The sequence below is a fragment of the Mirounga leonina genome, unplaced genomic scaffold (assembly GCF_011800145.1).
Source record: "Mirounga leonina isolate KUSES-001 unplaced genomic scaffold, KU_Mleo_1.0 Mir_177, whole genome shotgun sequence".
In the NCBI taxonomy this organism is placed as follows: Eukaryota; Metazoa; Chordata; class Mammalia; order Carnivora; family Phocidae; genus Mirounga; species Mirounga leonina.
Window position 1 is genome coordinate 737019 of NW_023270459.1, and position 68200 is coordinate 805218.

The window sequence follows — 68200 nt, forward strand, 5'->3', positions numbered from 1 at the left end:
CAATGCCCAATTCAATTGAGATAGGCCACTGACTGTAAGGTGCCCCCGGATCCCAGCAGCGTCAGAACATGGGGAGATGTGCGCATGGGACCGCTGGGCTGTACGGAGTAGCTCTAGTACCCTCGGGACGTGAGGAGCTGGGGGCTGAGTGCAGCCGCCCCCAGGGTGGTCCCGGCTCCTCAGGCCCCTTGCTCCCTGCGTGACCTTGGCCAGGGGCCTCTGTGCCTCGGGGGAGAGCACAGTTTCACCTGTGCTGGGGCTGGGGGTGATTCTGGAAGAAGCGTGGCTGACCATCCGGTCTCACTGAGGCTGATCGGAATTGCTGCGATTTGGGAGGTTGCCCACTTGGGCTCTTAGAATTTTCTCGTTCTTAGGTGTGCATTTTATTTTTTTCAACTGTTCATGGGCCTGTTTTATAGCTCTAAGCAGAATCCAAAGAGGGTTCAGCATACACTGGGTCGAGCCACCTAAAATTGTGTGGTGAGTCAAACACGGGAGGGGTATGGAAAATTGAGTATCGTTCAGCCCCCTACTTTTTTTGTGGTCTCTGGTTGTGTTTACGTATTTCTACTAGATCTAGTTTCCCTTTCTAGAGACAGAACAGTTTGCAAGTATCAAAAGAAAGCTATTTCCGAGCAAGTTCTAAATTGTGAGTGACAGAAATAGTTTATTCTTAAACCAAGCTCCTTTTGGCTGGGACCTGCTTCCCTGTCTGCCACCTTCTGCTTCACGTCTCTGCCCCACTAGGAACCTCTGTCCCTGAGCTCTCCTGGCAGACAGCTCCCTCCGGTGATCTTCAGCTTTCTTCGGCTGATGAATTCTTCCTTTTACTTACTCTTGGTTTGCTTTTACAAAACATCACGCTTGTCATTTGTTCTGGAGGAATCCTGAGGAGCGCTGTGGCTCAGGGTGGTGGCTCATTTTCAGGGGGCTGTGAATAAAGGTGGTCTCCCCTCTTTGGTCATTTAATTGCTGCTCACTTCAAGCGTCCCTCAGGTCAGGCCACTCCAGGACATAGATAGACTCTGTCCTAATTCCACTCTTGTCCTCTCTTACCCACTGCAGCCAGAGGATTTGTAAAATGTCAGTCCTGTCCCGTCTGCTCCCCCCAGTCGGACAGATCTTGCCAGAATGCCCAAAGATGTTGGGTCATTTGCTCCCATTAGAGGGGGTGGGGCTCCGTCCTTCCCGCCGAGAGTCCGTGGGACTCATGGCTCTTGTGACCTGTCCCTCAAAGGGAGGAGTGGATGCGGGCCATTCAGATGGTCGCCAACAGCCTCAAGCAGCGGGGCCCAGGTGAGGACCCCATGGACTATAAGTGTGGCTCCCCCAGCGACCCTTCTGCGGCTGAGGAGATGGAAGTGGCAGTTAGCAAGGCTCGGGCCAAGGTGGTAAGTACTGGGGGGCAGGCGGCCAGTCTGGGAGCACCCCTCTCCCCACCAACACTGGCCCTGCCGCCCTCGGTTTCCATACAGAGTGCACAGGGGAGCAGCCGGGACCCTTTGCGACTGCCCTGTGGGATGGGTGATGTATGGGTGTAGGTGCCCCAGGGCTGCTCTTTGCCCCTGGAGTGAGGGGCAGCTGCATCCTCAGAGCTCGTGAAGACCTGTCTACCCCCATATCCCAGCCTCCCGGGGCCCCCTGCCTGGGGGAGCCCTGGTCTGAAGGCCGCTTCAGAGCAAACAGTTGCCGCCCAGAGCCTCCCTTCCTGCTCATGCCCAAGCGTTTTGGCAACAGTGGCCTTCGATTTTTCCTTTCTCTTTGTTAAAATGTCCTCCCGTGGGCCACGTGCCAAGCACTGACTTCCCCAATCTCTCCCCCTCCTCGGCAGACCATGAATGACTTCGACTATCTTAAACTCCTGGGCAAGGGCACCTTTGGCAAAGTGATTCTGGTGCGGGAGAAGGCCAGCGGCCGCTACTATGCCATGAAGATCCTGCGGAAGGAAGTAATCATCGCCAAGGTGGGCGTGCCCGGGGCTGCAGCGGCCTCTGTGGTCGTGGTGGGACTGCGCTCGCCCCAGCCCACCCCACCCTCCGGGCGACCAGGGGACTAGGGTGGAGCCTCCGACTCGGTCTCACCCAGCAGGCGTTATCAGGGCCTGAAAGCAGGTCGCTTGCGGCAGCAGAATGGGCTGGTGGGGAGGCCCTAGGAGTGGGGCTCAGCTCAGGGCCTCTCCATAGGAGGCTGGGCCAGAATGGAATTCTCTTCCTTTTTTTTTTCCCCACCTTTCAAGTTTTTAAAAGGGAGAATTCCTGACATACACAAAGTATTTAAAAGAAAAATAAATACAGTGGACTCCCATGTAGCCAATATCTAGCTTCAACGGTTGTCAACATTTGGCCCATCTTGTTTCATTAGCTCTGCCCTCCCCTTTGTTCTGGAGTATCTTAAGGCATGTTCTAGACACCATATAATTTCACCCATATATACTTTTAAAAAAGATTTTATTTGAGAGCGTGAGCAAGAGAGCAAACAAGCAGGGGCAGAGGGAGAGGGAGAAGCAGACTCCCCACTGAGCAGGGTGCCCGATGTGGGGCTTGATCCCAGCATCCTAGGATCATGTCCTGAGCTGAAGACAGATGCTTAACTGAGCCACCCAGGCGCCCTACACCCATATATACTTAGATATGTACCTTTAACAGCTGAAGATTTTAAAGACTATGATGGTACTAAGATCTCATCCAGCAAAACTAACAGTCCCTTATGTGACTGGTCCGAGGCAGGCTTCCTCAGCCTCAGCACTGTCGGCTTTTGGGGCCAGATCATTCTCCACAATGGGGCCGCCCTGTGCACTGTACAATGAGTAACTGCACCCTGGCCTTCCCCCCCCCCCCCCCCCCCCCGGAGGCCAGTAGCACAAAGTTGTGACCATCGAAAATGTCTTCAGACATTATCAAGTGTCCCCTGAGGACAGACTCAGCCCCGGGAAGAGCCAGTGTCCCTTACTGCGAGTGGTGCGGGATTTTCCGTAGCTCTCTTAGGGGCCTGTTGTGTGTTCAGATATCACACTTGAGCCCGTGTTCAAGGGGCCTGGAGGGCCTGTGAAGCCCGTGCTGGGCCCACCCCTATGTTTCTGATTCGGTGGGTCTCGGAGGGGCCTGGGAATCTGCATTTACCCAAGTTCCTAGGCAACATGATGCTGCCAGTGTGGGGACCACACACTGGGAACCGCTGTTCCCAAGCGTAGGGTCCTGATCAGATCCCTTCCTTGTCTCAGCAACAGCACTTCCGGTGGTGATTCCCCCTGCCTCTGGGGTCAGCTCCAGGGTCTTACAATGTCTGCTTCTCCCTCCTTAGATGCTAAACTTGGCCTGTGGGTTCTGCAGGTGACATCTCGAGCCCTCTGTCATAAAGTCCCCATCGACTTCTCACCTTGTGGCTTTGAGAGTGAGCCACTGATTGGCCTTGTCTGGGATGATTCATTCATTCTTTCTTTTTTTAAAGATGTATGTATGTATTTGAGAGAGAAAGCACGAATGGAGGGAGGAGCAGAGGGAGAGAATCTGCAAGCAGACTCCCCACTGAGCACAGAGCCCCACACAGGGCTTGATCTCACAACCCATGAGATCATGAAACCAAGTGTCAGTCACTTAACCCACTGAGCCACCCAGGCCACCCCTGGAACCGTTACTTCATTCCAGCTTGCAGATGGTACCGTGCCACTCCTGCCTTTCTCTCTGGATCGGCTAGGAATAGAAGTGCATTTCCCTGAAGCATTGCTCCCCCATTCCTTAGGTGGGGGCGGGGGCAGGTGTGGTGTTGCCCGCCAGCCCCTCACCCAGCCTCTGTCTGCAGGATGAAGTCGCCCACACGGTCACCGAGAGCCGGGTCCTCCAGAACACCAGGCACCCGTTCCTCACCGTGAGTGGTACTTCCCTCTCAGGCAGGGCCTGGCCTTCCTGTGCCCTGTGCCCTGTGCCCCTCCGTCCCAGACGGGCCTCAGGAATAAGAGCCCAGTCCTGCCACCATGAAGCATGGACTTCGTGTCGGCCAGGTGGCCAGGGCCAGACCACATGGCCTGAACCAAACCCAGGGGGTGGCAGCTTCTTCACAGATGGTGGCTTCATGGCAGTGCTTCAGCTGACTGATGATACCACATTACAAGATGGCTCCAGGAGAGCATGGCTACTCTTCATGAGTTAGAGGCGTTTAGCCCTGCCGGTCAAAGTGGGAACGTTTTGTTTCTGTTTTTAAGTGTAATCCTAGGAGATGTATATTTGTGCTGCCTGTCAGCTTAGTCTGGGGAGACACCTCTTTGGGCCACAGTCTCCATCAAGACCAGCAGCCATCAGTTAAATAGACCGGCTGGAGGATGGCTTATGAGATGGGTCGTTTCCTTAGCTCAGTGTCTGTCCAGGTGTATTAAGCCATGGCACTTGTTCAAATGAAATTCTGTGAGGTACTTTGATGTGGAAGACAGAGAATAGTAGACTTGTCATGAGCAGAGGGGTCACTCGGGTTCTCTGAGGAACTTTCTGTAGGGCTCCTTAGAGCATAGTTTGAGAACTGCTATTTATTGCAGCAGATCACTTGTGCATCCTGTCTTTGGGGTTGCCAACTCCCAGCCAGCAAACGTGTGTGCGCATGTGCGTGCAACAAGCCTGACTAGAGAGGAAAGGTAAAACAGCTCTGGTGGCTCAGAACTGAATGTCTCCCTGGCCGAGCCTCTCAGAAGCTTAGCTGAAGGCTGAAGACAGCATCCTTCAGCCCAGTAGCCCTTTCACTGCTTTCAGGGCCACAAGCTCACTCACGTACCCCAAAAGGCAAAGCTGAAGTTGGAGCCCCGGCTGCCGGGGGGGGGGGTACCTGCAGAATCAGCAGAGAGCTTGCCTTCTTCCCACCTCCCATCTTGGCCACCTTCCTGCCCCACAGGCACTGAAGTACGCCTTCCAGACCCACGACCGCCTGTGCTTCGTGATGGAGTATGCCAACGGGGGTGAGGTGAGCCTCAGCTCCCCAGCCAGGGCTCTCATGTCTCCTTCCCAAGCGTCAGGGGAGCAGAGGGGGACTGTGGGTGAGACGAAGGGGGTGGTGGGGGCCTTGCTGGATGTCACCTCGTGTGCCCCCCCCCCTTTGAGGCAGGCATCATCACCTTCATTTTGCAGGCGAGGAGACTGAGGCTCAGAGAGGTTAAGTGGCTTGCCCAAGTTCACCCAGCTAGTGAGTCGGGTAGGATGCACACGCAGGCGCTGAGAGGTGTGGAGGGCTAGGGGGAGTGTCCTGTGAGGCTGCAAGGAAAACGTATGGGGAGGGGGGCGGGCAGGCTGGTTGGTGCTCTGCTCTCCCCAAGCCCTCCTCCTGGGAGGAGTCCGCCGCTCGTCACTGGGCTGCGCCAGCTCAGGCTGTCACCTGCTCCTCATCCCTCACAGCCTCCTCTCTGCACACAGGGGTCACCCACTGGCTCCAGATTGTTGGCTTCATCTCTCCCATTGGTCTCACGGCTTATTGTCACTTGCTCGTGACTTGTGTTCTGTGCATTCTTGCTGTCACTCCCTCGTTCCTCTGTCCCCTCACACTGTCCCTCCTTACTCTCCCCTTGACGCCTCCTGACTGTCCTTCACTCTGTGTTTTCCTCACGGGGAGTCCGTCCCTGCTCACCACCTCTCACTTGGTTCTTCCCGCTGTCACTTGCAGGTTCCTGGAGTAGGTGTCACCGCGTCACTGGGCTGGGTGTTGGGGGCCAGTGGGCAGGGTCCTGTGTTTTGCTCCTCTGGGCTGAGGTCTGACCTCCTGCCCCTCCCTCCTCTCGCAGCTGTTTTTCCACCTGTCCCGGGAGCGTGTCTTCACGGAGGAGCGGGCTCGATTCTACGGCGCAGAGATCGTCTCTGCCCTCGAGTATTTGCACTCGCGGGACGTGGTGTACCGTGACATCAAGGTGAGCGTGTGCTTGCCTCCTTGCCCCGGGGCCGCAGGGCTCACACCAGGGAAGCCGGACATAGGCCCTCAACTCCGGACCTCCCCCTCCCAGGAGGGTCTACCCTATGGGTGTTCCTGAGTCCACCTTGCTGTAGGATGCCAACCTTCCTGCCTAAGCTGCCCTGCGGGCCTTTCCGAGCCTCTGGTGAACACACACCTCTGTGCAGGGAGTCGGCGGGGTTAGGGGGGTGGTCATATCGGTCCAAGCACCGTAGGAGATAGTTGGGCAGAATCTACTGGAGCTGACTGTCCGTGTGCCCTGTGAGCCAGCCATTCCGCCCTAGGTTTATGCACGGCCAGGGCAGGGCCCTGTGTCCCCCTCAGAGCCTGGGCACACACACACTCCCGGAACACTGTCCACACTAGCCCCAGGCTGGAAGCAGCCCCAGGGCCCGCTGTCCAAGCCCGGCCAGAATGCACTGCAGGGCCTTCGGCCAGGCTCTGTGCAGCCCTTAGTGAGTGAACCCCTGTGGCCGTGCGCATGCGCCGCCCAGGCTCACGTGGAAGGGAATCTGGGACGGACCGCATGCGGCTGTGTTTTTATAGGGGGCATCCTTAGGTGGGGGAACTGTAAAGAAAAGCGGAGGAGCAGAGGTTTTCCTTAGCTGGAGGGATGGTTAGTAACAGGGAAGGGGCACATGGGGGGTTTTGGGGGTCTGGGAATGGTCTCACCTGGTGGAGCTTCCACAAAGGCCCATTCAAATTGCCCATTTGTGTTTAGTTAAAAGTAGAGGAAGAAGGGCGCCTGGCTGGCTCAGTGGGCAGAGCATGCAACTCCCCATCTCAGAGTTGGGAGTTCAAGCCCCACAGTGGGCCCAGAGCTTACTTTAAAAAAAAAAAAAAAAAATGGAGGAAGAAAGCTAGTGTTGCTCACATGCCAGATTGGGAAGCTGCAGCCCACAGTGGGGCAGCAGGTGGGCAGGGCCTGTCTCCCATCTCTCCTACCCCAGCTTTTTTCTAGCTGCCCTGGGGGTTGGCCTCCCTCTGAGCCTCAAGGGCTTAACCTTGTGCTGGGGGTGTGTGCCCAGCTCAACCTGAAGGCCCTGGCATGACCGCTATCACCCCAGGCCAGAGCCCTCCCAGGGAATGGCTGGGGCACGTGGGGTTCGGGGGGCAGGAGGGTGGCTGGTGGAAAGCTTTGGGAGGATATGACCCCGATACATGGACTTTTCCTACAGCTGGAGAACCTCATGCTGGACAAAGATGGCCACATCAAGATCACTGACTTCGGCCTCTGCAAAGAGGGCATTAGTGACGGGGCCACCATGAAAACCTTCTGTGGGACGCCCGAGTACCTGGCCCCCGAGGTGCCTGCGGCTGGAGGTCCCCGGGCCGCGAGGCCAAGGGAGGAGGGGCCCTCAGACCTGTGTGGTGTCCCTAGCTCAGACCCCTTGGATGGCCCTCCTTGGGTCCCTGTGAGCCCCATGGCCCCGGCGGTGGGGGGGCCTGGGCCCGGCCCCTCACTGCTCCTCCCCGCTCAGGTGCTGGAGGACAACGACTACGGCCGCGCGGTGGACTGGTGGGGGCTGGGCGTGGTCATGTACGAGATGATGTGCGGCCGCCTGCCTTTCTACAACCAGGACCACGAGCGCCTCTTCGAGCTCATCCTCATGGAGGAGATCCGCTTCCCGCGCACGCTCAGCCCCGAGGCCAAGTCCCTGCTTGCTGGGCTGCTTAAGAAGGACCCCAAGCAGAGGTGAGGGCTGGAGTCTGTCCTGCCCAGCCCAGTGCCTTCTGCTGCGGCTGTCCCCTCGGCCTGGAGGGGCTGAGTGCACAGGCGCGTGCCTGCGTATTGTCCCTCCAGCACTTGGCAGTCATCCCTGCCGCGGGCGCCTAGGGAGAACTCTCTTGGGGCCGGGCTTGTCCTTAGCGCTCTGCCCACTTGTTCTTTGGGAACACTGAGAGGGCAGCCCCGAGCCTGGCTGAGGGTGGCTGAGCCTGCCCTCTCGGCTCGTGTTCTGGACTCAGAGTCCAGGTTGCAAGATCCCTAGCTTCTGACCCTGGGCCTGTGAGCCCTCCCTCCCTGAGCCGCGGTTTCCTCCTCTTCGAAGTGGTCTGTGGTCGGGCCAGAATCACTAAAGGTTGTGCAGGGCCTGCGCTGAAAGCCTGTTGCTCAGAACCCGCTGGCCTGGGAGGCGGGTGCTCATGGCCTTCTCTGCCCAGGCTCGGCGGGGGGCCCAGCGATGCCAGGGAGGTCATGGAACACAGGTTCTTCCTCAGCGTCAGCTGGCAGGACGTGGTACAGAAGAAGGTGAGCCCCGCCACCCACCTGCTCCTGCAGGAGCCCCGTTGCTCAAGGGTGACCTTGGCCAGCTCCCCTGTTCCCAGGGTCCTGAGTCTGGGCTCCTTTCCTCCGCAGCTTCTGCCACCCTTCAAACCTCAGGTCACCTCTGAGGTTGACACAAGGTACTTTGATGATGAGTTTACCGCCCAGTCCATCACAATCACGCCCCCGGACCGCTGTGAGTGTTTGGCCCTCCCTCGGGGGGCCCTGGCTGGGTGTGGAGGGGTGGGGTCTGCCCTTGACCCAGTTCCGGAGAGTAAGCTCATGGGCCCCCTCCCCGAGTCTGGGCAGTTTGCCTGCAGTTTGCCTGCAGTTTGCTTGCAGGGCTTTTTGCCTTTGGGCGGTGCACCTTTGGACCCAGTGAAGGTCACTGGGAGCCATTGGCCACAGCACATTCCAGAGCTCAGCGGGGAGAGGTCTGTCTGGGCAGGAGGCACATGGGAAGCTGTCAGTGCCAGGATGGCACATTCGTAGCTGTCTTTGGGGCTGGAGTGGTGCATTGATTCTGCACCTGTTAGAGTTCTTGCTCTCACTCACCCATTGATGGGGATACAGCAGTGACTGAGACAACCTTGGCCCTGCCTTAAGGGAGCTTCAGGCCAGGTGGGGTGACAGCCCAGAGTGGTTAGGTCTAGGGTGTAGAAGCCCAGGGACTGGGGAGACCCAGAGGAAATGCCTGACCTGGCCTGTGAGTCAGGGCGGGTGGCTTCCTGGAGCAGGAGACATGGCAGCTGAGCAGAAGGAATGGCATGTGGGAATAGAGCCCAGGAGTAGGAGTGTTGCAGAGGCCGGAGTAGTCGGGGGGAGAAAGGGGTTCAGGGCCGGAGCAAGAGGATCTTGGGGGCCTCTGGAAGGAGCAGGGACTTACTGTGTGGGGAGCCGGGAAAGGTTTGGTGCAGGAGGGGGCAGGGGTGCACCTGGGCAGCTGGAGGCTGGATTGGTGGGGCAGCAGTGGCCCCCAAGGTAGGGGACAGGGCGAGGCCTGGGCTGGACCAGAGTGTGGCGCGAGAGGGGGGAGCGGAGTTGGCGGAGGGGGCAGCCTTTGGGCCCAGACTCTGGTCGGGGGTGGGCCAATGTCAGCGGGAGTCTCTAAGTCTTCTCTGCCCCGTCCCCACGGGTGGCCCGTCGGCTGGGGGTTCATGCTCCCTGCATTCCTTCCTGAGCCCGGGTCCCCTTCCCCTTGCCCACTCCCGGGAGGGCACTCGGGGTGCTGGGCCCTCTGCAGGCCCGTTCTCCCCAATCCACCTCCACCCGCCCCCCACAGATGACAGCCTGGGCTCCCTCGAACTGGACCAGCGGACCCACTTCCCCCAGTTCTCCTACTCGGCCAGCATCCGCGAGTGAGCAGTGCCGCCGCCGCCGCCGGACGCCCACACCCACGCCCGCTCGGCTGCAGTCACCGCCCCGGGGGCCTGTCTCTTTGTTCTTAGACTTTATATTTTGCCTTTTTTTGTTTGCATCCCCATCCCTCACCTGCTCACCCCATTTCCAGTTTTTTCTTCAGCCCTCTGCCAAACTCACCTCAGCGGTCCCAGCAGCCCTGCCTCCAGGATCCTGTCCTGTCCTCACCTTTGTGCCCAGACCTGGATTTGGGAGACTCTCCACTGCCCGCCCCAGGACCAAGCCTTCGGGCGGTTGGAGAGGTTCCGGTTTTTAATCAACATAAGCCCCAGCGAGGGGCGGCGCGTGGAGCTGCGGGCCCCACCCGGGTCTCTGGCCGGGCGCCTGCCCCTGCGCCACTGCCTTCTCGTGGGACACCTTGTGGGACACGACGCCCGGCGGACAGTGCCCTGGTGGTCGGGCTCAGGGCGGCCTGGCGTGGGCGGTCCGGCCCGGCCCCTCCCCCACAGGGGCAGAAAAGCAATAATGTCCAGGGAGAGGCAGGGGGCCTTTGGAAGCCCCAGGGTTGGGGGTTCGGGGATCCCTCGTGTAGATGGGGCGTGATCTGCCCCATGGGGCATGAGGGGGGCCCAGGTGATGGGCACTGCCTCCTTGCCCTGCCTTCCTCAGCAATCCCCAGCTGCTCTCCTGACCCTGTGGATGAGGAAGGAGGAACATTTGGGGATGGGCCTCCCTGCTGCCCCATCCTGTGCCTTACCAGGGCTTGCTTCCGGTCGGCCTTCACTCCTGCTGGGCCCGGGGCTGGCCCCAGCTCTTGCCAAGGATGGGGGCAGGGGGCTGCCAGCTCTGCTGTTACACATCTCGCACCGAGACAGTGTTGGGCCCCGTGGACTGGGGTCGAAGAGGGGATGGGAGTTGGGGGGGGCGGCCTCTGAGCAAGGGAGGCTCCAGGGCCCTCTCCTCCCTCCCCCCTCCCTGGGCCCCACGTTTTGCAGCCTTAAGGTGAATGTGTGTCAGTGCTGTGGGCACGTGTGTGCGGCCTCAGGCTGTTGTGTTTGTGGATGGCCCCTTGCCTCTGGGATGAGGATGCACACGGGTTGGGGTGTGTGTGCATGCGTGTTGGGTGTGTGTGTGTGTGAGGGCAAGCGTGTCCGGGCCTTGAATGCGTGGTGTGTGTGGGCTTGGGCCCTGTCCCCGGCCCGAGCATTTCATCCCGTAGGGGAGGGGTGCTGGCCTGGTGGGGGAGCCACACCTGGGGTCCATTTGCTGCCCAGCCCCCCTCCCCCCCCGCCCTTGCCCCCAGCATCTCTGGGTGTGTGGAATTCAGTTGTGGCTTTGATCTCCCTGCCCCACCTCCTGTACTGGGTAGTTCAGAGAGAGACATCCTAGGGTGGGATGCAGGGTTGGTTTGGGTGGGTGGGGGGTCTTTTTCTTTGTGTGTATGTCATTTATTTGACAATTCTCTATCCTCCTTACTGGACTTCCCCATTCCTCCCATTTGTACGGTACAAGCAATAAAGACACTCGTTTCAGACGGGGGCCCGCTGCCCTGGGCCATTCCTTGCCTCCGGAGCCTGGCCCTGCGGACGCCCGGGACGTGTCCGCTGTGGCAGGACCTGGGCACCTGGAGCCGCGCTCGCCCTCTGGCCGTTGGGGTGGGCACCCCTGTGGGTGGAAGCTGCTGAGGGGTTTGGGAAGCTTCCTGGGGTGTGCGGATACGGCGGGCAGAGACCATGCCAGGTCTTTGGAAGCTGCCCAGGTGAAAAGGGGGGGGGGAGGACAAAGGTGGGGTAGTCGGGTGGGTGGCTCTGAACAAGGAGGGCGTGCGAGGCGTCACTGAGCCCTGGAAGTGAGCGCGAGGGAGTGGGTTCAGTGCGTGGGGCCCTTGGGCCCTAGAGCTGGGCATTGCCTACATGTTGTCTTCTCCCTACTTAGGCTAAACCAAGGAGCCTTGAGGCCCCCAAATTCCAACACAGTCCGTGGTGTATGAATGGGAATCGTGGTGGCTGTCAGCTGGGGGCAGCTCTGGTTACAGCCCTCACAGCTCTGGGGTCCTCTGATGGCCCCCCCCTTTAGCCTGGGGTTCCTGTGCTTGACTCACTCTGCCCACACCTGGGGACCAGGGTGGCCCCCACACAGGTGAATTGAATGTCAGACTTTGCCAGAAGGCGGTAGGGCTTCTTCACATGCATGGAGTCTCAGAGATCTTGAGTGAGGGTAGCAGAAAAGTCAGATTCGGTGCATAGGAATCTGCATTTGCTGCAGCTAAGACCCAAGGAATGCGTGGCTTTTTCTCACTTCATGTGGACTTTAATTACAAGAGTATGTCCTGGCGGTCATAAGACAAGCAGCAGAGAAGCTTCTAGAAAAAAGCTGCCTAGTTTTCCCTCCAGTTGAGGCCCCTGAGGAGGCCGGGGCCCGTTCGTTTTCGCGTCACCCCTTGCTCTCCTGCGGGGGTTATCCTGAGCTTACCTCAGTCCGCTGGGTCACCTCGCGGCCCCCGGGTCCCCGGTGCGGGGCCCACAGGCTGCTGAACCGCTTCCCTCAGGCAAAGATAGCTCCCTCGCTATAGTGGTGCTTCCTTCTGTAGTAGTTTTCCCAAAGGGCCTTTCAGCTGGGGAGCATTTTAATAAAATTTCACCAGTTGGAAACCTTTAGTTTTGAGTGGGTTAATCTGTCTTTTGTCATGTGCTTGTGGGAAATTTCTCGTGGTGTGTGTGTGTGAGAAGAACGTGAGCAACACCAAAGTCTGAGGAAGCAAGTAAAATGAAAATGAGCCTGGATCCCAGCTCCTGAGTGCTCATCCTGGTGCTCGCTCGTTTCTTTGCAGATGCACAGGGCACCAGATAAAGGTTCTTTACCTTCGGTTTGGTTTGGTTTTTGCGTGGCTTGCCTCCCAGCTGTGGCCTACATTCTAGGGTGGCTGGAATTTAATACGTGTCCGATAGCTTTCCAGAGTGTGCGGATTCACAGATTTTTACCTTTATCTTTTAAATAATTGCAGGTGCAGGCTTGGAGAAGAGAACTTCCAAAGAATAGTACTAAACACAGTTCTAGGCCTGGAGCACCTTGTAGTGCCCCGAAGGAAGGACCCGCTCAAAAGCGGGCTAAGCAGATCCTCCCCGATGGGGGGTACGTGAAGGGACCTGGGGGCCCGTGGAAAGTACCCCGCTGGGCTGAGAGTACTTGGAGGAGCAAAAGAAATAGCATAGCGCCGGCTTCTACCCAAAGTTCACGATCAGGGAGTTCGCGAGCAGATAAATGATAAATGGCTGGAACAGACGTAACTGAACGGACTTCCAGGTAATTTCTGTAGATGCTGCGCCCCCAAGGTGGGGGAGCATCTCCCTCATTCCTTGCGTGTGGGCTGCAAAGTGACTTCCAAAGAGGACAGTATAGAAAGGGGGGAAGCAACTTTTCCATGAAAAAAACCTGATAAACGTTACATCAGCCAGTGATCAAGGTCAACATCAACCCTGTAACTCCTGTTGGCAGGAAGTGCCCTCGATAGGCGATGAGGGTGCTATCCCAGTTGGTCCATGCTTGTGACAAATGCACTACACTAGGAGGTTGGTAGGGGAAAGTAGGTGTGGGGTGTCCGGGAACTCTGTTCTCTCTTTGCAGCTTCCCATAAACCCTACTTTAAAATTTGATTTTTAAAGGAAGTACAAAGCATTCTCATTGACCCTTCACACAGGTTCCTGTGACCATTTTCTGCTCACTCCCTCCTCCCCCTCCGTGTTTACATATCCGCCCTGAAGCGAGAACATTCTCTTGCACAACCACAGTTCAATTAACCAGGTCGGGAACTGAATACTGAAAACAACCCTCTTCTCTCAGGTCTTTATCAAATTTGACTAATGGTCCCACTCCTGTCCTTGTACACAGAAGGGCAGTCCCCTGGCTGATGACTCCTGTTACATTCGGTTGTCAGGTTTGATACAGGGCAGTTATGTCACAGAACGTCCCTCATTTACGGCTTGTGGCCTGGTGTTTCCTCACAGTTATAGTCAAGCTACCTTTAACAGGAAATTTGAGAAATGTGCCCTTCTCCCTGCATCCTCAAAGAGGGAGAGGAGATTCTGTCCCATGACTGGTGATGACTTTGATCCCTTGCTTAAGGTGGTGTCTTGTCAGGTGTCTCCACTGGAAAGTTCCTACTTTCCCTTTGTAGTTAGTATCTTGTGTAGAGATACTCTGAAAATGTAGATATCTAGGTTTTGATCAAGTGTTCAGGCAAAGGGAAGGGCAAGCACAAAGGCCCTGAGGCCAGCAGGTGCTGGATGTGTTTGGGGAACATAAAGAGGGTGTGTCAAATAGAACGAGAGTGGGAGAACAGAAGGAAATGGGATTAGAGAGGTAACAATGGGCTGAAGGGACCATGTGGCCAAGGTAAGGAGTTTGGGTGTTACTGTGTGACAGGAAGTCGTTGGTTCAGCATCTCACATTCCTCTGCTCACTTTTCCAGCCTTGCTGACCTCCCAGTGCCTGAAAATAGCAACCCCTTTCCTACCTCGGTGCTTTTGCTCATGCTATTTCCACCACTTGGAATATTCTCCCTTCCCTTTGCATTCCTGGCTCCTTGCCTTTCAGGTTTCACTCGAACATCACTTCCTCAGAGAGGCCCTCCAGGTCACCATTTCTAAGTTATGTGCAGCCTGTTCACTTACTCATCCAAGAAATATCTGAGTACCTGCCACGTGCCAAACTCCGTTCTAGGCACTGGGAATACAGCAATTAAAACAAAACACCAGACAAGCCTTGCCTTTCTGGAGTTCACATTCTCATTGGGAGGGAAGCAGTAAATAAGATCAGGCAGTAAGTGCTAAGGAGAGTGTAAGTTACAAAGAGTGGTGATAGGAAATTCTCAGGATAGCCTTTTTCACAGGGAAGGTATCATCTGAGTAAATACCTTAAATAAGGGATCTCTGAGGGAGGAGCATTTCAGGCAAAGCAAACAGCCAGTGCAAAGGCCCCGAGGTAGGAGCGTGCCTGGTGTGGGTGAGAATGAGCCAGGAGACTGGTGGTAGGAGAGACGAGTTGGGGGAGGGTTGGGAGATGAACTCAAAGGTGTGTGGGGATGGGTGGGAGGATCAAAAAGGACCTCGTGGACTTTGAGAGAGATGGAGCCACGATGGAGTTCTGAAGAGGCAGAGTGCGATCTGACTTGGGTGTGCACAGGATTCCTCTGGCTGCGTGGGGGCGGTGGGGGGGTAGACTGTGGGGTATGGAAACCAGGGAGCAGTGAGGAGTTCACTGAGCTAGTCCAGACCCATCGCTGGCCACTTGTCTTAGTAGTTTTGAAAAAGTCCTTACTTTACAGCTGAGGAAAGGGAGCCTCGGAGGGGCTGTTTCTGATCCCATAGTAAGTAGCAGGAAGAGGATTTGACTCCAGCTGCCTGACCTTAGCTTTGGAGGAGCCAGAGCCAATCTGCATAGTATTCGCCATCACCTCTGCACCTGCCTAGGTGAGCCGTGTTCAGCGCGCATGCAGTTTAAAGCGCCGAGGCGGGTCTTTCGCTCCAGCAGGAAGAGGGGTGCTTGGCTTGGTCCCCGGACGCCAGCGTGGAGGATGCTGGTGAGATGCAGCAGCCAGGGTCTCGCCTCCTGGCCCGGGTCCCTCTCCAGGTGCTGACCCCCACCCCTCTCCCTTGCAGAGTCCCGCCGCCGCCTCCCCCAACCCTCCCAGCGCCCCACACCCCGACAGCATCCCCCAGGGCAGCCAGGAGAGGCCCCCTGGGCCGTGCGCGCCGCCGGGGCTGGCGGAGGCGCTGAGCGCGCTGGGGCTGGAGGGAGAACGCGAGTACGCTGGGGACATCTTCGCCGAAGTCATGGTGAGCGCGCCCCGGGAGGGCAGCAGAGGGGTTCGGGTTAGACGAGGTAAAAGCTGGCGGCTGGCCCAACACCCACCCCGCAAGGCTTCCCAAACTCACACCTCCCTGCAGCCCCTCCTACTTGTCCCTCGCATGTATTCGTTCACAAACACTTAGCAATTTATGAACATGTTTTTGAGCATATTCTAGGCCCTGGGGGTGCTGTGATGAACAACATAGTCTGCGCTCGTTGTGGACAACCAAGCAAACGTAGGCGGTAACAGCAGAAGGGAGACTGCAGTGCAGACACGGTCATCCGCAGATACCTTTGCAGGCCAGGCACTGTCCGAAGAAATACTGCAGGCATGAAGTTGTTCAGAAAGTGAGGTGGGGAGTGTCTCTCCCCAGCCAGGGACTCTGTTAGGAACTGAGAGACAGCTGTGATCCAGAGAGAGATACCTGCCCTTGTGGTACCAGCAGCCTAGGGAGGCAAACAACACACAAGGGAACACCAGACATCTCCAGACTGAAAATGCTAAGAGGACCATAAAGTGCTGACACAAAGCGGGATGGGTGCAGGGAGAATTCTGTATAGGAAAAGTCCAGGGAATTTGAGCTGTTGCTCAATAGTGCAAGGAGCTGGGGAAGGACCATTCCAGGTGGAGGGAACTGAGTGCAAGGAGCTGGGGAAGGACCATTCCAGGTGGAGGGAACTGAGCATAAGTGCAAAGACCCTGGGGTAGGAACAAGCCTGTCCTAGTCTAGGGCTAGAGAAGGCTGGTGTAGCTGGAGTTTGGGTTGTGAAGGGAGAGAGGGAAGAGGTGGTGTTGGCTCAGGGGGCAGCGCCTGAGAGAGCAATTAGGGTTTTCTCCTGAGGGTACTGGAAGCCGTGGAAGGGTTTTAAGCTGGGGAGTTCCTTGGCCAGTTTTGTTATTTAGAAAGACCCTTCTGGCTGCTCTGAGGAGGATGGGCTGAGGCTTGGTGTCGGCTAGTGGTCTGGAGACCCAGGGGGAGATGCTCAGGAGGAGCCGTGGCCATGGGGCTACAGATTGGAGAGGTGGATTAGGGAGGCGTGCAGAACAAAGTCCAAGGCTCTAATGGGGGATAAGGAATAGAAACACATTTGGAAGAAGACGTTGGAGGCCAATTTCAGTGAGGCGCTCACGCTTCGGCCAGTTGGTGCAAGGAGGCTGCTGCACTGGGGGCTGGAGCTCAGGCGAGAAGCCGAGGCACAGGTGGAGAGAGTGAGGGCGTCCCTGCCCAACCGCAGGTGTGCCGCGCGCTGCCCCGGAGGGCCCTGCCCCCGACCGTGACGCCAGAGATGCGCGCGCTAGTGGTGGACTGGCTGATCCAGGTGCACGTACGTATCCGGCAGGGGGCAGGGCTGAGCCCGCGTCGCAGCCTAGAACCCTGGTGGTCACTCACGCCCCTCCCCAGGAGTACCTGGGCCTGGCGGGGGACACGCTCTACCTGGCGGTGCACCTGCTGGATTCGTACCTGCGCGCCGGCCGAGTGCGCCTACACCGCCTGCAGCTGCTGGGCGTGGCCTGCCTGTTCGTGGCCTGCAAAATGGAAGAGTGCGTGCTTCCCGAGGTACTTTCTGGAGTGGGGCTTGGGAAGGTGGAACCCTCGCTCGTTGCGTCACAGATGGGAACACCTCCTGTGTGCCGAGCTAGCGCTTTATCTATTCTTGGAATCCCAGCATATCTGTATGAGGCCTGATACAATGTGTCCCTTTAGCAGAGGAGGAGACTGAGGCCCGGAGAGAGGAATACCTTTGCCCCAAACAGGTGGGACTTGGACTCAGTTTTGAACAGTTATAGTGAGTGCCTGATCAGAACTCCGTGCCTTATCAGAGCTGCCAGGTGACGTACGGAGAAATACTTCCGTTTTATAGACGAGAAAACTCGGTCTCAGTTTCAATGATGTCCATGTCACACAGTGTGAAAATGGTAGGGTTTCAAGTCGAACCCAGGTCTTTCTGATTCTGAAGCCTGTGCTCTCCATGGCTTCCAGAGAACAAATCAATAGACCCATCTTACAGACCAGGAAATCGAGGTTCAGAACGGAGACTGAACCGATCCCAGGCGCTACAGGGCAGGGAGCAACCAGCCGGGGCCGAAGACTCCCACCTCTTTCCCCGCCATCCGCAGTCGGCCTCCCTCTGCCTCCTGGGCGCTGGCTCCTTCTCGCGGGCCGAGCTTCTGCGCGCCGAGCGCCGCATCCTGAGCCGCTTGGATTTCCGGCTGCATCACCCGGGCCCGCTACTTTGCCTCGGGCTACTGGCCGCGCTGGCCGGGAGCAGCCCCCAGGTGCAGAGGGGGAAGGGGGCAGAAGGGCAATCTCCCGCGGGTAGGGGCGTGGCCTGTACCGGGAGAGGGGCGTGGCTTGATCTCCCGGTGGGCCTTGGCAGGTGGTGCTACTTGCCACCTACTTTTTGGAGCTGTCTCTGCTGGAGGCCGAGGCCGCAGGATGGGAGCCCGGTCGGCGCGCAGCTGCGGCGCTGAGCCTGGCGCACCGCTTGCTCGACGGGGCGGGCTCCGGCCTCGAGCCCTCGCTTTACAGGTACGGCTCCAGGGGAGCGCCCCTGTGGCTACAGGAACCTACTTTCCTGGTCACTGTCTTTCCCCTCTGAGAATGAGAGACAATGGAGGGGGGGCACCCAGACTTGATTTTTCTGGGTGTGAGAGGAAATGGTGTCTGCCTAGTCTGGGGGTGTCAGAATGAGGTGTTTGTCCAGATTTGGGGACCCTTAACCTTGCCTCTGGGTGGAAGATAGCATATCTTCCGGGCCTCGGGAGATCCGAACTGCGTTCCAGGGTTGAGAATGAGAGATCTGCCAACCTCGGGTCCCCCAGCTCCCCTTGTGGCCGCAAATGGGGTCAGGGTGAGTCCTCTTTTCTCCCAGCCCGTGCCCCCCCCCCCCCCCCCCCCCCCCCCGGGGGCCCGGGGGCGCCCCCCCTTCCCCCCCCCCCCCCCCCCCCCCCCCCCGCCTCCCCCAGGGTAGAGCTGGATGTCTGTCCATCCTCAGCCCCGCTCCGTCCCTCCCCGAGGTTCCGGCTCTCCACTGGCTCGAGAGAGCCCCTGAACGGTCCTCGGGGACCCCAGGCAACGTGTCTTCTCAGCCTCGAGCCCCCCCGCTCCGAGAACAGGTCGTCTTCACCGCTGCCCCTGCCCCCGCCTCAGTTTCTCCGTCTCCCCGCCTTAGCCCCGCAGAGTTGCGCCCGCTCGAGCCATGCATGGCCCGCGCCGCGCTCCGAGGCCCCGCGCCCGGCCGCGCCGCTATCTTCCTCAAGTACGCGCGACCCCAGCGCCAGGGCACCAGCCTCGCCGCCGCCCGCCTGCTCTGCCGCCCCCAGCCCGGGCCTCCCTAAGCCCGAGACCCCACCAAAAAAGACTGTCCGTGTGTATCCGTCTCCCACTTCAATAAAAGAGGTTGTTTTTTTTTTAATTCTGAGCGCTCTCCGTCCTCATTGGGCGAATTCCGACTCCTCTCTCGCCTTTGATTGGTTACTCCCCAGGCTTCTCATCTTTCTGATTGGATGCTCTTTACCGAGTCCCTTAATGGCGGCTGCGAGACACGATGCAAATTCTGGACCCCTCCGCCAGGCGGCACTGGCGGACTGCCGCAAGCGCGGCTCGGCGAGCTAAAACTAGGCTCCCCAGCGCAAACGTCTGCTGGAGACAAATGGACAGAGATGCGGCAACCCGAGTGGCTCTCGGCCTCAGGGCTGGGAAGAAACTAGGAGGGGTGGGGACTGTGGGAAGCTGCCCCACTCATAAGGAATGCTACCTCGATGTGGCCAGATTTTCAGATTTTGTTCAAGTGAAGCTGAAAATCTACAATTCCATAAGTATGTCTACTTCCATATGTTAGCAACTAATTCAGTATTTTTTAATGGTTGCACAAGCCCAGCACATCACATGCTGGCCTGTGGGAGTCATCAGTTTGTGATAGTATGGGTCTTTGATAGCAAGTGTTCTATAAATGAGATCTGATGTACTTAACCCCTAGAGTGCCACGGTGTGAATGGGTATAAATTGTAGCACCGGTCTCATAGAGGTGTGATGAGGGTGTGAGTTAATATAATATAGATGTAGAGCTTTAGGACAGTGCCTGACACCTAGTAGGTGCTATGGAATTACTAGCACTGCATCCTAGCAGGACTGCGAGCTAGGTACACTTGTCCCCCGTTTCTGCCGAACCCTCAGCACCTAGCTATTTAGTAAGTGCTCAGAAAATATTATAAATCAATGGATCTCCACACTTTTTAAATTAAAAACACGCCTGAGGTGATCTCAGGAATCCAACCTCAGGAATATATTAGACTCTTAACCAAGCTTAGGTTTGAAGGTGCAAGAGAGGAGGAAGTTTTTGCCCTGGAGATGTTCAAGGTTGGAGGACCAGAGAGGGGGAGAAACCCACTCGGCAAAGCTCGATAAGAGATAGAAGCAAATATGGCCATTGGGATGGAAGGTGCTGTGTTCAGGTTTGGACCTGTCGGGTGGGACCTGCCATGTGGCCTCCAAGAAGAGAATGTGCAGTGCAGGGGGAGGGGAGAGTGGAAATCTAAGCTTGGTGCTTGGGGCTGAGGCCCAAGCCAGGGTCTTGCAGGGTGCAGGGGAGGGTGGTAATACATAGTTATTCACGCACTCATTCCTTCAACAACTATACATGGATGCTGACTCAGCCAGGCACTTAGGGTCACATACCCCACAGTCTCATTGGTGATAAGAAACGGGTTGTTCATTGTCCATCCTGTGCCACGCCCTGTGCTAACTGCTTTATCTGCATAACATGATTCCGTCCCTACAACTACTCTGAAGTAAACTCACTTGTTATCCCCGGGTTACACAGAAGGAAGGCAAGGAGGAAGCCAAGGTCCCACCACCAAGTAAGCAGCTAAGGAGAGTTGAAGATCAACTGTCTCATTCACCCTGCTTTTCTCTTAAAAGCCTCTCACGTGCTTGCTTTTCTGTACACTCTTGTATTATTGTGCTGCTCGCTCTGGGCTGTCACTTGTCTGCGTTCCCACTGCTTTTCCTACCCAGTCAGTGAGCTCGAGGAGGGCAAGAAGCAGATCTCTTGTTCATTGAGTTATCCCCTCCTCCAAGAAGCCTTCACTCACCACCTCAGTCTAGGGCAGGCACCTCCTCTGGACCTTCACAGCCCGTTGTGCCTCCCCCACCCAGGGTTCGACCCCCTATTCCTTTCCCGTCCCACCCTGGCCACTTTGCCAGAGCTTCCCAGGCTAGCCCATCAGGGCTGTCACTGTCTGGTCACTGGTCTGTCTCTCCGCTGGACTAGGGGTTCAGTAAGGGTAGGGGCTGAGGCTGTCCCAGTCCCTGCTCTTTCTCAGCATCACCCAGACCAGAGCTGGGCACAGAAGAGATATCAGTGAATATTTGTTTGTTGCATAGATGAACAAATGAGTTTCCAAGTTGCTATCACTGTCCTACGGTACTGATGAGGATAGAGAGTTCCAGGTAATTTGGGTGATTTGCCCAAGTACTACCACTAGTGAGAAATAAAAGCAGGGAATTGAATCCGGGCAGCCCGAGCCCATAACCCGTGTTCCTATCTAAATATGTGAAATGCCTAGGGATCTGAAAACCTGCTTTCCACGAGGTTGCTATCTCCCGGCTCTTTCCCCCAGACTTGTCTTTTCCTTCCAGAAAGCTTTGGGAGCTTTGGGCAGGGGGGAGCAGAGCAGGCAGGAGGGTGGGAGGTAAGGGGAGTGGGAAGAAGGGAGAGGCCGGTTGAACTCTCCCCAGGGTTGGGGCTGATTTGGAGGACAGAAAGGGAAAGTCCTGAGGGGTTCTCCAGACCCATAGGGGGCAGGCGGAGTCGGCTGCCGGAGGTGCGGGGGCGGAGAAAGGGTGGGGACCGGCCCCGCGGGGGGCGATGCGGTAGCTGCAGCGGCGGCCGCAGGAGTTTCCCACAATGCAGCGCGGCGCGCTGTCCCCGGTGCTGATGCTCAGCGCGGCCCCGGAGCCTCCGCCGCGCCCGCCTCCCGCCCTTTCCCCGCCGGGCCCGGGCCCCCGCCATGGCTCGGCTCGGCCCAGCCCTGCCCCCGAGCCGTCGGGGGGCCTGGGCGCGGCGCTCGATAGCAGCTTGCGGGCCGCCGTGGCGTTCAAGGCGGAGGGCCAGCGCTGCTACCGAGAAAAGAAGTTCCGGGAAGCCATCGGCAAGTATCATCGGGCACTGCTGCAGCTGAAGGCGGCTCAGGGGTCCCGCCCTGGAGGCCTGCCCGCCCCCTCCCCCGGGCCCGCCAGCAGCCCGGGGCCAGCCCGCCTCAGCGAGGAGCAGCGGCGCCTGGTGGAGAACACGGAGGTGGAATGTTATGACTCTCTCACGGGTATGGGGCCGTCGGGGGGTGGGGCACAGAGGGTGCCTACGGAGAGGGGTGGGGAGTGACGGGCAACCATGAAGCCTTGGGCGGGGGGGCTGGAGGCTTGAAGGGCGCAGACCTGGGGTTTGTGAAGGGAGACCCAAGAGCTTATCAAGGAGAGGGGTTGGGGTGTAGGGGAACACAGGGATGGAAGGGCTGGGATGCAAGAAATGGGCTTTGGGCTGTCACCTGCGAACCTCAGGTGAGAAAATCTTACCCTGGATTAGCGATTCAAGGCCCCATCCCTCACCTGAGATCGCCTTTAGTACTCTCCCCTGCAGAAACTTCCCAGCTAATCGCCCGCGAGCGCTTGTCTGTTTTCGCGCCCTCTAGCGGCGGCGCAGATTGATTCTATCCTGATTGGTCAGAAGATCGGCGGCCCAGGTGGCCTGAGCAATCTCTTAGGCCCGGCTCAGCCACCTGAAAGGGCTGGGGGCTCCTGCAGCCTGAAGGCCTGGCTCCTAGCAGTCAGGTGAGGGCTGGGGGTGCCCCAGGCTCTGCGACCACCGGTCCCGGTGTCTCCGCAGCCTGCCTGCTGCAGTCGGAGCTGGTGAACTATGAGCGGGTGCGTGAGTACTGTCTCAAGGTCCTGGAGAAGCAGCAGGGCAACTTCAAGGCCACCTACCGCGCCGGCATTGCCTTCTACCACCTGGGCGACTACGCACGCGCGCTGCGCTACCTGCAGGAGGCCCGCAGCCGGGAGCCCACAGGTGAGGGCCGGGCGAAGCAGGGAAAGGGGCTAGAGCAGAGGAAACAAACAAGGGAGGATCAGGGCAGAACTGCTTCGAGGGAGAGCTGTGCCGCCTCCCCCAGCATTTACCTCTCCATCCACCTATTCCTTACACACCCACTCAGGCACGCACCCGCCATTCACTCACCCCTCCCCTCCCCCATGTTCCTCTGACATGCACCCAACCACCTCCCATCTATTCAATCATTGACTCATCGATGCCTCCCACTCACCTACTCAGCCACTCCCTACCCACTCACCCCCCATCTCCACCCACCCCCCATTCTCATTCATCCACTCACTAACCCATTCACACACCAACCCACTGCTCACGGAGCACTTGCAGGGAGGCAGACCCCAGGGCGGACACAGCTAAGACATTTGCAGGGGTGGGGTCGGGGTCGGGGTCGGGGTCGGGGTGGGGAGGCTTGGCAGAGCTGGAGGCTTGTTGCTTGCCCTCTAGGACATCATAGGGTGTGTGTGTGTGGGGGGGGACAGACACAATATCAGTCTTGTATTGAGGGCCAATGACAAGGGAACAGGACAGGTACAGGACCCAGGGCTGTGGGAGCAGAAGCAAGATGAGTTTTCTTGGTGAGAGGTTTGGAGGGAAGAGACTTGTCGCAGTTGTTGGAGGGTGGGCAGAAGTATGCCAGCCGCGTCTGAGCAGAGGCGTTCCTGGCGGAGCGCACAGCAAAAGCAAGAGTATGGAGGGGTGACAGGCCCCCCGTTCCGCTTGTTGTGGCTGGGGCTTTGGGAGAAGGGCTTTGGCAAGAGCAGCTGTGCGGGGGAGCCACTGAAGGCTGGGAACAATGAGGTGTGAGCTGTTGTGGTGCAGATGTCACCCGCTGCCCCGGGACACCCAGATAATGCCGTGCCCACCTCCCCTGCAGACACCAATGTCCTACGCTACATCCAGCTGACTCAGCTGAAGATGAACCGTTGCAGCCTCCAGCGGGAAGACAGTGGGACCGGGGCCGGGACTCGGGATGTCGTTGGCTAAGGCCAGCAGAGGGGGGCTTGCCCTCCCCCCCACTCCCACCTCACCGTGTAACTCCCCCTCGACTCGTGTGTTTGCTGGTAAAGCACTTGTCACTGGTGACCATAACCTCTTTGTGTGGTGTTCTTGTGGGGACCAGGGAGGGGACGTGTGGCCTGAGCTTCACCCTCTGGATCAGAGACCCAGAGGCTCAGGGGGGGAAGCGTGGGATGGGGTGTGGGGGTGCCCTCCCGGGGATGACCCAGGATCAGGGCCCCGGGCTGGGGAAAGACACAGCCAAGAGCGGTAGGGGGCAGGGGTTACCTTTAATGCTGCATTTTGTGCCGAATCCCTATGATGCCCTGTCCCTGAGTATCCCTGCCCACCCTCTCCCCCACCCACTGCAGGGTGGGCACTGGGCTCCACCCTCTGGGGTACAAAGGAATAAATTAAGTGACCCCCTCCCCCCTTCCCCAATAAATAGAGTGAGTATCCTGCCCAGGGCCTCCCCTCGCCTTGTGGCACGGCAGGCTGGGGCGGGGCCTGGGGCGCTACATTCATGGCTGCCCAGGCGGGCGGTGGAGGGTGGGCCTCAGCGGGAGCCATGGGCCCCGCACAGGGGCACTGTGCTGTCCTGGCTCTGCCCCTCCATGTCCATGTCAAGCAGCGTGGGCTGCATGCCGGGGGGTCCAGGGCTCTCTGGGGTGTCCGGCCTGCTGGGAGGCGAGATGCTGAGTGTCCGGCCAAAGGAGACCAGTTTCCAGGGGTCCAGGCGGGGGCGGCTGGCAGCCGGCCGGGGTCTTGGGGCGAAGGTCAGGGTGGTAGGGCGGCCAGGGAACTCGGGGGGCCGGCGGTGGGTCGGGAACAAGGTCTGGGGGTCGGGCAGGCGGGGGAAATCCAGGGGTTCTCGAGGGCCTGGTAAGAGAGGATCAGATGAGGTCAATGGGGTGGGCCAGAGGGTGGCATTGAAAAGCCAGGACCTTTACGTGAGAACGGGAATTTCTGACTTACTTAGAAGTATCTGCTGATCTTGTTGGGCCCGCTTTCCAGCCGGGGGTGGGACCTTGACCTAGGCCCCGAGCGCTCCAAAGCGCTCACTCATCTGGGATCAACTCTGAGCATCTTCCTTAAGCTGTCAGAGCCTGTCCCCTTGTCACCCCTCTAGATAAAGCCGTCATCCCCCCAACCCCCCTCTGAGGTGCTGGGTGCACGCACACAGGCCTGCGGAGAGACCCGAGGCATAGCACGGTCTCTGAGGGGCAGGAGAGCAGCACCCTCCCTAGGCGAGGGGAAATAAAACGGTAATTTTAGGACAAGTAGCATAGTGCCTGGTAGTAGGTAGTTGACTCCCATGCTGCTCGCCTTTGTCGTTGTTAATAAATGTATGGGGAACATCGTCCAGCACAGGACTGTTTGCTATGGTTGTTACTGTTGCCAATAATGTCACCCGCCCGGCCCCTGGAGGCGCTGCGGTTTGCCACCTCTCCTGCATCCCAGGGGCTCAATCACCCGGGGACCCACCATGCCCCCAGCAGTGACGGCCGTGGGGACACAGACCCTTCCTCCCATGCAAAGCAGGAGGCCACCCTGGCATTGGGGCGGGGTTCGCCGCCGGGCTGGGACCTCAGACCTTGATGGGGGCAGGGGAGGAGGGTCGCTTTCTGCGCCCCGGGTGCGGGGCGCCTCACTCACCAGGGCGGGGAGCCGCGGGCTCAGGCGCCCCCCGCTGCCCCAGCGCCCCGTCCGACGGCGTCCGCCGGTGCCCGCGGCTCACGGCGCGCGCGGCCGTGACGTGGGTGGGCGTGAGCGACTGGCGGGGGTCCTTCTTGAAGCTCTCCAGCTCCAGGTCCACCAGGGGGTTGGTGCCGGGCGGGGAGGGCGGCGGGGAGGGCGCGGCCGGCGCGGCCTCGTCGCTGTCCGAGCGCAGCAGCGAACGCGTGGAGTTGCAGTCGGACACGGACGACAGCGACACCAGGGTGGCCGAGGGCGCCAGGCCCGGGCCGGGGGCCGCGTCGTCGCGGCGGCCGGGCGAGCGCCCGGGCGGACTGAGGCCCCGCGGGAAGCGGCCGGCGCGGGGGAAGAGGCCGTCCAGCCAGCGCCGCTGCTCCTCGCCGTCGGCCGCGCGCGCCTCGGCCACGTCGGCGCCCAGGCCCACGGCGCCCAGCAGCGTGGCGCAGCCCAGCAGAGCCAGCTCGCAGCGCCGCCGGCCGCCGTGGCCCGGCCGGGAGAGGGGCGCGGGCGCCCCCGGGGAGGGCTCGGCCGGCAGCGGCGCCGTGAGGTAGGACGGGGTGGTGTAGGGGGAGGGAGGCACGCTGCTGCCTCCGTCCGCCTCCGCGAACTCCTCTGCAACCGGGAGAGGGCCGGTCACTCGCCTCCGGGGCTGGCCGCCGCCCCCGCTGTCCCCGCGGCCCCCAGGGGACTTGGTGGCGAGGGGGCTGCCCCGAAAGACCCTCCCGGCAGTGCGGCCACCAAGTCCCGCCAGTCCTTCCCCCCACAGAGCCCCCTGCACCCATGGGCGCCCCCCCCCTTCCAGGAATGTTGCCGACCCACGGGTCCAGTGCCGTCGGCTCCCTCCCTACCCCCCAACCCGAAGGGAGCGGTCACCTCTTCCTCTCGGGCGATGTTTCCCTCCGGATGCCCCTCCCTCTCCATTTTAAAGGCACCCTCACCCTCTTACCCATCTCATTGAGGCTGGCGAAGCCTGGGGCGATCGGTGTGTGTTTGGGGGATTTGCCCAGGTTGGGGGCGCTAGATGACCACTGTTTGCTTCCTTCCCCCAGGGCCTTCAGCCTGCAGGGGGCACCAGAGATGGGGGAGGGGTTGCAGTGCCGACCTGCTGGCTGCTGGCTGCGGGGGTTGGGGGCGGGGCAGGGGCAAGGCCAGCGGTGGGCTGCCAGCGGCAAGTACCTCTCCTCCCCTCCAGCCCGCTCCTTCTGCAGGGTGGAGCTGGGTCCCCAGGTGCGGCCCTTCTTCTTGCCTCCAACCAGTTCTTCCTTCTTTGGGGGCCCACTGCGGCCCCATGTCCCACTGCCACCACTGCTGTTGCCACCACCGTCCACAGGAGTCACTGGGCCCAGAGAAGCCACTTGGAGGCCAGTCTGTGCCCGCTGCGTTCCCTGCCTCACTCTCGGATCCGCCCTCCACCAACAAGTCCAAGGGACCTTGGATTCTAACTGCAGACGGGACCCTTCCCTTGCTGGTTCCCACCCCCCCACCCCCCTTGGCCCTTGCCGGTCCCTCTGGCAGGGACATACTTCCTTCAGATCCTGGCCCTCCTCCCTCCTTCTCAGCCCGCAGGTCCCTGCTCAAACCCCAGGTCCTTACACCACCTTCCTGATGTCAAACAGCCATTCTGCTCTTTTATTCCCTTCCCTGCTTTCCTTTACAGCGCTTATCGCTGCAGGAAATTGTCCCGCTTACGGACTTGTTGGCTTATTTATGGTCTGTCTCCCCGACGCGAATCAGGGAGGGGACCCTGCCTGTCTTGTCCCTGTCGGTCCTCCGGCTCAGCGTATGGTATGTGCACAGAGAAAGGTAGTTGACGACTGACGGATCAGGGCCTGGGAAGATACTCACGGCGAATGGCCCTCAGCCGGGGGATGATGCTGGGGCTCGACGGGGGGCTGGCCCCGTCGGATCCTTTCCGCTTGTCCAGGGTTGGAGAGGCCTGGACTGTGATCTTATGCTCGAAGCCTGCGAAAAGAAAGAGACTTCCCTGAGCAAACAGCATCGTGGGTAACCAAAGAGAAGGTCCCTTTGTAGAAGGATAGGAGTGCTGGATGGGAATGCCACTGTTTTGCATTCCCAAACTGCCCATCTCACCTGGAGACCGGGGGTGGGGGGTGGGGGGTGCTCACTCTTGGGCCTTCTGCATCGGCAACTCCGAAGTGAAGGGCAGCCTTGTAACTGTGACGAGCCGGCCAGAGATGTCTGGTGTATGTGCGAGGTTGAGAGGCAAGATCCTAATTGGGTCCTTGATTAACTAAGTATTGACTACGGATCTAGGGCTAAGTGTCCACTGTGGTGGCCATTAGCCACATGTGGCCACGGAGCACTTGCCATGTGGGACTGCAGCTGAGGAACTGGAGAGTTTAAACTTCATCTGTGTGGTTGCAATGAATTTAAATTTAAACTAAAAACAGATACTCAGCTCTGTTATTGAAAACATTGAAGCGTGTTTTGAACAATTTGGGTATGTGAATCTACTTGTGTGTGTGTGTGTGAGAGAGAGAGAAAGAGAATCTACTTTCTCAACTGTAAATTTCATGAAATCCAAATGCAGGTCAAGTATTTTTTGATGAAAATTTAGCACCTGGACCGAGATGCGCTGTAACTGTAACACGTCCATTGGGTTTCAAAGGTGGAGTATGAAAAAAGGTAAAATCCCTAACAGTGTTTCTTGTGTTGATTGCATGGGACCCAGTAACGTTTTGCATATATTGGGCTAAATAAAATATATTGTTAAAATCAATGGCACCTGTTTCTCTCTCCAGCTTTTAAGGCGGCTATGAGGAGATTTAAAACTTCACCGTGTGGCTCGCATTAGATTTCTGCTGGCCAGTGCTATTCTGGGCGCGGCACTATGGCTTCTAATGTCCCAGAGAGAGAGTCGAGCAGACATCATGGGCCTGACGGAGGTGAGCACTGTTAACAGTGCCTAGGAAGCAGGCTGTGGGGAAACAAGAGCCCAAACCTGAACTTGAAACTGATTAAGCCACGTGAAACAAAAAAGGCTGAACGTCAGCAATTTCACATGGTTTAATACCACTTTATAGGAAATTCAGGGGACGGAGGGGCGCGTTAAGGATGACAGCGGGATGCAAGCCGCAACATCCGCTCCCGCCGTGGGAGATGCCGCAGGATAAATGATGTTCCTCAACAAATTATTGGCAAGCGGGGAGAAAGCAGCAGACTAAAAGATAATTATAAAAAATAGGTGGGAGACGAAACAATCAAGAGACGCAGAGGAGTGAATGCCCTGAAAGTCATCACAGAGGTTACTCTTGGGGCAGGGGGTGGCAGGGGCTGTTTGGAGGGGGCATGAGGAGGGCATCTGGAGGGGTGGATGGCGGTTCTCTCCGCCTTCATGCGGGTGATTATATGCGCTCCTGAAGCTGTTTTCTGGTCCTTTTCCATGTGGGTGATATATTTAGCACGGAAAAAACGTTTACAAACTAAAAGGAAGAGGTAAAGCCTGCGTGCGACGGCTCGAGGCGGCCTCCGGGGGCGGCGCGGGGGGCGGTACCGGAGGGCAGGCTGATGTGGCTGCCGCCGTCCCGCAGCTTGAGCAGGCGGCTGCGCTTGAAGTTGCCTTTGCGTTTGCGGACCCTGGGCTTCTCCTGGCTCAGCTGGCACATGAGCAGGTGCAGCTCCCGCTCCACGATGTCCATCTCGCGCTCCGCCAGCTCCTGTTCCCGCCGCCGCAGCTGCTCCTCCTGGAAGCGCTGCTCCTGGGCGGCCCGCAGCAGCTCCTCCTCCCGGCTCCGGAGCTCCTGGGGAGGAGATGGGCGGCTGGGGGACAGGGGCCGTACCGATCTCCTCCCCCTGCCCCGCCCCCCATGGTCCCGGGGCTGCTGGGTCCGTCGGGGCGCGGCACGTGGGGCAGCTCACTCTTTACCAGACCAGCTGGGTGCCAGGACACGGGGCTGTTTGCACAAAGAAAGGGGTGGCTTGATTTTGACCCCTTTGATTTTTAACTTTTTGGCTCCTCAGTTTGGAAAACTTCAAACATCCACAAAAGCAGAGACAGAGCCCCCAGTGTACTCATCATTCGAGGTCAACAACTTATTTATACTTTGCAAATCCTTTTTTTCTTGTCATTTCTTCCTTGTCTCCTCCCTCCCTCCCATTTTGGCTGTTGTGTTTTAGAACCGATCCCACACATCAGGTGGTATCACTTGTAAGAACGTCAGTGCAGGGTGCCTTTTCTTATTAATCCATCAACAGGCTGTCTTTCCTTAATATACAAAGAAGGCCACCTTGGCTCTGCATGGACTCAAAGACTGTGGCTCAGGGGAGGGGCCTCTGCCCCACCAAAGGCACCGGAATGCAGGAGCTTGCTCCACCCCTCCCACTTTATCCCCTGCCTTCACCTTCTCTTTGGTCCGGAGGTCATCGAACATGTGCTGAATCTCTAGCTTCCAGTCTTCCTGCAGCGAGTGGAAGGACTCCAGTGGCATCTGGAACAGGGCTGACTGTTCAATGACTTCAAGCTGCTTCAAGATGCTGCCGAAATCTGGCCGCCCGTGGGGGTCTGGGTCCCAGCATTCTGGGGTGGGGGTGGGGGTGGGGAGGACAGCGGTGGGAGGGGAGATGTCAGTGGCCGTGCTCTGGGGCATCAGCCTGCTCCGTGGCAGGCAGGATTTCAGGGGACTGTGGACGGACAACTTCCATGGAGCCGAGGGGAAGGAATGTAGAGCCAAACTCCTGGCAACATTGAACTCAGTGAGACTCTGGCAGAGAAACCTGGGGACCCACTCCCTCACGTGTGGCAGAATCAAGAATCAGGGAGGAATCCTGGGGCCAGTGAATGCTAACAGGTTGCCCTCAGGAGCTGTGGGCCTGGTCAGAACAAAAGTTTGGGGTCCCTGGAGGCAGTTTGTGGCCCGATGGTTGCGGCCCCTTCTCCCTCACTCCTGGACCCACTGGGATGGATGGGTGTGAAGGGGTGAGGTCTGGCCCGAGGGCCCCTGCCGCCCGAGCTGAGCCTATCTCCACAGGGCCCTGGCTCACCCTCCAGAAGGCGGGCAAAGGGCTCGGGGCACGTGGAGGGGATGGGCAGCGTCAGCTTGTTCATAGCCACGCCATACGCCACGGCCAAGGCGTCGATTTCACGGTAGGGGACCTCACCCGTCAGCAGCTCCCAGAGCAGCACCCCGAAGCTGCAGGTGGGGGAGAGGGAGGGGTGATGCTGCATCCCACCCCAATCCTCACCTACACTCCAGCCCTGCCTCCGGTCCCCTGGTGGGCCTCCCTCACCCCAACATCTCCCAATGAGGCCACAAGAACATGACTGACTTCTGCTGGCCTGATTTCAAATGGGTGTTGTGGGGTTGGCTCTCTCTCTCACGTCTTGCCTTTGCTCTCTCTCCCCTCACCCCTACCTGAAAACCTTCAGTGTGTCCCCTGTGCCCACGGGGCAAAGCCACTTTTCTTAGCCCTGACCTCTGATGACCACTGTAGACTTGCCTCTAAGTGCTCTCGCCCCCGTACCAACCCCAGCGTCAGCTTGTAGCCACAGTGAACAAGTTGAACAAGCCCCGTTCTTCCTAACCTCTGGCTTCATACATGCTGTTCCTTTTGTCGAGGACATCCTTCCCTTTGCGTAACTGTCCTTTAAGTCAGAATTCAGGTGCCCTATCAGGAAGGCTTCCTTGATTCCACAGCCTCCAAAGCTAGGTTAGAGGCCCCTCCTCTGTTCCCAGAAGAACCCTCGGCACTTACCTCTAAAAACAAGTTAACACTATTTAACATTTATAAAGCACTTACTCCAGGCCAGCACTGTGCTAGGCGCTCTCAGTAATCCTCACAACAGCCCTGTAAGGCAGAAGGTATTGGTATGACCCCCGTTTTATCCGACGAGCAGGTGCAGGCTCAGAGAGGTTAAGTTGTCTGCCCAAAGGTCACATAGCTAGTTAAGTGGACAGGTCTCAGTCCACACTTGGACTCAGGCCTGCTTGATGTGCCCATGGCAGTGCCCTTCATGGATACACAACACCGGGGCGTGCACCACTCTGCTAGTCACCTGTGGGCCCATCTGAATTCCCTCGGGAGCCTAATAACCATTTTGTGCAGCGCCCGGCATGCAGTAGGTCCCCGGGCTCCCCCACATCCACACGTGCATTAATTCGACATAGAAACACATCTGCAGGGCGCCAGACACTGTTCTAGGCCCCGGAGCAAGATGGACACAACGTCCGCTCTCCTACAGCTGGTGGTCTCCCTTCTCAGGACCAGCGCTGGCGAATCTGAGCTGTGCGCATCCTGTCTGAAATACTTTTCCATCGGGCGCCTGGGTGGCTCAGTCGGTTAAGCGACTGCCTTCGGCTCAGGTCATGATCCTGGAGTCCCGGGATCGAGTCCCGCATCGGGCTCCCTGCTCAGCGGGGAGTCTGCTTCTCCCTCTGACCCTCCCCCCTCTCATGCTCTCTCTCTCTATCTCATTCTCTCTCTCAGATAAATAAATAAAATCTTAAAAAAAAAAACAAAAAACATTTCTCATTTAAAAAAAAAAATACTTTTCCATCCTCCTTTGCAGCTAAGGAAGCCCCTGTGGTGACACTTCCGGCCAGTGGGATGGGGGAGGGTGTGTCCTCTGCAACTCACTTCCAGGAAGTGTCCTTAGAGAGAAGGGGTGTCTTTTCTGCTTCTGTCCTTCCTACTGGCTGTAATGTGGACCTAAAAGCTGGAGCCCAAGTAGCCATTTTGGATGATGAAGTGAGCTTGGGAGCGGAGGCCACGTAAGGTGGAGGACAGGACAGTAACAGTGGCTTTCAGCTGGACATGGCATTAACCCCCACCTTCCCCACGTCGCTGGAAACCCGTGGGGATGTCTGGATGGCCACAGTGACGTTTGGGGGCCAGGAACCATCTATACCTGGTGTCCTGAAAAGTACAGGGCGGGACCATACAAGGAAGAATGATCTTGCCTGATGTCAATGACACCCCTGTTGAGGAACCCCCCCCTTACCCCAGGATCCTGAATTCCTGTCGCGGGGGGCACCACAGTGGTCCCAGGCTTTACATGCGAGCCGAAACTTACGTTTGTTTTCGTTTGGGGTTTTCTGCTCCTTGCCACTGAGACCTGGCTCTGTTAAATGTTTGGTACCATAAATGAATGCCTCAATGTAAAGCCACGCAGAACCTTCCCCAAAGGGCTGCGCTGCTCTCATGGAGACTTCCCGTCTGATCTGTCTGCCCCAAAGCCATGACTGCTGGTTGGTCCATCTGGTGCCTCAGCTGGGGACTGACCCGGGTTTGGCTCCCTCCCAGGAGAAGGCCAGGGGTTGAAGAGGTTCAGCTGCCACCATCCAGTCTCGCTGGTGAGGGCAACAGCCTCCTCACTGGCCTCCCGCCCCCACTACTCCTGTCCCCTACAACGCATTCCTCATCCTACAGCCCAGGGAGCCTTGCAATGCTCGGCCGGACCATGCCGTTCATAAAGGCCACTCGGCTTTCCCCTGCACTTAGAATAAAGCCCGGCGTCTGGTCCCTCGTCCAGCTTTCTCTCCTCTGTCATTTCCTACCACCTTTCTCCTTGCCTGCCGTGCGCTAGCTGCGTGGGCCTTGTAGTCGTATCTGGAATGGACCAAGCTCGTTCTCACGCCGGCGTCTCCTTTGTGGGCACTGTCCCCTCTGCCTGGGAAGCTTCTTCCCCCAAACTGTGCATGGCCTCTCCTTCCTGTCAGCCCAAACTCAGCTCAAGGGTCGCTTCCCAGAAAAGCCTTCCCTAAAGTCATCCTCCGGTCCTCAGAGGGCTTTTCGATCAAACCTCCTGGCTCTTAATACTATCTGATGCTTTGTTCTGGGGGATTAGCTCACTATCTTTTGAAAATTGTTTTATGACTTTTTAAACTTGAAACCAGCTATTTCCCCAGCTTTCCTGTATGTTTATTTCCTATTTACTATCCCTGTGGGCAGGAGGGTGCTGTATCCCTAGCACCCAGTGAGGACGGACGGACAGATGGATGGAAGGATGGATGGACAGAGGCCTCCAAAGGCCTCAATTTCCTGCTGACAGGTGGGGCGGTGTGCTGGATGGTGTCTGAGGGCCCTGGTGCTGACACCCTATCTCTAGATCTTTGGAATTTTCCACTCAAATCCGAGTCCTTCTCAGCTGCCACTTCCGCAAACAGAGCAGACGCCTGCTTTGGTGCCTGGAGGGCCTGACCTTGCCAGCGGGCCCCCCAGGCCCGGATCCTCACTTCGGTGGGAGACCGCCCCTCCCGTTCTGACCCCCCCCCCCGCCTCCCCCATTGCCAGGACTCCCCAGCCGCCCCCGTCAGCACCTCCAGACGTCACTGCTTTTGGAGAAGAGGGAGAGACGGATAACCTCTGGAGCCATCCAGGCATAAGTCCCCGCAGCGCTCATTTTGGTGGTCTTGTGCCACTCGCGGGCGAGGCCGAAGTCTGTGATCTTGAGCACCGTGTCTGCGAGGTTGTGGTTCTCGATGGCCTCCAGGATAAGGACTGGGGGGTGAGGAAGAAAGGCGGGTCACCCCAGAGCTTCTGGGCTGCAGACCCGAGTGTCCTGGCCCCTGCCTTGGCTGGAATCTCCTACTTGTTCTCTCCCCCACCTCGAGCTGCCCCCTCTGCGGCGGCTCCTTTCCTGGTCTGGAATACCGCGGACCCTTCCATGCTGTCCAGTCCCTGCCCTGGGGCTCCCATGAGGGGGGAGGGGGCCTCCCCTGGGTCCGCTACCCTCCTGACTCCAGCCTAGGCTCTGGGGAGCTCATCGCAAGGTCGGTATCCAACACCTTGGTTCTCCTTTGTCCAGGCTTTGAATTCCCAGCCAGCCCAGGGGTGGGAACTACAGAGCATGAGCCGAAGGGATGAATGTGGTTCTCCTTTGTCTTTGTCACCCCTTGTGACAAATTGCATGCGGGGGGGCCCCCGTTCTACTCCTTTCTGCAGCGTCACACTCTTCGCCACGTGACTGTGCATTTCTTTCCCCGAAACAGGCAGAGTGTATTTCCCCCTCCTTTACTTGGGGTTGTCCATGTAACTTGTTTTGGTCAACAGGATGAGGCAGAAGTGACAGAATGCCAGCTCCCAGCCTGGGCCTTGAGAGGCCTCACCCGTCTGCCTGCCCTCTGGTGCTTCTGCCATCACCACAAGACCATGCCTGGCTAGCCCGCAGGTCCAAGGGACATGGGAGATAGCTGGAGTCAAGCCTCTCCGGCTGAGCCCGGCCTAAATCAGCTTACCCTCCAGCAGGCGTGCATATGTGTGAGCAGTAATAAATGACATCAAGCTTTAAGACACTGAGTTTGGGGGGTGGCTTGTTTCGCAGCATTACAGTGACAAAATCGGACAGATGTATCCCCCAAGCATATCAAGTGTCTCCAACTTGCTGCCTGGGATTGTTACGAACAACAATTATAATCATAGCTGGTGTTTACCAGCAGCCCACTATATGGCAGGCACTGTGCTAAGCCCTTCACATGAATTAACTAGAAAGCAGCCTGTTTTATCGACTGACAAACTGAGGCTCAGAGAGATGAAGTCCCCTGGCCAAGATCACACAGCTCAAAAACTGTGCAGCAAAGACCTGGCTGAGATCTGACCTGAGAGCCCAATCTCTTAACTGCTATGACATTCTACCAGCTTCTGTCAAACAGAGGCCCCAAAGTGTGCAGAGTCCTGCCGAGGTTTGAATCCCAGCTTTGCCACTTACTAACTGCATAACCTTGTTAATGTATTCTTCTTAACGTGAAGATTTCTCCTCTGTTAAATGGAGATGGTGGTCATATTTATCTTAGAGGGTTGTAAGAAGGATTTATGGCCTGAAGCAACAACACGTCCTTACAAAATGTTAGCTATTATTATTCGTGCGTGATGTCGCCAAAATTGGCCCTTATTTCTCCACCTGGATCTTTGACCCTTCCTGGCTACTTCTCCCATCATAACGGCAAGCTATTTCTACTATCATCAAAGCCCAGAGGCCTCCCTCGACTCTCTAGCATGTGACTCCATCCCTCCCTTCTTGGGTCCCCACCTCTCCTGTTTGTGGGTGACCCTGTGATAGAGGGAACACACTACGGTCTCACACTTCATTTCTGCATCTCCCATCTGCGTCACCCCCTGCTTAGAAACCCTCTAATGGCTTCCATGGCATTGAATAAAATACCCCAAATCCTCATCATCACCCCCAGGGTCATCCTGATCTGGGCCCTGCCTACGTTTCTGACCTCATCTCCTAACTCTGCCTCATTTCTCCTCTTCCAACCCCTCTGGTCTCCTCCCTGTTTCTCCAGCAAGGTGTGCTCATTCCCACGTCGGGACCTTGGCCCTGCCCAGACCTTCACAAGGCCTGGTCGTCTTTGTTCAGGTCTCTGCGCCAGGATTCCCTCCCTTGACCATCTGACTGAAAGAGCTCCTTCTGCCTCATCCTTGATCTGTTTTATTTACTTCAGAGCCCCTGATACTCTCCGGAAACTTTGTCATCTATCTATCTACTTATCTATCTAAATATCGATCATCAACTTCTGTTTACTAGCCTCTAACTTCCATATGGGGAGATCTTGCCTGGTTCACTTCTGAAATCCCAGAGCTTAAGAAGGGGCCTGTATACTTAATTTTGCTTCCAAATACTGGTTGAATGAACCAGTGTATGAGCGACATCGGGTGAGGGGCTCCTGCGGAGGCCCTGTGACCTCTCCCAGGCATGGAGCTGTCCCGTTGCCGGGGCAGGCAGCCCTGGCCTACAGAGCCCCAACAACCCTATGTCCTGGTGACACTGGCTGCAGGAAACCCTGGGGGCCCAGGTGTGTGTCCTTACACCCCACCTTCAGGCTGCTGAATCAGCAGGGGTGAGGAAGGGCCAAGAAGAGCATGCTCAGCCTTCAAGAGGAGCATGCTGCCCGTCCTGCGTCCACTTGCCCAGCATTTTCGAGCATCAGGGAAGGCAGGAGCCTTCTGTGTTTCCCGCTCCATTCCCCAGCCCTGGCACAGCGCTTGGCACCCCTCGAGCTCCTGGCAGCTCTGTTAGTGCCCAAATGCGAGGCCTGGAAGGTAAGGAACACACATCCCTCTGCTGCAGGGGTTTGCCGGTGGCGGTGGCGGGGGCGGGGGCAGAGCAACAAAATTGTAAAAAAAAAAACCAAAAACACGGGGCGCCTGGGTGGCTCAGTTGGTTAAGCGACTGCCTTCAGCTCAGGTCATGATCCCAGAGTCCTGGGATCGAGTCCCACGTCAGGCTCCCAGCTCAGCGGGCAGCCTGCTTCTCCCTCTGACCCTCTCCCCTCTCATGCTGTTTCTCTCTCTCTCTCTCAAATAAATAAATAAATAAAATCTTTAAAAAAAAACCAAACACACACACACACACACAAATGGGATAGATTCAAACAAATGTCAAGGTGTGGAATTGGCAGGAATCAGAAATAGATGAGATGTGGGGGTCCAAAGGTGAGGGCAAAGGGGAACCCGTCACATTTCAAGTGAGGGCAGGGCACACGTTGGCCTCATTCACTGCTGAGCCCGCTCCTTGGCGCATGACTTGGCCCAGCAAACACCAAATGAAAAAAGAAAAGAATGAATACATCAGTGTCAAAAGGAAAGGGAGTGAGGTGGGGCAGAGGAAGGATGGGAGGAGAGCCAGGAAGGTGGGATTTTTCCCGGGTCATATACTTAGGACCCAGGGCAGGGTGTGGCACGCCCCAGGCGCTCGGGGAAATATGTGAGGAATGAATGAAATCTTCAGTTTGTGAGGACGGTTAAGGGTGGAAACCATTGCGAATAGGTGCTCAATTAATATGTGCTAACATCAGGAGAAGCTCCTGGGTCTAGGTGGGCGTCCTGGGGAGCCTTCCCTTCTGCCTGGCCCCAGTTCCCATTCAACCAACCAATCAACTTCTGAGAGCCTGGGATAAGCCAGGCAGCCTGGAAGCTTTTTACGTAAGGCACATCCCTTTTCCTCCTCCCTCACCTCCACTTTGCCTCGGCTAGCTGGGGCAGAGGCCTGGGAGTACTCCAGGAAGTGGTTCTCAGGTGGAGGTGGCTTTACCCTCTCCCCCGCTCCCCAGGGGACATTTGGCAATGTCTGGAGACAAGTTTCGGTTATCATAATTGGGGATGGGGGTGGGGGATGCCCATGGCATCTGGCAGGTAGAGGCCAAGGAGGCTGCTAAACAGCCTCCTACGATCATCCGGCCCCAAATGTAAATAGTGCGGAGGCTGAGAAACCCCAACTCCAGGCTAGGTTCTTTCTGTCTCTGCGTGGCGGACTCTGGCATCAGGATTGGACCGTCGATGCCTTGAGGGCAGGCCCTGCATCTGTGCTGTTTTATGCCAGGAGTGCAGGGCCAGTCATATTTATTGAGCTACTGTGACCGTAGTCTGGGGGACAGGTGGTCCCTCAACCTTTCTGAGCCTCCTTTTCCTCCCTTAACGGGCAAGGCCTGCCTCACTTGGCCCGGAAGGTATACTGCTGCCCCTTCCCGCCCTAGGCAGCGTCTACTGGTGTCCCCATTTCCCGCCACCTACGCTCGACCTCACAAGGTTCTGTGGAAGCAAGTTTTGGGGGGAGGACACCACTTACTGTTGATGGACTTGAGGTCCCGGTGGATGATGGGCACAGGGGCATCATTGTGTAGGTAGTTCATGCCCCGGGCCACCTGCACAGCCCAGTTGACCAGCACATGAGGGGGCACCCGGCGGCCCGCCAGCACCCTGCTCAGTGCGCCCCCCCTGGCATACTCCATCACCAGGCAGAGATGTGGGGGGCTGAGGCAGGCGCCTCTGAGGGCAATGATGTTGGGGTGCTTCAGGGCTCCGAAGAGCCGGGCCTCCTGGCGCACCTGCTCTGCTGTCACTGCCGGGTCCCGCTCAGGGTCCAGCCGGGCGGCCTTGACAGCCACCTCCTCGCCGCGCCACAGGGCCCGGTAGACCTTGCCAAAGCCCCCTACGCCGATGATCTCCTCTAGCTGCAACTCGTGGAAGGGGATCTCCTGGGGCAGCCGGAGGCCCGCGGGCGCGGCGGGGGCGCCGGGGGCTACGTAGTTGCTGGGGAAAACGCCCACGCGGCCGCTGGGTAGCTGCCCGGTCCACCAGCCCTCGTCCCCCGACACGGCACAGTCCTGGGAAAGCACCTGGACGCGGTCGCCCCTCCGCAGGGTCAGCTCCTCGTCGCCCGCCGCCTCGTAGTCGAACACCGCGGTCCAGACGGGCCCCGTGGGGGTCGTGCCCCACTCCTTGGCCGTCCCCCCCCCGTCCTCCTCCTCCTCCATGGGGGAGGGGCCGGGGGCTGCAGGAGGCCGCTTCACACGGGCTGCCCGCGGGATGCAGAGGGCGGGCCCCGGCGGCCAGGATGGGGGGCAGTCCCTGCGGGTTCTAGGGGGTTCCTGGAGGCCATGGCTGGGGGGCGGGGTGGGGGGAGAGCCCTCCGCAGGAGCAACAAAAAGCCTCCTTAAAAGGGCAGGGTCGTCCCCTCTGATTCAGCTGCCCAGGCGGGGCGGGGTGCGGGTAGGGCGGCGGGTTCACCTGTCCCCCCAAATGTCTGGGCGCTAAGAGGGCCTGGCCGCGCGGCTCCCGAATTCCTGCCGGGGCCCGCCGGTGGGGGACGAGGGTGAGGGAAGCAGGCAGCCCCCTTCCCCGCGCCTCTCACCCCGCGCAGCTCCACCGGCGGCCCCCGGCTCCGCATCCCGGGCCACGACTGCCGTGCGGGGTAGGGGTGGCCGAGCCCGGGGGGCGCCCGCCCCGGGACGGGGTGGCGCGCCCCTCGGCCTTCTCACGCGCGGGGCGGCCGGGCGGCCCCCATCCTCAGCACCGGCCTCCCGGTTGGCCCCAGCCCTGCCCCCGCCCGCGCCGCTGCCCGGGGCCGCCGGCGGTGCCTAAGTGACGTGCTCGCCGCCGCCGCGGTGCCGCCTGGGAGTTGTAGTCTCCGGCTGCGCGGCCTCGAGGCTGTCCTCTACCCCTCCACCCCTCTCCAGAGCCCCGCTGCCAACCTTGGGCCACAGTGGGGACCCCGCGGGGCTGAAGGAATCCTCCCGGGGAGATAAGCCCGGCCTCGGACCCTGGGACCCGGACGCCCTGGAGGAGGGAAGGAGGAGGGGGCCAAGCGCTCCTCACAGACCCTGCGGGTCCGCGGCTCAAGGTGGGATTGACGGTGGCTGACTAGCTTCGCAAAGCGAAATACAGGAGCTTCCTGAGTGGTTACTGCCTCCAGCCTCTAACGCGGCTGGGACAAGGTCCTCTTAGCCGACCGGTCCCTCGGGGCCCCGACCCGAGGTGCACGCCGGGAAATGTAGTCCGTTCTCCGACCCGCGCGGCGGGAGGCGGCCCCAAACGCTGGAAGCGGGTTGGTGGCTCTTGCAAGCTAGGGGGTCCGGCTGATGGGGAGGCCTCAGCGGGCAGGACCCGGCTGGCAGGACGTGTTTACCGTCCGTGGGGAAATCACAGCCATGTCTTTCCCCACCAGTTCTGGGTTCTTCTGCCTCAGCAGTCAAACCTCGTACCCTCGAGAATTCCCCGCCTCCCAGAATTGGAACTTCCAATTTATTGGGGCTTAATGCGCATCTTGTGCTAAGTGCTTTGCACGTGTGGCATCATTAAAGTGTCGCAAAGACCCCATTTTACAGGTGACGCATTGAGAAGCAAGGTCACTTGTCCGAGGTCACAGAGGTGTAAATGGCAAAGCAAGAATCAAAGGCTGATTTTTAAATTGAACATGATTTTTAAAAAACACTGCCTTCCCATTTAAAGAATGAGGAAACTGAGTCCTGCAGAATTTCAGTGACTGGCCCAAGATCTGTGAGCTTGTAAGCGGCAAAATTCTGGGCCTTTTCACTGGCTTCTCCTGAGTGGTCCGGAGGTCTGGAGGGAGGAGAGAAGAGAGGACCTATGATGGGCTCTGGTTCCCAAACTCCAGAGAACTACCCCCCAAACTTCACCCCGCCCCAGCTCCTGGGAAGTTGTTCCACTCTGAGAAGGAAGTGGATACCTGGTCTCCTGGTTACATGTCAGGGAAACTTAGGACCTACCAAGAATGCTTGTTGGAAGACAGTCTCCCCTTATTCTGAGTATAGGCGGTTTTGCCATAACTGATATATGCATTCCTGAAAAAGCTTGGAGTTCTACAAAACAGTGTGCTAAAAATAACAAGGCTTTATAGGAAAAATAAAACTAGGGACAGATTGTTCAAAACGTACGAAACTTTATAATCAGAGAGCTACAAAGCCAATAAGGATTCTAATAGAAATACTAGCACAGTTAAATTTCCACGGATATTCGTGTTTAGCAACACCTTCAGTCCCTTCTTTGCAACCTTTAAAGGCTGGGGCTTGTGCTTCCTTTTTGGAGATGCTGGTCTGGAGATATTAATTTCTAACGGAGACCATTTCCATCAAAATTAGAAGTCTGATTTAAGGGTTGTCTTCATTAATCTGTCATTTTGATATGAGAAAATATCACTGTAGTTTCTTCATCGGCATTCACAGCTTGGCCACGTACCATAGCTTTGCAGCAAGCATTATGGTCTTTAAATCACCAAAAGGAGCCACTGTGGACCTAAAGGAAGAGACTTCTGCAGATTTGCAGCTTTTTGTTTGTGAAGATCTTCTTTGATCACTAAGGCTTCCCCTTTAACTGTGAGAAAGCTTGCCCCTGATTGCTTCAAAATATTAACTTCCTGGAAAAAAAATTGATATTAACTAACATGCTTGTGTTATGCCGACATTTTTACTCTGTTTACCAATTGCTTATGGGTTGACTCAAATCAGAGAGAGGCAGGTGAGCAGCAGAACAGGTGGTTTCCAAGTGGCTGTCAGGACTTGGGTGAGCAAACGGACCTGGCTTGATTCTAAACCTGGTGGGTCCTACAGAGGGGAATGGGGAGTGGGATGGAACTTGTCAGTTCCATAACAAATGCTTTGGATTTTGTTTGGGATTGTAATGAATAAGTTATTCATTTGGGGAGAATTTATGATTTTGTAATATTGAGTCTTCTGTCTTGGATACAGGTATAATTTTCTCCTGGGTATCTTGTACATGTTTTCTCTGGTTCACTCACTGGGACCTTACTGTTTTTACTTATTTATTTATGACTTGGATTTTTTTCTTCTGATCAGTTACTGCTGTTGTGTTTTTATTACTAATCTTGGATCTGGCTACCTTGTTGAACTCACTCTTACTTGTTTTAATTCTCCATACTTTACTGGCTAGATGATCCTGTTGCTGTAACAAAATGACAGTTTAGTCTTTCCACTCTTTATAACTCACCCCTTCCCCTTTGGCTAAGAGTTCCAATACAATGTTACCGATCGTGGTGATAATGACCAGTCCTTGTCTTGTGCCAGCCTTCTAATAATATTTGATTTAGGGTTGTTTTGCATTTGTTTTCAGAATGGAATTGGCCCTTGGTTTTCTTTCTTGTGCTCTCCTCACCCAGTTTTGACATTAGGGAAATGATAGCCCTGTTCTATGATTTGGGGGAACCGTCTACCTTATTCTGCAATCTGGAATGGCCTGTGATATAATGTGGGTTTTTTGTTTTGTTTTGGAAGTGTTCTGTATGTTTTTAAAGGATGTGCATTTTGATTGTTGGGATCAGAGATCTGACTATACAGGTTTATTAATTCTCTAATTCTTATCTACTACATCCTTACTTTTTTTTCTGTTTGATCTGTTGGCTTCTGGAAAGTATAATAATCTCTCCCATTATTAGGGAGGATATGTCAATTTCTCCATTTAGCTGTACCAGTTTTTGCTTAATACATTTTAAAGTTATGTTGTTAGGTGCATGAAGATTTATGATATTAACATGACATCAGTGAATTACTCCTTTCATCAGTATGAAATATCCTTTGCCGTCCTTCCTTATGATTTTTGTTTGTATTGCTTCCTTTTCTTAGAAACATTTCTCATTCATTCATTCTTTTTTTTCTTTTTCTGAGAACTGATTTTACCATACTGTTTTATTTCTGACACACTATTAGCAGTAACTTGTGTAAAAATATTTTTTATGTCATTTCTTTTCTCTCATATCTCCCTTCCCACTTCTATCTCTTCCTCCACCTCATAGACACATTTTCTAATGTGTTTAATTTATGGTTCTTGGAATATGCCTATATTCCTAAAAGATGTATAGGGCTTTATATGTTTTTAATTTACAAAAATGGTATTAAGTGAATTTCTATTTTTACTTTTTTTTGCTCAATATTGTTTTTTAAAAAAGATTTGTTTATTTATTTTAGAGAGAGAGAGCGTGCGTATGTGCATGCACTGTGGGGAAGAGGCAGAGGGAGAGAGAGAATCTCAAGCCGACTCCTTGCTGAGCATGGAGCCTAAGGCGGGGCTCAATCTCAAGATGCTGGGATCATGGCCTGAGCCGAAATCAATAGTCGGACACTTAACTGGCTGAACCACTTAGGTGCCCCACTCAATATTGTTTTAAGAACATTCCATGTTGTTGTTTATATGTCTGGTTCACTGCTTCTTTTTAAAAAATTTTTGTTTATTTTTAAGTAATCTTTACACCCAACTTGGGGCTCAAACTCAAAACTCTGAGATCAAGAGTTGCACACTCCACAAACTGAGCCAGCCAGGCACCCCTGGTTCATTGCTTCTGATTGCTGCATAGCTGTCCAGTTTATTAACTCACCATCCTTAATTATTCACCGACTAATGAAGATCTACATTGCCTTGAATTCTTTGCTACTACAAATAATATTTCAATCAACAATCTTGTACTTTTATCCTTTGGGACTTGTGCAAGAGTTTTTCTGGATTATACACCTAAGATTGGGATTGCTGGATCATAGAATATACATACTGAATTATACCAACTGGAGGTGCAGGATAGTTCCAAATTCCACACATCTTCACTAACACTAGTTCCTTTCTGAGCTTCTATTTTATTTATTATTTATTTATTTATTTATTTTTACTTCATTTTTTTTCCTCTCTGAGCTTCTAAATTTGGCTACTCTGATAGATTTAAACTAACATGTTGTAATTTCCTGATTATGAGTGAGGTTGAACATATCTTCAGACTTGTTAGCCATTTGGATTTTCTTTTGTGTTAGTTGTCCATTCTATTTTTCGCCCATTTTTTTCTATTGATTTTCCATTCTTAAATATTTGCAGGATTTTGTTTATTCTGGAAATTAATCACTTTTTTTTGGAAGCCAAAAATATCTTCTCCCAGTTTTTCACTCATTACTTAACTTTTTCAGTTATGTCTTTGTTTGGGATAAACCTTTAATTTTAATATGTCATGTTCATCTCATTTTCACTATATAGTTTATGGTGTTCTAGGCTTAAGAATCTTTATTCACTCCAAAGTCATAAAGATGGTCTACACTTTTCTCCTAGCTGTTATGGGTTGAATTATTTCCACCCCCCTTCCCCCAAAATACACTGGAATCCTAACCCTCAGTATTCTATAATGTGATCTAATTTGGAAATAGGGTAGTTGCAGATTACTTACATTAAGATGAGGTCATACTGGAGTAGGGCAGGCCCCTAATCCAATACGACTGGTGCCTTATAAGATAACAGCCAGTGGAAGACACACAGCGAGAAAGGCAGAGATTGGCATTATGTAGCTGCAAGCCGAGGAACTCCGGAAATTGCCTGCACACCACCAAAAGCTAGAAGAGGCAAAGAAGGATTCGATACAGGTTTCAGAGGGAGCATGGCCCTACTGACCCTTGATTTTAGACTTCTAGCCTCCAAGACTGGGCACAATACATTTCTGTTATGTTAAGCCATCCAGTTTCTGGTATTTTGTTCTGGCAGCTCTGGGAAAGTAATATACTAGCTTGCTTTCTTTCTTTCTTTTTTTTTTTTTAAGATTTTATTTATTTATTTGACAGAGAGAGACCAGCAAGAGAGGGAACACAAGCAGGGGGAGGGGGAGGGGGAGAAGCAGGCTCCCCGCAGAGCAGGGAGCCCGATGAGGGGCTCGATCCCAGGACCCTGGGATCATGACCTGAGCCGAAGGCAGACGCTTAATGACTGAGCCACCCAGGCACCCAATATACTAGCTTTCTAGATTTATCTTTATTTATTTATTTAAGAGAGAGAGAGAGAGAGAGAGAGCGAGAGAGCACAAATGGGGAGGGCCAGAGGGAGAAGCAGACTCTCCACTGAGCAGGGAGCCCCAACAGGGGGCTTGATCTCAGGACCCCGGGATCAGAACCTGAGCCACCCAGGCATCCCTATAGATTTATCTTTAATATTAGGTCTCTAATCCATTTACTTGACCTTTGTATTATGGTGAGTGGTAGGGAACCCACTTTTCTTGTAAGGAGGCTGTTTCCCCAGTATCCATTACCAATCCGTCTCCTCCCTTCTGATTGGGATGCTTACTCCGAAATATTGCAAGTTCTTTTAGATACACGTGTCTATTTCTGGCCTCTACATTCTGTTCTTTTAATCAATTTGTCTGTTCATGTGCCATATCACCTTTGTTTCCTTTTGTGAACTCTGACTTGTTAGTATATCTTATCTGATTCAGAAAATCCCCACCCAAGCCCCGCTTTGGCCATTCTTACCTATTTGCAGGTCTTGATTCTTCCACATGCATTTTTGCATCCATTTATTGTTTCACAGAAAAAAAAAATCTTTCTGGAATTGGAGCTTGCTATAGATTGACTTAGGTAAAAGGGCCATCTTAATGATATTAATTGTTGCATTCACTGACGTGGCTCACCTCCACATTTGTTTGATTTCTTTTGTGTCCTTTTAGTAACATTTTTTCTTCATAAATGTCTTGTGGATGGATGGGTGGGTACCTAGATTCCTTTTTAACTTTTTCTTTTTCTTAAAGACTGTTTTGTTTTTTAAGTTATCTCCACACCCTACGTGGGACTGAGCCAGCCAGGCACCCTCATGCCTTTTTAACTTTTGTTACTATTCTGAGTGGAATCTTAATTTTTTTGTTAGAGTTTTTAGTTGTTCGCTATTGCATAGAGGAATCCTATTCATTTTTCCAATTTGATCTTTTATTTGGTCACTTTGCTGAATCTCTTACTAGTTTTAACAGTTTGGAGGGGTTTTTTTGTTTTGTTTTGTTTTAGATTTTTTTTAATTTAGTTTTTGATAGAGAGACAGCGAGAGAGGGAACACAAGCAGGGGGAGTGGGAGAGGGAGAAGCAGGCCTCCTGCTGAGCAGGGAGCCTGATATGGGGCTCGATCCCAGGATCCTGGGATCATGACCTGAGCCGAAGGCAGACGCTTAAGGACTGAGCCATCCAGGCGCCCCAACAGTTTGGAGGTTTTATATGGAATGCCAAATCACATCCAAATAGTGACAATTTGGTTATCTCTCCTCCCTTTCCTTATATACATATTTATATACAGATTTATAAAGACTATATGTATATCCATAGTAATATTTATAATAGCTTGTTGCAATGGCTAAGACCCCCAGGAGTGAACAGTGATGGTGAAGGAGGCCAGCTGTGTCTGTTTACTAGTCTTATATTTTTTTAAGATTTTATTTATTCATTTGCCAGAGAGAGAGAGAGAGTTCACAAGCAGGTGGAGCGGCAGGCAGAGGAAGAAGCAGGCTCCCTGCTGAACAAGGAGCGCGATGCTGGACTCGATCCCAGGACCTTGGGATCATGACCTGAGCTGAAGGCAGACGCTTAACCGACTGAACCACCCAGGCGTCCCTGCTTACTGGTCTTAAAGGGAATGAGCTTAAGGTTCTATATTAAGTGTGAAGTTTTTGATAGATTAGTCTTTATCAAATTATGGAAGTTCCTTTCTATCCCTGGTTTTCTGGGAACTTTTATCATAAGTAGGTGTTGAATTTTATCAATTTTTTTTTAATCTGTGGGGGCGACCATGTGACTTTCCTACTTTATTCCATAATATAGTGCATTACATTGTTACCTTTCCGATGCTTATTAAAACCTACTCGATGCCATTTTATTTGTAGCAAATTATTTGTATTTTCTTATCTAATATATTATTTAGGAATTGTGTGTGCATTTAGAAAGTAAAATGGGTCTCTAATATTCTTTCCCCATATTGTCCTTATTCAGTTGAGGAATCAAGGATATACCAGCTTCATGACATGAATTTCTTTTCCTTTTCTCTGTAATAATTTGTATATGGCAGGTGTTATTTGTTCTTTGAAAGTTTGGTAGAACCCCCCCTGGTGAACTTTCCGGGGCTTCTTTTAATTAAAATTTCTGGTTCTTTCATGGTCTTTCATTGGTCTATTCAAAGGCTGTTGCCTCTTTTTTTTAAATATTGGCATTTTCTATTCTTACAGGAATCCGTCCATTTTGTCAACATTTTAAAATGTATTGGTTTAGGGGTGCCTGGGTAGCTCAGTTGGTTAAGCATCTGACTCTTGATTTCAGCTCAGGTCATGATTTCAGGATTGTGAGATCAGGCTCCCTGCGGGGTGTGGAGCCTGCTTAAGATTCTCTCTCTTCCTCTCCCTCTGCCCCTCCCTGCCCCCACTTGTGCACTCTCTTAAAAAAAACAATGTATTGGTTTATAGAGTTTGAATTTTTGTTTTATTACTCTAAAAATATTTATATCTGTAGTTCTTTCTCCCTTTTCACTATGAATTACATTTTTATTTGGCATCTTTCTTTTTTCCCTCCAACAGCTTTGCCTGGAGCATTTCAAATAGCCAACTTCTGTTTTTTTGTTAATTTTCCCTGATTTTTCTACTTTATTTCCGCCTGAAAGCATTTTTCTTGTTTTTTGGATTTTCTCTATTGTTTCATATGTAATTTCTTTTTCTTTTTCTTTTTCTTTTTTTTTAAGATTTTATATTTATTTATTTGAGAGAGCGAGCACAAGCAGGGGGAGTGGCAGGCAGAGGGAGAAGCAGACTCCCCGCTGAGCAGGGAGCCCGATGCTTGGCTCGTTCCCAGGACCCCGGGATCATGACCTGAGCAGAAGTCAGAGGCTTAACGACTGAGCCACCCAGGTGCCCCGGTTTTCAATCTTCTTTGATAAAAATGTTGAAAGCTAGGGCGCCTGGGTGGCTCAGTCCGTTAAGCAACTGCCTTCGGCTCAGGTCATGATCCCAGAGTCCTGGGATTGAGCCCCACATCGGGTTCCTTGCTCCGCGGGAAGCCTGCTTCTCCCTCTCCCACTCCCCCTGCTTGTGTTCCCTCTCTCGCTGTGTCTCTCTCTGTCAAATAAATAAATAAAATCTTTAAAAAAAAGTGTTGAAAGCTAGAATTACCCTCAAACACTGCTTTTGGTCATGCTTTTATTGCCATCCAGTTATAAGGATTTCTTTCTTTGATATTTTATTTTTTTAACTCGAGAGTTATTTGTATTATATTATTTAAGTTTGGGGGGCTTCTATATTTTTGATTTTTAGAGCTGTCTGAATTAGAGTTTGGACTGAGGTAGAACAAAGGGAAGCTAGAACAGAATGCCTCTGAAGACATTCATTTCACAAAAAAAGCCCCAGAGTGGGTAGGCGGCTCCCCCGCAAGAGGTCATAGGTCCTGCCTTTTGTATCGCCCTGCTCTGAGCATCATCCTGACTTACATGGCTGAAGCCATCCCCCTGTCACCAAATTCATGTCCTAGTGTATGAGAAGACAGAACTCAAAGTAAGGAGCCATTAGCTTCCTTTTAAGGACATGACCCAGAAGACACCCACCTTCCTTCTGTTCATATCCAATTGGCCAAAATTTAGGTATATGGCTCCAGGTGGCAGTTTGGAGGCAACCGGGGTTTGGTAAGAAAAACAGAAATTGGGGCGCCTGGGTGGCTCAGTTGGTTAAGAACTGCCTTCGGCTCAGGTCATGATCCTGGAGTCCCGGGATCGAGTCCCGCGTCGGACTCCCTGCTCAGTGCGGAGTCTGCTTCTCCCTCTGATCCTCCCCCTCTCATGCTCTCTGTCTCCCATTCTCTCTCTCAGATAAATAAATAAAAAATCTTAAAAAAAAAAAAAAAAGAAAAAGAAAAACAGAAATTGAACCAGTAATGTGAACAGTCTACAAGCCAAGGAGAGAGGCCTCAGCAGAAACCAAACCCGCCAACACCTCCATCTTGGTTGCATAGCCTCCAGAACCGTGAGAAAGTTCATTTCTGTTGCTGTTTGAGCCCCTCGGTCTGTGGTACTTTGTCACGGCAGCCCCGGTAAACTAATACCATCTCCAGTGCTATAATTTCAGACCCGTGTTAGCCCTAGAAGGAGGAACTAGGCCTTGACACGGAAGCCTTTCCAAAGCTGTTCACATCACACCCATAACACAGCCTGGTTTGGCAGCCGGATTTAACAAGCCCGGGCCTGGGACATGTCTCACGGATGCCTCAGGATGTTTCTTCCTTCAGAGTGTCATTCACGTCCTTCTGCTCAGGAACGAATCTGAGGACAAGCAACATTTTGGTGAGGCTCCGGCCTCTTCCAGCTGCCTTGGCTGGGAGGACCTGTGGGACGCACTGGGAAGGACTGGGGGAGAGGTGAGAACAGCAGGGCTGAGGATGAGGGAGGAGAGAAAGAAGCACGCTCTCAGTCATGGAACCAGATTTCTTTCAATAGGTGTGGGGGAGGAAGGCACTTTATGAGGTCTAGAAACATAGAGGGAAAGGCAGGCAGGGAATGGTGTATGGTGAGTTCAGGACTAGGGGATCCAGAGTTGGTACAAGTGTCCCAGCCTCTTCTGCCTCTTGATTAAGTCAGGAGGCTAATTTCCTCCTAGCTCATTGCAGCTGTCAACTTTGATCATTTCCTTCCCTCGGTCTCTATGTATGACAAGTTCATTGTGTCACTGAAAAAATATTTACTGAGCATGAGCCCTGTGCTGACATGTAGCTGTGGTGCAGACAGCCCCTGTCTTCATGCTGGTCCAGTCTGGGTGGGCAGGAGGGGCACTGAGCAAGCGCCATAGGGTGTGCTGAGTGTTTCACAGGGGGCAATAGGGGGCACTGCAGGAGCACTCGCATAGAAAGAATACTGGATCTGAAGGCCTCAGTGAGGAAGTTGAGACCTGAGAGATGAAGGGGGTTAGGGTGGGAGGAGAGAGTTCCAGGCAAAGAGAACTATGCTGTGAAAACCATAAAGTAATTCAAGTGTCGGTGCATGACACCGAAGAAGCCCAGGGGCTGGACTGTGTAGTGACCAGGACGGTGGCCAGGGCCTGAGGCAGCAGGCGGGGAGCCTGCTGGGAAGAGCTTTCTAGGAAAAGGTAAGGATTTTAGACTCTTCCCGAAGGCCAGTGGGAAACTATGGAAGGATTTAAGCGGTGTGACTGGATCTACCCTGTTTGTTGGGTAGATGGTGGATTAATTGCAGAGCAAGCTGCAGCAGTAGTTCAGGCAAGAAATGATGGTGGCTTGGAGGAAGGTAGCTTCTGTGGGGACTGAGAGAAGTGACAGAGAACCTCTGGAACATTCTAAAGGATCTGATAGGGGGTGAAGGAGAGGGGAGAGCTAAGTGTGACACTCAGATTTCTCGGGTGAGACTGTGAAGAGCTGGAAGACAAGAGGGTCTAGACATCACTCTACAAGGTCTGTCAAGGGGAAGCAGGATTTTTTTTTTTTTTTTTTAATACGAGTATCGGGGCACCAGGGTGGCTCAGTCGGTTAAGCGTCTGACTTTGGCTCAGGTCATGATCTCATGGTCTTGGGATTGAGCCCCAAATTGGGCTCTGCCCAGTCTGCTTCTGCCTTTCCCTCTGCCCCTCCCTCCCACTCATGAGCAATGCTCTCTCTCCCTCTCAAATAAATAATTAAAATCTTTAAAAATAGGAGTAGGAAGAAGGATTAATAATATCTGGAAACACTATTGGGGTGCCAATACAATGGCGTATGGTATTATTGTTCACGATATTTGCTGTCTCTCCTGAAGGATGCCCAGTTATCAGGCTTGGCCATATGACTTACTTTAGCCAGTGAAATATGAACACAAATGGGGGCGCCTGGGTGGCTCAGTTGTTTAAGCGACTGCCTTCGGCTCAGGTCATGATCCTGGAGTCCCGGGATCAAGTCCCGCATCGGGCTCCCTGCTCGGCGGGGAGTCTGCCTCTCCCTCTGACTCTCCCCCTCTCATGCTCTCTCTCTATCACTATCTCTCTCAATAAATAAATAAAAATCTTAAAAAAAATATGAACGCAAATGACGTGCATCTTTTCTGAGCAGAAGCTTCAAGAGCTAGCTCACGGTGGCCCATGTGTCTTTTCTCTCTGCCAGGCTATTGCAATGTTTCGGAGGCTCCTGTGAATGAAGAGACTGGGTCCATGCACAAAGGTGTGGAGCAGAGCCCAGCCACCCCACGTTGGACAAGGGGACATGGGTGAGTCTCTACCTTTGTATGTGTGAACCACTGGGGTTTGGGCTCATTTGTTTCTGTGGTATATGCAGACCACCCCTCTCCTCTTCTAGACCTTGAGCTGTTTGGTGAGTTGGGGGAGTGGAGAGCCTTCAGTTAGGACTGTGGGGATATCTCCAGGGAAGGAGCTGGTTTTAGTTAGGGTAATAGTCGGAGGGAATATTCAGGGAGTGGTTTGCAGGGGTCAGGGTGGAAGAGTTTGGGAAGGATGAAGGAGGGAGGAGACAGGTAGAGCAAAAGACAACACAGAGAACAACAGAGATGAGAGAAGGAACCCGGGATGATGAGAGGGGCCTGTATTGGGGGGGATTCCCAAGGAAAGCAAAGACAGGAACCATGATGAATTTGGTCATGGCATCCTGGGAGGGCGTTGGGTTCTGAGGCTCAGAAGCACATAGTACTATGAAAACAGCCCCTCAGTAACCACCCCCCGCCCCCGCCGTCCCATGATGAGACTCTTCTGGCCTGAGTTGTTCATCAGTCAACCCTGAATGCCAGCTATCTGTGGGATGAATGAATTAATGAAACTTATGGATCCGTGGTCAAATCTCTTCCATCAGCAAAGGGTGCCTCTCAAGTCTGTAGACCAAGGTTGACCAAGGGCAAGTTACCCAACCTCTCTGACCTTGGTTTCCTTAGCTCTAAAATGGGATAATAATAGTTCTCTAACTCATGGGGCTGTTCTCAGAACTAAATGAGATGCTGGACAGCCATCCAGATTTTTGGCAATTGTTTTGTCCTAATTTTCGTAATGACATCTGTGCCCAGTGCAGACAAATATGTCACTCCTCTCTGCTAGAATGCCACCCATCCCCCCCAACCTTTCTGCCCCCAGCCTTAGCAGAGAGGAAAAGCGACTTGTCCAAAGACCCTCTAGGCAGATTGAAGACCCAACCCAGGGCTTTCCTTACTATACTTGAACAAATCACCACAATCTTAGAGGCTTACAGCAACACAAATTTATTATCTTTTAGTTCGAGAAGTCAGAAATCTGAAAGGCGTCTCCCTGGGCTAGAACACAGGGCTGCATCCCTTCTGGAAACTTGAGGGAATTGAAATCCATTTCCTTGCCTTTTCTAGCTTCTGTATTCCTCGGCTCGTGGTCCCTTCCTCCATCCTCGGAGCTGGCAATGGCACCACCTCCACACCCCCTTCTGAGCCTCGTGCCTCCCTCTTTCACTTATAAGGACCCTGGTGATTACATTGGGTCCACTTGGATAATCCAGGATGATCTTCTCAACTGAAAATCCTTAATCCTTCATCACATCTGCAAGGTTCCTTTCGCCAGGAAAGATAATCCATTGCCAGGTTCCAGGGATTGGGACATGGGCATTTTTGGGGGGCCATGATTTTGCCTAGCACAGAGGGCAAGTTGGAAATTGGCTCTCAAGCCTCAGAGACTCTTTACATCCCTCCCAGTCTCCCCAGCTATGTGCTGATCTCATCTTTCTTTCCCTCTTTTTCTCATTTATTTCTGGCCCTACAGTTCATTTTTCTAAAAAAAAGATTTTATTTATTTATTTGAGAGAAAGAGCACAAGCCGGGGAGAAGCAGAGACAGAATCTCAAGCAGACTCTGCACTGAGCGCGGGACCCAATGCGGGGCTTGATCCCACAACCCATGAGATCATGACCTGAGCTAAAACCAAGAGCCAGATGTTCATCCCACTAAGCCACCTAGGCGCCCCTACAGCTAATTTTAAAACAGATACATCAGCTAGAGGCATTTGCTCCAAATCCCCTAATCCTTATGAATGGTGGTCCAGATCAAGGTCCCCTTTGATTCCCAAATGAGCTTGATCAGACATGGTCTCTGGGTGGACCCTAGTCTAGAAGAGCACAGTCCAAGAGAAATTGAATGTGAGCTACCACAATGTAAGTCACATATGTGATTTCAAAATTTCTAGGAGTCTCATAAAAAAGGTAAAAAGAAATAAATAGAATTAATGTTATTTTATTTATTTATTTATTTATTTATAAAGATTTTTATTTATTTATTTGACAGAGAGAGACACAGCCAGAGAGGGAACACAAGCAGGGGGAGTGGGAGAGGGAGAAGCAGGCTCTCCGCTGAGCAAGGAGCCCGATGCGGGGCTCGATCCCAGGACCCTGGGATCATGACCTGAGCCAAAGGCAGACGCTTAACCGACTGAGCCACCCAGGCGCCCCGGAATTAATTTTAATAATATACTTTTTATTTAAGCAAATATAATGGAAACACCATTTCAGATGCCTCCAATATAAAAATTAGTAATGAGATAGTTTATATTAAGCCTTTGAAATCTGTTGTGTATTTTATACTTTAGCACGTCTCTGTTCAGACTGGCCAACTGTGCTGGTGGCTACCATGTTGGATGGTAATGGGCCTAGAACAAAAGCTCTGCAAGGGCCCCCAGGGCCTAGTGCAATCCCTGGCACACTAGGCCTTCAGATCTGTTAAATGCAGGGATTGAAGGCTTAGGTTCTTTTCCATAGCCCTGGACAGCTGACCCAGGGAAGGAAGGAAGCAAGGAAGAGGAGGGTCCCTTGTATCTAATTTGCATAATCCCTCCTAGGCATTTACTCTTCCAGCAGTTTCTCTCTGCTGGTTCACACTGGGTCTACTCTTTTTTTTTTTTTTTTAAGATTTTATTTATTTATTTGACAGAGAGAGAGATAGCGAGAGCAGGAACACAAGCAGGGGGAGTGGGAGAGGGAGAAGCAGGCTTCCCACCCAGCAGGGAGCCCGATGTGAGGCTCGATCCCAGGACCCTGGGATCATGACCTGAGCCGAAGGCAGACGCTTAAGGACTGAGCCACCCAGGCGCCCCTCACTGGGTCTACTCTTACCTGGACAACCTTGAAGAATGCACTGTTGAGCTGTGCTCAGTGCTTAGTCCTACTTGGAAGGTAAAGGACAGAAAGGAGCCAATTCCCTGGGGACCTCTGGAGGTGGGTGGGTCAAGAAGAATGTCCCCAAACCTGTATTACCCAAGGCCCTCGTGATCTGGTCCTGATCCCTACTCACCTCCTGCCTTATCACCTCGTTAGGGACTGAACTGTGTCCGCCCCTTCCCCTCAAATCTGTGTGGATGTCCTAACCTCCAGTGTGACTGAATTTGGAGATGGGGCCTTTAGGGAGGTCATTAAGGTTAAATGAGGCCGTAAGGGTAGAGCCCTAATCCCATGGGACTGCTGTCCTTGTAAGAAGAGGAAGAGACACCCAGGATGCACACACACCCAGAAAAGGCCATGTGAGGACACAGGGAAGCCATCTTCGAGCTGAGGAGAGAGGCCTCAAGAGAAACCAGCCCTGCTGACGTCTTGATCTTGGACTTCTAGCCTCTAGAACTGTGGGGACAGTAAATGTCTGTTGTCTGAGCCCCCCGGTCTGTGGTGTTCTGTTGTGGCAACAGCAACAGTCAACTAACACAAGCTCTGGCCCTACACACCTGTCCTTCAGCAAGTTAAACACAGAATTGCCACTTCACTCAGCAATGCCATTGTGAAGTAAATGCCCAAGAGAACTGAACAGACGTTCACACAAAAACCTGTACACGAACGTTCACAGCAGCATTATTTGTAGTGGTCAGAAAGTGGAAACAGGGGCGCCTGGGTGGCTCAGTCAGTTAAGCGTCCAATGCTTGATTTCGGCTCAGGTCATGATCTCAGGGTTGTGAGATCGAGCCCCACGTCGGGCTCCACGCTGGGCGTGGAACCTACTTGAGATTCTCTCTCTCCCTCTCCCTCTGGCCCTCCCACCCCTGCTCTCTCTCTCCCTCTCAAAAAAAAAAAAAAAAAAAGTGAGAACAACCCAAATGTTCATCAACTGATGAATGGATAAACAGAATGTGGGATAAAATGAAATATTATTCAGCCACGGAAAGGAATGAGGTTCTGAGACATGCTATCATGTGGCTGAACCTTGACAACATTATGCTTGCTGAACGAAATTAGACATAAAAGTACAAATACTGCTATCATTCTGTTTACATGAAATGTCCGGAAGAGGCAGATCGGAAGAGACAGAAAGTGGATTCGTGGCTGTCAGGGGCCGAGCGAAGAGGGGAGTGGGGAGTGACTGCTAATGGGGTTGGGGTTTCTTTTGGGGGTGGTGAAAATCTTCTGGTCATGGGTGCAGCACATTGAGAATGTGCTGAAACCACTGACTTATACCTTGAAAATGCTGAATTTGATGGCATGCAAGGGACATCTCAGTTTTAAGAACCTCATGCTGCCATATTGGATTTCCTTCTACTCCTTGATTCTGCTGTCTCACTTCACCTCTGAAACTGCACCTGTAGTTCATTTTACTCAGAAAAAAAGGCTTCATCACCACTTCCTTTTTCCCCCCTACTGGTAAAATTCAAGCTCTACAGTGTCCAGGAAGAGAGAGCTTTGCGGGTGAGAGTTGTCATATTGTCTGCATTGACTTTAAGATACTTCCACACATTCTGAGGAGCAGAGCTGGGGTTGAGGATGGGCAGGGCAGGGCAGGGGGGTGGGGTGGGGGATTGTTGTCATTACAAACCCTATGTAGATACATTTATTTTATTCATTTTTATTATCATTTTTAAAGATTTTATTTTTTTTTAAAGATTTTATTTATTTATTTGACAGAGAGAAACACACCGAGAGAGGGAACACAAGCAGGGGGAGTGGGAGAGGGAGAAGCAGGCTTCCCACGGAGCAGGGAGCCGATGTGGGGCTCGATCCCAGGACCCTGGGAGCATGACCTCGATCCCAGGACCCTGGGATCATGTGACCTGAGCCCAAGGCAGACGCTTAACGACTGAGCCACCCAGGTGCCCCTTAAAGATTTTATTTTTAAGTAATCTCCACACCCAATGTGGGGCTTGAACCCACAACCCCAAGATCAAGAGTCGCACGCTCTTCCGACTGAGTCAGCTGGGTGCCCCTATATTTTTTATTTTATTTTATTTTATTTATATTTTTTATTTTAAAAGAAAGAAGAGTGTTGCCAAGACGGTTATTAAAAATCTGAAAGAGGGCACCTGGGTGGCTCAGTTGGTTAAGCGACTGCCTTCGGCTCAGGTCATGATCCTGGAGTCTCGGGATCGAGTCCCGCATCGGGCTCCCAGCTCAGCAGGGAGTCTGCTTCTCCCTCTGACCCTCCCCCCTCTCATGTGCTCTCTCTCATTCTCTCTCTCTCAAATAAATAAATAAAATCTTTAAAAAAAAATCTGAAAGAAAAACAAAAGACACCTGGGACAGAGTGATGGCTATGTGGATGTTCTGTTTGGATCTACACTGCACGTGGGATTATCATTTGAAAGATCCTAATCACAGGGCCACGCTCCAGAGGTGGCTACTGTGGGCATTTAACGATCTTTCTCTCCAGCAATACAGAGGGTCTTTGAATTAGTGTAACAGATGTTAGAACTGCTTTCACTTTAGCAAGATGAGCGATAGTCAAGAGGTAGCCTGGGTAGACAACACTAAGGAGGCTCCAGTCCTGTGAGTCAAGGAGCCTCGGCTCTTGGCAATGGCACCATAGCCTTGGAGTTTCCGGACCCTGCACCCCCTGGTCTGGGGGTTGCTGCCCCCCGATCGTGATGAGATTGGCTGACCTATGACTAGCAAACAGTTTCATCTGTTTCCAGGGAACCTTCCATACAATGAACGTGCCTCGCGTGGCAGAACCTGGGCCTCACTGATTGTACGGAGGAGGTTGTATGGCTGTTGTATTGTGGGTCTGCTAATCGGTGTTTATATAGTGACAGCACTCGGACAAGCCTTGTTTTGAGGAGACACGCTCCCTGGCAGTGAGTTGTGGGATGGAGACCTAGTGCTCTCAATGACTGGGTGACTGAGATCTCTCATGACTCATGACTCTCAAGCTGGCTGTGAGGGATGAATTGTGCCCTTCTCCTCCCCTCCCCCTCTCCCCCCAACACAACGCATGTGTTGAAGCCAAACCCCCAGTTCCTCAGCGTGTGGAAGAGAGGTCTTTACAGAGGTATCAAGTTAGATTGAGGTCATTAGGGTGGCCCCAACCCAGTAGGGCTGGTGTCCTTATAAGAAGAGGAGATTTGGACGCAGGTACACATAGCGGGAAGACGATGTGAAGAGGCAGAAGATTCTGGAACAGATCCTTCCCTCTCAGCCCTCAGAAGGAACCAGCCCTCCTGGCACCTTGATTTTGGACTTGTAGCTTCCAGAACTGTGAGGCAATACGTTTCTGTTGTGTAAGCCTCCCGGTCTGTGGTCCTTTGTGACAGCGGCCCCAGCAAACTAATGAGATAAACTGGCTCAGGTGCGTTTGTAGCCAGGTGACATCCGCCGGCTGTGGTCCCTGGGTTAGTGACCCTCCCGTCACCCAAGAACCGCTCCTTCTTCCTTAGTCCCTGTCCTCACCAGGGTGGTGCTGGAGCAGGGTCTGACAGCAGGCTTCTTTTATTACAAAGGCACTGTGACCTCTGTCACTACCAGGTCTCTGAGAGTTCAGGGCCACCCCCAAAGGCACGAGCTGAGCCACGGCCACCCTGTGGTACCTGCTGTCCTGTGGGGGCAGGGCCCTACCCTCATGCAACCTTGCAGCTGCCTGCCTGGGGACACGGATGCAGGAAGCACTGCAACCAGCAGGCCCTGGGCAGTTGGCTGGAAACCCAGAGGAGTGACCCTGCCTTTGAGCGGCGTTTGCCGTGATGAAACCCGAGGCCAGCACTTAACCCCGCTTAATTAGCTCTTTCCCATGAGGTGTGACCCCAAGGCCCAGGAAAGTTGCTCTGGTTTTTCAAATGACTTCACAGCAAGAGTCAGAGAGATGGAGAGTGGTATGGCTGAGCAGCTCTTATCTGGGTCCTTCTTTTGGAGAACACTTTTTTTTTTTTTTTCTGGGGGAGACACAAGAAGCAACTGAGCTAGCCGGTCAGCAGGGTGCATTTGGGGGGGTAGACAGAGCTGCCCCAGGAAAGCTAGGAAACAGAAGGAATCTGAAGTGAGGGACTTACTGAGCAAGAGCTTGCTGTTTGCCAGATCACTGTTCATCACTGAGCGTATTACTGCTTTTAGTTCTTTTTTTTTTTTTTAAAGATTTTATTTATTTATTTGACAGAGGGAGAGAGATAGCGAGAGCAGTAACACAAGCAGGAGGAGTGGGAGAGGGAGAAGCAGGCTTCCCCGCTGAGCAGGGAGCCTGATTCGGGGCTCAATCCCAGGACCCTGGGATCATGACCTGAGCTGAAGGCAGACCCTTAACGACTGAGCCACCCAGGCGCCCCACTGCTTTTAGTTCTTAAAACTATGAAGTGAGTACCACTGACTGACCACATTTCCAAGAAAATAGCTCCAACAGTGAACATTTAAATTCTCTCTTAAGTCTCAAGCCCTGGGGCGCCTGGGTGGCTCAGTCAGTTAAGCGTCTGCCTCCGGCTCAGGTCATGATCCCAGGGTCCTGGGATCGAGTCCCGCATCGGGCTCCCTGCTCCGCGGCGAGTCTGCTTCTCCCTCTCCCTCTGCCTCTTCCCCACTGCTTGTGCTCTCTCTCAAATAAATAAAATCTTAAAAAAAAAATGTCTCAAGCCCTATGCTCTGGACCTAATACACATCACCTCATGAATTCTCACTGGGATGGATGAGGTAGGAGCCATCATTACCCTCCCTGTTCTGTGGGAAAGGCAAGCAGGCCCTGGGCAATTGGGTCGTTTGCACAAGGCCACAGTTTGGGCAGCAGCTGAGCAGGGCGGTCTGGCTCCGGAGCACTCACTCATACCCACTGCACTCCACCTTCCAGTCAGCTGAGACTCACGTAACCATAAACTTGCTTGAGGTGAAATAATCATCATTTGGGGCTGCCTTGCAACTCAGTCTTATCAAAAGTGCTGTTGCATGCACTCAACAAATGTTTGATGAGCGTCCACCCTAAGAAAAGATATTGTGTCCCCTCGGGGCGCCTGGGTGGCTCAGTCAGTTAAGCGGCTGCCTTTGGCTCAGGTCATGATCCTGGGGTCCTGGGATCGACCCCACGTCCAGCTCCCTGCTCAGTGGAGAGCCTGCTTCTCCCTCTCCCTCTGCCTGCCTCTCTGCGTACTTGTGCTCTCTCTCTCTCTCTGTCAAATAAATAAAATCTTAAAAAAAAAAAAGATATTGTGTCCCCCCGAGGAAAGATAATGTGCAGTCAGAAGACCAAAACCCACAGTTACTGCCCAAAAGGAGGATCGGCATAGTGGAAAGACAGTCATGCAGTTATAATTCCACTCAGGGGACGGAGGTGCTGAATCCTGTGGGATCCTATGAGGATCTTCGAGTTTGCCTTTAAAGTCCTCACAAATGAATTTATAATGGAGAAAAACCAAACAAGACTGGTCAGAAATCACTTGTTTAAAAAAAAAAAAAAAGAGGATTGCTGTAGAAAGAGAGGAGAAAAACAAAGTCACTCTTAACCACATAACCATACAAGGAGCCTAATCAATAGCCTTTGAGTTTAAGAACAAGCTTAGTAGGGGCACCTGGCTGGCTTAGTGGGAAAAGCGTGCAACTCTTGATCTTGGGGTTGTGAGTTTGAGCCCCATGTTGGGTGTAGAGATTACTAAAAAAGGAACAACAAGCTTAGCAAACTACTGTTGAATTTTTTATATCATCAGATATGATTTTATAAACCATCTCAAATTTTCAAACCAACCATTGCTTTTTATCTAAAAGTGTTTGCGGCCTTAAAAAGAATTCAGGTATAAATATCTTTAACAGGAAAGAAAAACTAGCAAGTTTCATTAGCACTGAGAGTCTTCTCATTTTTTTTCTCCTTGGGTGTTAGAAGCTCAAGAACAGTAAATACTGTGGAATTCAAAAATACATTTGCTTTGAGATTTTCTCTGGCCTTCAAATCCAGCTAATGCTTTATCGATTGAAAACTAATTTCCATTCTTTTTTTTTTTTTTAAAGATTTCATTTATTTATTTGACAGAGAGAGAGACAGCGAGAATGGGAACACAAGCAGGGGGAGTGGGAGAGGGAGAAGCAGGCTTCCCGCTGAGCAGGGAGCCCGATGTGGGACTCGATCCCAGGACCCTGGGATCATGACCTGAGCCAAAGGCAGACGCTTAAGGACTGAGCCACCCAGGCGCCCCTAATTTCCATTCTTAAAGGGGGAAGCACATCTTCCAATCTGATGTTTTGCTCTATAAAGGGAGTTTATGTGTTTTTCACCCAGATGCAGGAATAGTCTATTCAAAGCATACATAGCACTTTGGAAATATGATTCTCTTTAGGAAATGAAGATTTATATATTTCTGGAACATAAAGTTCAGGAAAGGGGACGAGGCTAGGCTATAACTGCAAATAACTTCGGTTTTTGTTTTGGTTTGTTTTGATTTTTTTTTTTTAAATAACTTTGAAGAGCCTTTTATGCTGCATTAAAAAGCTGGAATTCAGGGGTGCCTGGATGGCTCAGTCCGTTAGGCATCCAACTCTTGGTTTTGGCTGGGGTCATGATCTCAGGGTTGTGAGATCGAGCTCCGCGTCGGGCTCCACGCGCTCAGCAGGGAATCTGCTTGAGATTCTTTCCCGCTCCATCTGCTCCTTCCCCGTGCTCTCTCTCTAAAATAAATAAATAAAATCTTAAAAAAAAAAGCTGGAATTCCACTGTGATTGGCTGGTAGGCAGTGAAAAGGAAAAGTTCTGTTACCCTGCCTACTCATGGACCTACTCTCAGCACTGGTCACCAAATGTGTGGGGGATTTTCTCACAGCTGGAAGTTCTCCAGTTCTCTGGGGACACTGACTGGATGTCTTATAATTCATTTTTTTTTTTAAGATTTTGTTTATTTATTTGACAGAGAGAGACACAGCGAGAGAGGGAACACAAGCAGGGGGAGTGGGAGAGGGAGAAGCAGACTCCTCGCGGAGCAGGGAGCCCCATGCGGAGCTCGATTCCAGGACCCTGGAATCATGACCTGAGCCGAAGGCAGACGCTTAATAACTGAGCCACCCAGGCGCCCCTGGATGTCTTATAATTCAATCCAATTCTGACTCTATCTGTCTGGAGTTAGCATGAGACCTCACAGGTTCAGGGCTCAGTCCCACAAGGCAGGCCCCTCCCCAGATGCCAATCGCCAGTACTGGGTCCGCGGGGTACCTGCAACTTCTGTCTGACTTGGCTACAAATTGTGGTTTCTGTGACCCCTTCCTTGGAGGACCATAATTCGCTAGAACAGCTCACAGAACTCAGGAAAACAGTTTACTTACAGGATTACTGGTTTATGGTAAAGGATACAACTCAGGGACAGCCACATGGAAGGGATGCATAGGGCAGGGGCTGGGGAGAGGGATGTGGAACCGCCATGCCCTCTCCAGGTGCACCACCCTCCCAGCATCTCCATGTGTTCACCAGCCTGGAAGCTCTGAGTGAGGCTCATTACTTAGACACGACTTCTTAAATCATTGGCCTTTGGGGGGCACCTGGGTGACACAATCAGTTAGGCATCCCACTCTTGGTTTTGGCTCAGGTCGTGATCTCAGGGTCATGAGATAGAGCCCCTCATTGGGGTCCTTGCTCAGCTTGGAGTCTGATTAAGACTCTCTCTCCCTCTGCCCCTGCCCCCCTGCTCTCTCTCTCTCAAATAAATAAATAGATAAATAAATCTTTAAATCATTGGCTTTGGGGATTAACTCAACCTCCAGCTTCTCTTCCTTTCTTGGAGGTGAGTGGGGGTGAGGCTGAAAGTTCTTGGAAGTTGGTTCTCTAGCAAACAGCACCATCCTAGGGGCTTTCTAAAAGTCGCTGCATTAACCTAAACGCAGGTGTGGTTGAAAGGGGCTTGTTTTGGGGCGCCTGGGTGGCTCAGTCGTTAAACGTCTGCCTTCAGCTCAGGTCATGATCTCAGGGTCCTGGAATCGAGCCCCGCATGGGGCTCCCTGCTCAGCGGAAGGCCTGCTTCTCCCTCTCCCTCTTCCCCTGCTTGTGTTCCCTCTCTCGCTGTGTCTCTCTCTGTCGAATAAATAAATAAAATCTTAAAAAATAAAAAAAGGGGGCTTGTTTTGAATAACCAAAGACACTTCTTCCATTTTATCACTCTTACCACTTAAGGAAATCCAAGGATTTTAGGGACTCTGTGTCAGGAAGGGGGACAAAGACCCAACATATGTTTTTCACTCTAAATCACAAAGTCACGGGCAGCTATTGAAAGGTTTTTGGCAAGAGTCTGAAACGATCGGTTTTACCTATGTCTAAAGTGCACTCGATGGGGCCCCGGGGATGGACTGCGGAGGACCCGGAAGACCATGAGGAGTCAGTATCAATGATGAAGCTATTCCCTCTGAGCTCCAAACCCACCCTCCTCTGCTCTGCGTTGTGATGCGGAGCTGGGAAAACACATTTCTGCTTTGCCAGATGGTTCTCTGTGAGATCCTGGCAATAGGGTTTGCTAGACTGCTGAAGTCAGATGATTAACTTGTTCCGCTTGGCCCAGGACTTTTCCCTGCTTTAGCACTCAAAGTTCTGCCTCCCGGGAACCCCTTCCCGGGGACCAGCAAGCAGGGTCAGCAGCCCCTGGGGAACTTGTGAGACATGCAGTTTCAGGCCCCCACCCCCCAGACCCATCAGAGACTGGGGCTCAGGCCCAGCAGTCTGTGTTTTAACAAGCGGGTCCTCCAGGCAATTCTGCTGAAGTTTTAAGAACCGCTGTCCTCTTGGTACCTTCTCAGTTGCCTAGATAACAACTTTATAACAAGTTGGCAATTCCTTATGATGTATTCCATGTGTTAAAGTCTTTCTGTTAAGGTACAGCTGGGTGGCTCAGTTGGTTAAGCGTCTGCCTTCGGCTCAGGTCATGATCTCAGGGTCCTGGGATCGAGCCCCGCATCGGGCTCCCTGCTCAGCCTCGGGCCTGCTTTTTCCTCTGCCCCTCCCCTTCTTGTGCTTTCTCTGTCTCTCTCAAACAAATAAAAAAAATTTTTTTTTAAAGTAATCTCTACACCCAACATGGGGTTTGAACTCAAAACCCCGAAGTCAAGAGTCTCATGCTCCACTGACTGAGCCAGCGAGGTGCCCCTCAGTGTAGTTCTTAATTTGTGGTTTTAAAAAATTATGAGTGAGGTAGACCATATTTTTATATTCGTAGGGGACATTGGCATTTCCTTATAGGGTGAGCTTTCCGCTCATATATCCTGCCCACTCTCAAAAGGATTCTTGGTCTTTTTCCCCTCATTTAAAAAAAAATTATTTAATTAATTTATTTATTTGAGAGAGAGAGATAGCGAGAGAGAGCACGAGCTGGGGTAGGGAGAGGGAGAAGCAGGCTCCTTGCTGAGAAGGGAGCCCGATGTGGGGCTTGATCCCAGGACCTGGGATCATGACCTGAGCTGAAGGCGGAAGCTTAATGGACTGAGCCACCCAGGCACCCCTCCCCTCAATTTTTAGATGCTTTTTTGTATTTTAGGGATCTGAACCCTTTGTGATACAAGTTATAAATATTTTTCTCATTTTGTCATCTGTACTTTTTAATTTGTGTAGGGTGGGTTTAACTTTTGAAGTTGCAAAATGTTTTCATTTTTGTTTGGCCATTTAACAAGATTCTCTTTTCTTGCTTCTTTTGACAAATTTTTGGAAATTCTGAGGAATAGTTTGGAAAATTTACCCAGCTCCTGCATCATTGGGAGACTCAGCAGTGTTTTCTCATATTATTTGAGGGTTGTATTCTTTCACTTAGATCTTTGATACACTTTGAATTTAATGTGATATCCAGTGCAAGGAGTGAATTCTAGCTTTTCCTCTTGGTTGTCTAGTTGCTCCAACACTACTAAGTTAAAAAACTTCCCCCCAAAAATAAACATACAAAAAAACCAAACTTCCCCAAAGTCCCTTCCTGAATTAAAAATTATTATAGTGTTATATGCATTTACATAAGCAATTGGTTCTATTTCTGGATTTTATAATTTTCCCCTTGATCTATATGCTTATTCACCCACTAACAATACATTGTTTTATATCGGTTTTATTATCTGCTAGAGCTACTCCTTGGGTTTTTCCTTCTCCTCCTTCCTCTTTTTCAGTTTCCCGCCCCGCCCCCCCCAATCTCTGCATGTTGTACTTCCAAATGAACCTCATAATCAAGTTGTTTGGGTCCACGAAGAAACCCTGATGACATTTTTATTAGGATTGTGATACATTTGTAAACTAAGTCAGGGGCAATTGACCTGTTTAGAATGTTGGCCGCCGCTCCGTTTCCATCTTGGGGCCCGGGCGCCATCTGGTGGCCACTGTGCACAAAAGCAGTATTTTCTCTTAAAGAGCCACTCAAAGCAATAAACATTTATTATCACACACACTTTCTGTGGATCAGGTATTGGGGAGGCTTCGATGAATAGTTCTGACTCGGAGCCCTGACAGTGAAGACATTTTCCGGGGCTGCAGTCATCAAAGGCTCGCCTGGGGCTGGGGGATGGTGGTAGAAGGTCTCAGGTCTTCAGCGTGCATCTGGCCTCCCCCAGAGCAGGTGGACCCAGAGAGAGTGAGGCGGAAGCTACAATGCTAGATGATTTTAGATTTGGAGGAAAGTTGCAGATCGTATGGGGAGTTCCGCTGTGTCTCCTCACCTGATGTTACCATTATAGTACAATGATCAAAACCAGGCAATTAGCATCAGCACCATATAATTAACTAAACTACCCACCTGATTTGAGTTTTAACAATCTTTCTACTGATGTCCTTTTTCTGTTCCAGGATCAAACCCAGTATTCCACACTGCATTTATTTGTCACATCTCCTTGGCCTCCTGTAGTCTGTGGTGGTTCCTCTCTATTTCCTTGCCTTTTATGACCTTGACACTTTTTTTTTTAAAGATTTTATTTATTTATTTGAGAGAAAGAATGAGAGAGAGAGCATGAGAGGGGTGAGGGTCAGAGGGAGAAGCAGACTCCCTGCCAAGCAGGGAGCCTGATGCGGGACTCGATCCCGGGACTCCAGGATCATGACCTGAGCCGAAGGCAGTCGCTTAACCAACTGAGCCACCCAGACGCCCGACACTTTTGAAGAGTACAGCCGTTGTGTAGAATGTCCCTCAAGTTGGATTTGTCTGCTGTTTTTTATGGTTGGATTGAATTAGGCATTTTTTCAAGCATACCCCAGGAATGATGTTGTGTCTTTCTCAGTGCGTTATATCTGGGGCTTCCTGGTGTCCAGTACCTGGTGATGTTGATCTTGACCACTTGGTTATACTGCTGTCTGCTGCACTTCTCCACTATAAAGTTACTGTCTTTCCCTTTGTAATTAATAAGTAAATTAAGGGAGATACTTTGAGATTATACAAATCTGGTTCCCTCAAACTTTTGCCTACTAATTTTAGCATCCATCAGTGGTTCTTGTCTGCAAGTTATTACCAGGTTATGTGCCTAATAGAGATTTTTGTGTCATTTTTTCCTTCTACACTTATGCATTTGAATTCTTTTGAGAGAAAGAGTTGTCCCTTCTCCCCATTTGCCTATTTACCAGATCCTTTCCTTAGATCAGTATGGACTCATGGATATTTGTTTTATTCTATGGATTAAAACCTGATATTGACTTTAATTTTTGATGGTCATCTGGATGTGAGATGTCACGCTACTGTGGTTTTAGTCAAAATCTTTCTTTTTTCTTCTTTTTTTAAAAACATTTAAAAAAATTTATTCATTTGAGAGAGAGACAGAGAGAGCATGAGCGGGTGGAGGGGTGGAGGGAGAGGGAGAAGCAGACTCCCCACTGAGCAGGGAGCCCAACCTGGGGCTCCATCCCAGGACCCTGGGATCATGACCTGAGCCGAAGGCAGATGCCCAACCAACTGAGCCACCCAGGCGCCCCACCCAGAACTTTTGTTGAAAAGATTTATCCTTTCCCTATTGAGTTGTTTTGTATCCTTGTCAAAAATAAATTGACCGTAGATGTATGGGTTTATTTCTGGACTCTTAATTCTATTGCATTTATCTATATTTATCCTTATGCCAAAATCACCCAGTCTTAATTATTATAGCTTTGTAGTCAAATGGAATTAGAAAGTGTAAGCTCCCCAATATTGTTCTTTTTTTTTTTCAAGATTATTTTAGCTATTCTGGATCCCTTGCATTTCCTTATGAATTTTTGGATAAGCCAGAATTTGGGTAGTATCAATAGATTTGGGTTGTATTGCCATTTAACAATAATAAGAGTCCTGATTCATGAACATGCAATGCCTATCCATTTATTTAATTCCCTTCAATGATGTTTTGTAGTTTTCAGTATAAAAGTCTTGCACTTCTTTTGTTAAATCTACACCTGTGTATTTGTACCTTTTTGATACTATTATATAAGTAGGATTGTTTTCTTAATTTCCTTTTTGGATTGTTCATTGCAAGTGTATAGAAATAAACTGATTTTTGCATCGTGATCTTGTATCCTATGCCTTTGCTGCACTGAGTTATTAGTTCTAATAGATTTTTGTGGACTTCTTAAGATTTTCCATATGCAAGATCATGTTATCTGCAAATAGAAAGTTTTACTTCTTTCTTTTCAATATGATGCCTTTTATTTCTCTTTATTGCCTAATTTCGCTTGTTAGAACCTCCGCTACAGTGTTGACTAGAAGTGGTGAGATAGAATATTGTTATTTTGGTTCCTGTCTTGATCTTAGTGAGAGAGCTTTTCGTCTTTTACTGTCAAGTATGATATTATTGTGGTTTTTTTCAAATATTTTTCTGTATCTATTGAGATGATCATATGGTTTTAATTTCCTTGTTTTTTTAAATATATATATTTGAATATTTTCCTAGCATTTGCTTCAGGCCATACTTTCTTATTTCTTTGCATGTTTCATAATATTTTTTTTTTGTTGGAAACTGGACATTCTGACTGTTATAATGGGCAACTCTGAAAATCATATGCTCCCTTCTTCCCAGGGTTTGTTTTTGTTGCTGTTTGTTCTAGTGATTATTTTAGTGATTTTTCTAACTTTTCTAAACGAATTCTGCAAAGTCTATGTCCTTTCTTGTGTGTGGATACTGAAATCTCTGCTCAGTTATCTTACGGATCAGTTAGTGATTGGACAGATTTCTTGAGATGCCTGGAGCCAGTTCCCCAGGTTTCACTGAGGGACCTGTGTGTCTGTTGGGACATGCTTTCAGCACTTAGCCTGGCAGTTTAAAACTCTGCCTTTGCCTTCACTTTCTGCTTGTGGAGAGCCTCAAGGTCAGCACAGTGTGCAAGCATAGGTCTTTCCTTGGCATGCACACGACCTTGGGCCTCTTCATAGCTCTATACAGGTGCACGGCTTTCTAGATTCTCAGACTTTTGTCAAGAGATTTTCAAAGCTCTTATAGACATCTCATTCTCCAGCTCATCCTTTTAAGCTTTTTAGTTCATATATTGTTTCCCTGTACTGTTATTCCCGCCCCCCCCTCCTTTGGGCCCTCGTGGGGTTAAACAACTGCCTGGAGCTTTTTTGACAGATGTCACCACCTGTGATAAGGCTTTTTCCACTGAGAAAAGCTCTAAGTCAGGTCAGATACAGACAGCCTTGCAAATGGGGTCTTCCAAAGACCCACAGGTCAAATAATGACAACTCTTTGTGAATGTGGCTTTGAGAGAGCTTCAGCTCTGTTGTACTCCATCTGGTGACTGACTGCACAGCTGCTGGTTTCCATCTTGAATGAGAGCTGTTATCTTCCAAGGCTACTGTGGGGTTGGAGGGCAGGAGAATGGGACAAGGGTAAATTAAAATGCCACAGAGCTCACTGTTCTTATTGAGATGCTGCCATTTTCCTTGAATGAATGGTCTTCACATTGCTGCAAGCCTTTGATTAATTTCCAGAATCCCAAAAATGTTATCTTCTGTACTTTTTTTTGGGGGGGGGCAAGTTTTCTCTTTAATGTTATGGGGGACAAAAAGATTTTGGTGGTCCTCACTCCACCATTCAAGCTGATGCCACTCCTATAATTTTTCTTATGACATAGAATTATTGCTGGGCACCCTTGTCCCTATCCAATATGATGAAAGTAGATTGATAATATTGCATGCTTCCAGAAAAACCTCGTGGTAGTCACCTGGACTGCTTGTAAATAGTTTCTTCTTCACACCCTGTTAAGCATAGCCATACAACACGCTTTAGTTGATGAAATGTGAGAAGTGACTGGGTGCCTGGGTGGCTCAGATGGTTAAGCGTCTGCCTTCGGCTCAGGTCATGATCCCAGGGTCCTGGGATCGAGTCCCGCATCGGGCTCCCTGCTCCTTGGGAGCCTGCCTCTCCCTCTGCTTCTCTCTCTCTCTCTCTCTGTCTCTCATGAATAAATAAATAAAATCTTTAAAAAAAAAAAAGACTGATACTCGATAACTGCTTTGTTTTTACTTCATCTCCTGTTGACTTCACAATGTGAGTGCAGTCTGTGTAAACCTCTCTACTGAATGATGCACAAATATAAGTATTTACGTGAACATATGAAGTCTGCATATGTGGATAAACGCCCTTACATATCATTTATTTATCCGTGATTACATCTCTGTGGTGTCTTACCTGATTCCTCGACCTTATTTTCTGTCACTGTACCCATCTCTACTTGAATGTATATGAAATATTTCATTATAAAAATAAACAGGGGCGGCTGGGTGGCTCAGTCGGTTGAGTGGCTGCCTTCAGCTCAGGTCATGATCCCAGGGTCCTGGGATGGAGTCCCGCATCGGGCTCCCTGCTCCTTGGGAGCCTGCTTCTCCCTCTGCTTCTCTCTCTCTGTCTCTCATGAATAAATAAATAAAATCTTTAAAAAAAAAGAAAAAGAAAAGAAATGTGAGAAGTGACAACATTTAATTTTGTTACTTCTCTTTCCCATT

The 68200-nt window shown here is 52.5% G+C and overlaps 4 protein-coding genes and 1 long non-coding RNA gene across 13 annotated transcripts in view; 4 read left to right on the top strand and 1 right to left on the bottom strand.

Annotated features, from left to right (window-relative positions):
- Positions 1-12958, top strand: part of AKT2 (AKT serine/threonine kinase 2) — a 49895-nt gene extending 36937 nt beyond the window's left edge. For 7 of the 9 annotated variants that reach the window (XM_035023355.1, XM_035023360.1, XM_035023358.1 and 4 more), the window contains 10 exons: positions 1238-1391; positions 1832-1963; positions 3799-3864; positions 4876-4944; positions 5756-5878; positions 7098-7226; positions 7401-7615; positions 8083-8170; positions 8279-8381; positions 9468-12958. In XM_035023355.1, coding sequence (XP_034879246.1) covers positions 1238-1391; positions 1832-1963; positions 3799-3864; positions 4876-4944; positions 5756-5878; positions 7098-7226; positions 7401-7615; positions 8083-8170; positions 8279-8381; positions 9468-9547 — 1159 coding nt within the window. In that variant the 3' untranslated portion in view covers positions 9548-12958. The remainder of the gene's footprint in view (positions 1-1237; positions 1392-1831; positions 1964-3798; positions 3865-4875; positions 4945-5755; positions 5879-7097; positions 7227-7400; positions 7616-8082; positions 8171-8278; positions 8382-9467) is intronic. The other 2 variants (XR_004682541.1, XR_004682540.1) reach the window with 2 other exon arrangements.
- Positions 12959-15116: 2158 nt separating this feature from the next.
- Positions 15117-18800, top strand: CCNP (cyclin P). The gene is made up of 7 exons (XM_035023566.1): positions 15117-15122; positions 15202-15378; positions 16628-16717; positions 16795-16950; positions 17511-17669; positions 17771-17922; positions 18566-18800. The coding sequence occupies exons 1-7, from the start codon at positions 15117-15119 to the stop codon at positions 18729-18731; spliced, it is 906 nt and encodes a 301-aa protein (XP_034879457.1). The 3' UTR covers positions 18732-18800.
- Positions 18801-21301: 2501 nt separating this feature from the next.
- TTC9B (tetratricopeptide repeat domain 9B) lies at positions 21302-23668 on the top strand. The gene is made up of 3 exons (XM_035023869.1): positions 21302-21716; positions 22277-22459; positions 23373-23668. The coding sequence occupies exons 1-3, from the start codon at positions 21302-21304 to the stop codon at positions 23480-23482; spliced, it is 708 nt and encodes a 235-aa protein (XP_034879760.1). The 3' UTR covers positions 23483-23668.
- A 106-nt stretch (positions 23669-23774) lies between these two features.
- MAP3K10 (mitogen-activated protein kinase kinase kinase 10) lies at positions 23775-38556 on the bottom strand. The gene is made up of 10 exons (XM_035023361.1): positions 37716-38556; positions 33466-33646; positions 30191-30339; positions 29551-29726; positions 28704-28950; positions 27035-27151; positions 26366-26525; positions 26136-26248; positions 25151-25801; positions 23775-24373 (listed from the first exon to the last, which is right to left on the bottom strand). Exons 1-10 carry the CDS (start codon positions 38401-38403, stop codon positions 24051-24053), a joined length of 2805 nt encoding a protein of 934 aa, XP_034879252.1. The 5' UTR covers positions 38404-38556; the 3' UTR covers positions 23775-24050.
- Positions 38557-39187: 631 nt separating this feature from the next.
- On the top strand, positions 39188-51941 carry LOC118022660. The gene is made up of 3 exons (XR_004682542.1): positions 39188-39269; positions 50296-50398; positions 51515-51941. It is a non-coding gene; the product is annotated as an uncharacterized LOC118022660 (long non-coding RNA).
- Positions 51942-68200: the final 16259 nt, after the last annotated feature.

What these genes read in the sequence shown, in the direction of transcription:
- MAP3K10 (XM_035023361.1), bottom strand. Translation starts at nt 38,403, where the DNA reads ATGGAGGAGGAGGAGGACGGGGGGGGGACGGCCAAGGAGTGGGGCACG. An exon ending in ACCTCCGGACCAAAGAGAAG is followed by an intron (nt 28,951 to 29,550) that starts GTGAAGGCAGGG and finishes TCTCCTCCCCAG; the next exon opens with GAGCTCCGGAGCCGGGAGGA. An exon ending in CGCCAGCCTCAATGAGATGG is followed by an intron (nt 25,802 to 26,135) that starts GTAAGAGGGTGA and finishes TCCCGGTTGCAG; the next exon opens with AGGAGTTCGCGGAGGCGGAC.
- TTC9B (XM_035023869.1), top strand. Translation starts at nt 21,302, where the DNA reads ATGCAGCGCGGCGCGCTGTCCCCGGTGCTGATGCTCAGCGCGGCCCCG. An exon ending in ATGTTATGACTCTCTCACGG is followed by an intron (nt 21,717 to 22,276) that starts GTATGGGGCCGT and finishes GTGTCTCCGCAG; the next exon opens with CCTGCCTGCTGCAGTCGGAG. An exon ending in CCGCAGCCGGGAGCCCACAG is followed by an intron (nt 22,460 to 23,372) that starts GTGAGGGCCGGG and finishes CCTCCCCTGCAG; the next exon opens with ACACCAATGTCCTACGCTAC.
- CCNP (XM_035023566.1), top strand. An exon ending in ACATCTTCGCCGAAGTCATG is followed by an intron (nt 15,379 to 16,627) that starts GTGAGCGCGCCC and finishes GCCCAACCGCAG; the next exon opens with GTGTGCCGCGCGCTGCCCCG. An exon ending in CTCGAGCCCTCGCTTTACAG is followed by an intron (nt 17,923 to 18,565) that starts GTACGGCTCCAG and finishes TCCCCGCCTTAG; the next exon opens with CCCCGCAGAGTTGCGCCCGC.